Raw genomic sequence first — 67,531 nt, forward strand, 5'->3', positions numbered from 1 at the left:
AATTATATAATTTCTGTTATATTGGATGTATATATGGCTTATTGCAACAGAGAAGTAGCAAATGAATTTGAAAAAAAAATGTTGCAACAACTTTATCCGAGTCACATGTTCATCACATTTAAGACTTCTTTAAATATTCTAAGCTGGGTGCATTTATTATTACGATTACTTCTATTTCAATAAGATGACAAACGCACTTAAAGTTTTTAATAGAAAAAAATCGCAACCGAAATGTTAATTTAATAGGTTCACTTGAGTAATTATGAATATTATTAGGTGAGCAGATTAATAAAGATATATTATTAAATATATCTTTTTGCATTCAACAACAGAATATATGTATATTTTTTATGAACAAATTGTATGTTAGTTATTCCATGTTTTGACAAACTAACAAACAAGATTTTATTAAGTTTAATTTAAAACTAATAACAGCTCTCACATATAGTTTTTTACATTAGATAATATAAGGAGAATATAAAAAATGGACGACAGATTTCTACAGAGTACGTCGAAGGATTCGAAAGCGAAAGGTATTCTATAATATATAGCATTAATTAGTACATTATAAAAAATTTAATATTTTAAGTCCAACCAACTGCTCGGAAGAAGTTCCATGCAAGCACTCCATATGAAAGACAGCCAAGTAAAAGTAAAACAATCTGTGGATACGAAAACATTCCCGCAGAAAACAATACAGGTAAGTTAAAAAACTGTTCAAAGATCATGATTTCCTGAATTTATTACTTCTTTTTAATACCTTAAACAAAATTAAAATGTATATACATTTTGATATTTTTGATGATCATTATGCATATACAGAAGCCCTGTCCCTTTTAAAAATCATTATAAAAAAGCAAGAATCAATTGAAAAACGGATCGCGCAAATAGAGAACAGCGTTTTCAACACAGAATCCGTAATATTGAAAGATGTAAGTGTTGTTTTTTAATTCAAAAGTAAGTTGTAAAATTAAACGTGAATAATGACTTTTGATTTACATTATATCTCAGATTATTCAAAGGAGCCAAGCTATGGCTAAAAACAAAAATATACGAGAGCAGAAGGTAATATTAAAAAAGTTCCATTCAGATCGTCCTATGTTTGGGGAGATAGAAGACGTTACTATTGAAGACATCGCGTCAAAATTTCCTCTTGTAACAATGGATGCTCTTTTGGAAGTGGAGGAGAAACTAAATATGAAACAGTATAACAAGTCAATGGTAATTCTATATTCGCTATAATAAGAAATATATTTTAATTTTTATTTTACTGTAAAAAATAGATATAACCATAAATTTATTTTTTCAATAGGTTGCGTTCATACATAAGTTGAAGGATACATGCAACAGCGTCGATGGAGTCCTTCGTCGGATTTTTACAGACACTCTAATAGAAAATTTTAATTGGGATGGACGATGGGGAAAAAACCCGCTCAATACTTTAAAAATAATTAATCAAATTGTGTTTGGTAGGTGAAATTTTCATTTTTTTCCAATGTTTTATTTTACAACAGTTCCTTTTAATTCAGAGACGTTCCAGTCTGACGGAAAAACGTTTGAGCTGAACGTAAGAAAATATGTGGAACTTTCCCGCAACCGTCTGAAGCAAAAAGTTAGAGCGCATACTAAAAACATAAAACGACAAGAGTTTTATCTGGGTTATCCATAACGGGAAAATCAGAATAAAGGATAACTCCTTTAATTTATAAAAATCCACAGGCACAATTTATTTTCTCGTAAGAAATAAAAAAAGGAAGGACGTGCTGAAAAAGGGAATTTCTTATCATAATTTTTAAATATTTGGATGAAATAATTCTCCTTCTGACTTCAGTTAAAAACAAGTGAGAATGAATGTTAATTTTAATTTTTTATATTTTACTACTGTAATAATATCTAATGTTGCTCATATAATTTTAAATTAATATTTGTAATCATTAATTTTACTGGAACTATTTCAGATGCGTTAATTTTAAACCCATACATTATGCTTAAGGAAATTACATCTGTTCATGTTACATATATTTATGTAAGATTAAACATTCATTCATTAATAGAAAAACATGTACATGTATCCACGAAATTCTTTTAAAATTGCAGCATATGGCAAGAGATGTACTTATGTATAACAATAATACAATGCATGGAGAATATCGTGTAAATACTGTCCTAAAAGTAAATGAACTAAATATAAATAATTTGTTGAAAAGCAAAAAGAGAGAATGTTTGTAATTTATTATTAAGTAATAGTTTCCAGTTTTTTAAATAATGTCTTACCACAAGCAGGGGTGGTTGTTTCCTTTGCTCTGAACTAGAGTTAAGTTCCCAACTATCTCAAAAAAGTTTTGTCTAATGGTCATTAAACTTCGACATGTATGTTAAACCTGTCATTAAAAAATTAAATAAATAGACCTTTGATGGTGGATTTAATTTATTGTTGTTGTATCCGTTACCTAATCTGCGTTTGCGAAGTAAGAGAAAGTTATCTAATGAAGTCAGTAAGTCTTGGAAGCATGCTATTTCGACGGGTTCGGACCATATGAAGAAGAGTGTTAGATGAGTGGTGTTCATTAGGCATGCAACGAGGGGGTTAGAGCGGGGACTCATTGCACGCAGAATATATATGTATTTCTTCCGCTATGGGTGGAGTAAGATCAGTGTATATCTGAACTGAGTTCTTTCGTAGTTTGGTCGGCGTATTATTAAATGTGGAGGCGGTTGAGCACAGTGCATTGTGTTCCTTAATCGGAAGCATGCAGAGCTCATTGTGTAAGTGTTCGATAGGAGATATCAAGAGGCATATTGTACGACACATCAAAAGCTTTTTCGTTAGCTTTACACTACATCCAGATGACCCATCGGTGCTGTGTTGTTGTCTTTTAAGTATCCAACAACGTTTCTTTGGCTTAACGACTTGAGGATTTTGTTGCGCCTTTGTATTTTGGCGATAATCGCGGTCGTATGAAGAGTGAAGGAACACAGACTGCCAAAAGTCACACCTAAAATTTTAGGATTATTGATAGTCGGAATCTTAACTCCATCAACTGCAATAGTAAGGTCAAGTGAGAAAGGTCGGAGAGATAGCCTTTACCTTTGAACACATGCCATCGATTCCATTGCCCGCACAGGTTGTCAAGTGTAGCGGGTAAAATCTTAGGATTATTGATTGTCGGAATTTTAATGTCATCGATTGTGAATTTAAGCTTCAGTCAATATGCCTTTGTTCAGTTCGTTGTTGTTTAATCGGTTATCTAATCTCTGCTTGGGCGGTAAGGTTCAGGTAAGTTGTCTACGAGGTCATACAACGGTAGGCCCAGGAAACGTGCTGTTTCGACGGAATCGGATATAGATGTATAGGGTTAGCTGGGCATGGAAAGAGGTGGTTAGAATCATGCGGAGACTCGTTGCAATATAATTGGAATGTAGGGGTCGATTCTGGATAGTTAAGAGTTTAACCTGTTACAGTATCCAGAACGAAGCTCTAGATTCTCGCGGCAACTCGAGCTCGTCGTCTGTAATGGGTTCAGTTCGTAAATATCGTCGTTGTAGATTTAGTGGGGGAGAGAGTTAGGCTCCTGCAGAGAAGAAGCGAAAAAGATCGGTGAGATAGCTATTTACTCGTAGGAACTTGTAAGACCCTTTCGTATTTTCGTGGTGGTAACACATCACGACGCATGCCACACAATAAAAGGTACATGCTAGAGAAGGGGAGTTTTGTTTATGTTATATAAGGACAGGAAAAGAATTAACAATTAAACGTCTTTAGTATTGTACCATTTATTTTGTAGCGAAAAATAAAAGATTTGTTTTATCACGTTAAATTTGCATATATTTGCTGTTATTCCATTGATAACTAAATTTGCGTTTAAATGTCTCAAATGAAAATTCGGTCAATCTAGATATTCTAGGATTCATAAATTTACAACAAGTTCAAACTTTCACAATATATTCGAAACATAATATAATATTTAAAATACCGTACCAAAACTGCTCATCGGTCCGTAATATGGAAAATTACTTGAGGACAAAAGTTAAAAATGTGTTTTTCGCCATTTTCAGCGAAACGGTAAAAATTACCTCTAGATCATAAAATTATCTAAGCTTGAATGCATTTTGCCTAGGACTTTTTCAACATATATTTTCTTACTTTTAGCTTGTTGTAAATTTATTTCCCTTCACTCTTATTTGCATTTACAATTCTAGAAAAGTTTACATCAATGAAACATTGAACTCCATTTTTATTTCAAATTTATTCTAACTAAATTTTGGTAAAGTTAGTCAGTGCGTTAAACATTTTTCACAAATGAATCTATATCATATCATATAGCAGATACTAGATAGGTTTGAAAAAAATATTTCCCCATTAAATTAATTTTTTAGGGTGCACTAGTTAAGTTTTGATTCGGGCTTGCGAATAATGGAATAAAGAAAATAAATGGACCGCATAAAACTTGTATAATCTTAAATTGCCTTAAGCTCTTAAAGCTACAAACTGATGGAACACTTCCAATATGTGTGAGTCCAAGTCCGATGTGAAAAGCAGCGTCTCAAGCGTACTACTATACTTTTGCACTTGTTCGTGGTGCTGTTAGAAATGAAAACGAAATTTCAAATTAAAAATATACGTATTATTTATGGTAGGTCTGCTTACCATTAGAAATACTTGCTGTAGACGACCAATGGTCCAGCGATACCAATCGGTGTCCGGATCGCGTCCGTCTGTATCAGAACGTACTAAATGTTCGGACAATATCATTATGAAACGTTGGAAAACGATCAAGAAAAGACGTTTTTGATCCACATTGGCTGCCTCCAATTTCTCTTCCATACGTTCGACCATCTGCAGGTAAACATTATTTACGTATGTATACAAAATTTAATCATTTCATATTTATAAAAAAAATAAAATATAGAGGATATAGTTTAGAATCATCCTTAAAAGTAAAAATACATATTATTGTATTAAATAAAATTAATTATAAATAACAAAAAAGAAATATACGATATTGAAATTAATTGCCTTATTTATATATTTAAGTCAGAAAATCTCCTTAATTTTAAAGCTTACTCCGAAAGATTTGAAATTTTTATATAGAAGTCTTTAATTTTGATTCATCAAATACCGTTCTTTTTAATTCAATCACATAATATTCTGTTTTTAAAAACACCATTTTATTAGTATTAATAAACAGAGAGAAAATACTGTTTCAGTTACCCCAAGTCACAATTTAGATATGTAGTTTTTTAAAAAATATATAAATGATTTCGGGCAATGGCTCAAAGAAGACCCGAACGCGCCGAATATTCTCCTCCAAAGCATATTTTGGAACGAAAAAATCATTAATTATGGCTCTATAGCGTTATATTGAGTGTTAAATGATGATCGTCTTAAGTTTTGAAGAAATGTGGACCAATGAATCCCTCTGCCAGACAATTTTATTTAATAATGCACTCATGCAACCAAAAGTGAACTTCAACGCTGAACAAAATTTTCTTGTTAAAATCGGGTTTGGTGGCCCATCTTATTCTTATCCGCTAAGCAAGTTCCTTACGCAAAATCAAAACATGGATGGGCATAGCTTCAATTATTGGACGCGATGGCAGATGACTCATACGGGTATTCTACGATATTCTGCTCCACAGCAACACCAGCTTCTTCGTACTGTACGGCATCTCTGAAGGTACGCATTGCCCACTAGAGTAAACATGTTGCGAAACCGATCCATGGTTACTCGAATTACCGACTCTGCTAAGTGAATATGCCGAAGTTGGTGTGATTATTATGAAATGACAAACCAAACTGTATATAAATCAGTAACAGCTTTCAAAAAGACCAACTCCAAAAGCATTGCCTCATTGAAAATCACTCGTTTAAAAACACCCTGTACATTTATAACACATATTTCACTTCAATTAGAATAATAAAAAAAATAATGAAAATAATTGAGCCTTATAATTAAAAAAATTTACGTTTTTTGAGATAAAATTTGAAAACACCCAAAATTTGTAAAACTTATATTATAAAATCAAATCAAATATATAAAAGTGAATATTTAATGTGACTCGTAAAGAATTTGATGGGACCACCAAGTCTGAAATTTAAAAAAAATTTATTGTTTTGTACATTTCGATAGTCTATACATAATAACGTACATTGTGACAAAAAAGTACCCGGAAATTGTAAATAAAACGCAAACTATTTATATATTCAACAATATTTATTTTGTCGCCTTCAAGATATTCCCCATCAGATGTATACACTATGCCAATTATTTTACCAGTCCTCAAAACACTTTTTGGGTTGGCTTCAGCTCCTTCTGCGAATTTTGTTTTATCTCTTCGATCGACAGAAAACGGGTCCGGCGGCAATTTCAGTTTTGGGGAATAAGAAAAAATCACACGCTGCCAAATAGCGTTATAGCTTTAAATTCGGTCCCAATCAATCAAAAATTATTAGTGTTACCCTCTTCTTAAGTGTAGCGACTCAGATCAATTGGTTTGTTTTTAAACGTGTTTTTCTCAAAACTTCATTTTTATACTCTCGCAACAATGTTGCTAAGGAGAGTATTATAGTTTTGTTCACATAACGGTTGTTTGTAAGTCCTAAAACTAAAAGAGTCAGATATAGGGTTATATATACCAAAGTGATCAGGGTGACGAGTAGAGTCGAAATCCGGTTGTCTGTCTGTTCGTCCGTCCGTCTGTCCGTCCGTCCGTGCAAGCTGTAACTTGAGTAAAAATTGAGATATCAAGATGAAACTTGGTACACGTATTCCTTGGCTCCATAAGAAGAAGTTCGAAGATGGGCAAAATCGGCCCACTGCCACGCCCACAAAATGGCGGAAACCGAAAACCTATAAAATGTCATAACTAAGCCATAAATAAAGATATTAAAGTGAAATTTGGCACAAAGGATCGCATTAAGGAGGGGCATATTTGGACGCCATTTTTTTGGAAAAGTGGGCGTGGCCCCGCCCCCTAATAAGTTTTTTGTACATATCTCGGAAACTACTGTAGCTACTATGTCAACCAAACTCTATGGAGTCGTTTCCTTCAGGCATTTCCATATACAGTTCAAAAATGGAAGAAATCGGATAATAACCACGCCCACCTCCCATACAAAGGTTATGTTGTGAATCACTAAAAGTGCGTTAACTGACTAACAAAAAACGTCAGAAACACTAAATTTTACGGAAGAAATGGCAGAAGGAAGCTGCACCCAGGCTTTTTTTTAAATTGAAAATGGGCGTGGCGTCGCCCACTTATGGACCAAAAACCATATCTCGAGAACTACTCGATCGATTTCAATGAAATTCGGTATATAATATTTTCTTAACACCCTGATGACATGTACGAAATATAGGTGAAATCGGTTCACAACCAGGCCTTCTTCCAATATAACGCTATTTTGAATTCTATCTGATGCCTTCTCTGTATAATATATAGTACATTAGGAACCAATGATGATAGCGGAATAAAACTTTACAAAATTACGGTATTTGAAAAATATGTAAATGACGTATAATAAAATCTCGATTATCACTTTATCATGCGAGAGTATAAAATGTTCGGTGACATCCGAATTTAGCCCTTCCTTTCTTGTTCATATTGGGTTGGGTTTTTTTGTTTGAATTTTAAAAATAGTGCTAATTCCTCAAAGTGTATCAAGGGGTTGTTGTATAGAATTTGTTGGTTAAAGTTTTTAATGTCTTGTTGTGGTTGGGCTTGTACAGGAACTATGAGTCAATTTAGAGTGACTTGTTGTTTATATTGCCAGTATTACCAACATAAGGAAAAAACTTTATAGCATTATATTCATTAGCGCGCTTTAGATTTACATATTCCAAATACCTTGGGGAAATCCTTCTTGATACCACAATCAATCGTACTCAAAATTTTAACAAGATTAAAATTCAAACTCTACTCAATTTATCGTAAATATGTATTATTTTAAAATTTAACAATCTGATAAAATTGCAATTAATTGATAACACCAATTATATTACATTTATTGTCACCATTTCATGAAATAGTAGAGTAGTTTTAATCGGGTTGGGGTCAAAATTCTGCTTTTTTGGAAATTCTGCATTCATAATTCCGGAAGTCGAACACTGGGAATCAAAGTAAGTCAATATTTTTGGGAATTTCTAATAACGAATTATTCTAATCAAAAATAACAAAAAGTGCGCACTTTTTTTTTTATCAGCCCGCATTTGCAAAATTCTGTAATCATATGTTTTATTGCCTAGTAATTATTTACAATTGCATGATTGTATTTGTTATTGTTATTGCTTTGTTTGTTGTTCTTCATTTACTTTTTTGTACTACCATAATGATTTAGTTTACTATGTACCTACATATACTATATGCACTATGTGAGTTACTGCACTTTCATTAATAAACACGTGCTAAATATATTTGTGAAATGATGGAAAATATAACTGTGGTGAAGTTAATAAAGGAAAAGACATGTTAAACGTCGACACTTCTTCTATGTATTTGGAACGAAAAAATAAGAAAACATTTAACTTTTAAAACAAATGTACCGTGCACTGAATTATCAATGGCTGAAAAAGAAATGAATCTATTTGGTCTTTATTTGTTAATAATGTTTTTTTTTGTCTTTCCGATAAACATGTTTGAATTTTGTATGTATAATACATGTATATATAATACATAATAATAAAATACATGTATGTATAATACATAATAATATAACATAAACAAAACATAACCTCCAAAATGTGCGCGCATTTTTTTCTGCAATTATGAAAAACCAGAATTTTGAAATGCAGCCAAAAAAAAAGGAATTGCGGAATTCCGATTTCAGAATTTTGTCGACCCAGAATGTTGATTCCGGAATTTTGACTTCAGAATTTTGATTTTAGAATTTTGACCGTTTCCCGTTTTAATCTTATTCCAAATCACATTACACACAAACTCGAAGTCAAATCAAGTAAAGATGTAGTGCAGCCCCATTATCAGCTTCGTTTTCGAAACTTTGTGCTTATATTTCTCACACAAACACTTTATTTATCTACATTGATGCATTTGCGATTTAATGTGTAAAAGTGGCCCTACACCACATACATACATACATGTGCGTTCGATCTGTAGGAAATCGTTTCGCCATACGCGACATACAAATCCATTTGCGTTCGTTCTTCACACAGTGAATATGTTACTTAAAGTCTTTAAGTTCTCTGGTATAGCAAGGTAGTCTGCTAAAATTTCACGCGAGTCAAACGAAGCGTTAACCTAAGCCCAACGCAGGCACGATGTGAATAATTAAGTGAGTGTGCACTCGTAAGTAATCTAGTACATACTTACATACATATACGCACATATGTATGTATGCATATACACATAGATGGTTTCAGTGTAAATATGTACATATACATACATATATGTATATAGAGTGCGGAAAAACTAAAGCACGGAATCTACCTCGTCGGTATTTAAATGAATAAAATCTAAAGTAGGCATTTTTACTTTATTCTTATTGTTAGTGGTTTTGTTGAACCAGAATTTTGGAATTTTTCATATATGAATTTTTATCTTTTTTAATAAGTTAATTAGTTTAATTTTTACTATTTTAAAAATAATGAATGTCCTAATAATACCAAAAAAAATAAAAACCAGAAAAAACGTAAACTTCGGCTGCACCCAAGCTACTATACCCTTCACAGGTGCATTTCTTTTAGTAACTATGTGTTCAGTTTGTATGGAAGCTATATGCTGTAGTAATCCGATCTGAACAATTTTTTCGGAGATTACTTTGTTGCCTTAGAAAATAATCTATACCAAATTTGGTGAAGATACATTGTCAAATGTGAAAGTTTTCCATACAAGAACTTAATTCCGATCGTTCAGTTTGTATGGTAGCTATATGCTATAGTTAACCGATCTGATTTCTTCGTAGATTACATTGTTGCCTTAGAAAATAATTTATACAAAATTTGGTGAATATACATTGTCAAATGTGAAAGTTTTCCATACAAGAACTTAATTCCGATCGTTCAGTTTGTATGGTAGCTATATGCTATAGTCAACAGATCTGATTTCTTCGTAGATTACATTGTTGCCTTAGAAAATAATTTATACCAAATTTGGTGAAAATACATTGTCAAATGTGAAAGTTTTCCATACAAGAATTCCGATCGTTCAGTTTATATGGCAGCTATATGTTATAATGGTCCGATATCGGCCGTTCCGACAAATGAGCAGCTTCTTGAAGAGAAAATGACGTTTGCAAAATTTCAAAAGGATATCTTAAAAACTGAGGGACTAGTTCGTATATATACAGACGGACGGACGGACGGACATGGTTAAATCGACTCAGCTCAACATACTCGTACTGATCATTTATATATATACTTTATAGGGTCTCCGACGCTTCTTTCTGGGTGTTACAAACATCGTGACAAACTTAATATACCCTGTTCAGGGTATAATAAATAATGTCTACATTATGATTATTCATTTAAATACCGACAAGGTAGATTCCGTGCTTTAGTTTTGTGGCACACTGTGTATAGTGATGGCGGAGCAGCCAAACCGGCGTCAAATACAATGCTTATATAGCGGAGTTATGTAATTCAAAAACTAGTGAGTTGCCATGCCACGGCACAATGGTTTTGCATATTTAATTACGATTTTTGTGTTATTAATTAAAACGAAAATGAAAATGAAGACTTCGCTAAATTAGGTCATTTTAATTTTAATAAATGTAAACAGAAATCGCAATGCGTTGATCTCTTGGCAATGAAAAGTGAAAATGCAAATAAATTTATTTGGAAGTTGAATAGTATGTAGGAGTATGATTGTTTTCGAGATTACGAAAATGACTCTTACTAAACGGAGCCTACAAAAAACTGTTCTCGAACTCAAAGAATATTAGACGACCCTCAATCAAATTGCATTGCATGTGGTCTAATTGTACTTACCTCGACAGTAAAGACAGAAAAAGAAAACATGGAGGGTAATAAATAAGCCTGGTTTACCTAAGCCTGAATAAACATATTTATGTACCCCGAGGAAAACACATATATCTTGATACAGGTCTAATATGGAACTCTCATTCAAATAAAACTTTTATAAAGTAATTTGTGGGTTACATCTCTGTCATAGACTACCCATTAAGACATGCAAAGTTTAAAACAAATTGATGATTATAGTGAAATACTGCTCATTCTATTAATTTCACCAAAAGCCGTATAGAAACCATCATATAACGCCTGTCTAATCTCTAACGAAGCGCCAAATTCATGCTCAAAGGATATTAAAAAAAGTATATATCTTATATCACTCAAGTTTTTTTTTACAAAAATTTAGGAATCTGTCGGTCATAACCTCTCTTACTGTGTATTATAATAGTTTTCGAGATATTTGCATCTAAAGTCCAAAAATTCGCTAATGAAAGTATGTCATTTTTCAACTATATATAATTAAACTTGGAGATTAGATTAAAAAATAAAATAAAAATTTCTTAAGTCTTTGTAGAGCATTCTGACCTTGTAACCGTTTTAATTGGTAAGGATTTTGGAGTTTTCATTAGAATTTTGAAATATTTAATCTATTTATTTAGCTCACCTCTTCAGTTGGTTTATCAACGTGATTGATGGGTTTTTTGCGCTTTGGCGTTGCTTCGTCCTCTGATTCGCTAGACGATGAATCCACTTTAGCTAACTTCTCCTTAGCATCCGTTAATTCACTGCCTGCAGTAAAAATATGTATTCATAATGGGTTGTCAAAAAAGTCTTGCGGTATTTTTATTGAATTTTTTTTTATTGAAATTGAAATGAATTTTTGATTTTTAATTTAAGCAAATTGTATCTAAGATGTTATGCCGAAACTTACTCAATTTTATGACATGTTTGTTCATTTTCTTTATGGTCAAATGGAGTATCTCCCATAAATACATCTTGGTAAACTCGCCGGTCATCTCTTTGGAGAATATCCATGTAGCAACAGCTGAGCAATCAACAATTTGCAATTTCAACAATTTATCGATTATTACTACCATCATTTGTTGGTGATTCTGCCATAACTCATAAACATTGTGAAGTATACAAATTTGCGCCTCCTCGGATTCTGCGAGTGCCTAAAAAAACATGTTTCTTTAAGTATTTTTTGTACATTGAAAATTTTTTTATTTTAACATATTTGAAAATATACATATAAAGTTAATTTGCTATCAATTAGTGCAACAAATCTAATCCGTACTCATTTAGGCTGTGAATTTGGTTGCATTTCTCAAAATTATTTTGGGGAATGTTTTACGACCTTAAATAAACAAGAGTAATATTTTATTTGGTGAAATATACCTTTCGTCTTTAAATTCATAAAGTAAACAAGAAACTCAAACTTTCTAAAATCATGCGAAAAAAACAAAACATGTAAGAAAATGCTAAGGACAGATTATTATGAGGAAAATATTATATCTGAATTTTAATAATATATTTCACAGATTGATTGATATTTTCGGCCATTTGCACTGCCATTCACATATTCGGCATCTCGGGATTTGAAAATTTATGGATGACCATTTATGTAAAAATTTTACCAATATAACAATGTCGAAATAACTTTTCGTACGTAATTTGATGGAAATTGGCCAAGTAGTTCCTGAGATATTATATTTCATCTAAAAGCACATTTTTTTGTAAAGCACATAATTTTCTAAATGTGTACAACAGAAAGAGAAATATCTCTTATTGGGCCTAATATTTCAGTCCAATTTAATATTTAGTAAAATAATAACAAGCATTGCTGCGATTATTGTCTCTCTCATAAAGGGCATCTCATTTCTATTACCATACAGCAATATTTGAAAAACATAGTTTCACAGAGTGAGTATATCTTTAATTCTGACCCAATTCGAATTTTTTGAATTTCTTAAAATTTTCTAAAAAGCCTATGATGAACTGCTCAAAACACTCAAAGATAGCAAACAGAGAAATTGCGAATTGAAGACAACAATAATTTATTCGATTTGAATAGAATTGTACGACTATTCTTAAGAAACCAACATAATGTAAAGCACATCTTGGTAGAGTCCTCACTAAATATATTAAAACGAAAAGGGTTCATAACATTTTCTAATAGTATATATAAATACTGAATAACTAGAATATTTACTAATGGATTGATTTGGTTAGCTGTGTTTAGGGAATAATTATTACAACTAAATGATAATTCATTTAATTCATAATATTTTTTAGATTAGAATTAGATTTTCAGACTTGACTACATCTCACTTCTTTTGATGGGGATATATGAAACTCCAGGTATTTGCCACGAATGTTCGGACCATTGATCAACTCAAGGCAAACACTCGTTGCAAAATCATCGGTAATCCTGACAGTGGAAAACGCATAAAGGAGAACATTTCGCTATGGGAAGTAAAAGGGGTCACTTGATTGATGTTGTGGTAAAAAATAGTTTAAACAAACTGCAAAACTCCCAATTAAATACAAAATTATATCAAATTAATAGTCGTTTTTTTTTTATTTTAAAGCAATATTAATGTAAACAACGTCAAATATGGCCTTCCCTGTAACTCGTATAGATATGTATTTATTCAAAATTGAAAGCTCGTGATAAAATTTTACCCTTTAATTAATTTTTTTTTTTCAAATGAGCAAGTTCAGGTCGCTCTACCATTTGTATAATGACTCACCTTAAACACCAAATGAAATTTCGATATTGCAGCAAAACTGTGCGAAAATGATTTGGCACCTAAATTCAGTAGCGTCTGCACAAACACGTCGATTTTAAGTGGATTGAATGATGTCTCTGACATTTCCTGATCGGCATTTTCACCGGAATTCGGCAACTCCTTCAGAATATTGATTACCTCCTCGGGTGTGCATTTCTGTCGGATTGCCACCACTAACTGATGTGCCACTTGAGTGCCGGCCAACGAAGCTGAAAAAAGTAATAAACAAATATGTAAATCAACAAATTTTATAACTGTCCTCATTTGAAGGTGCTATGTTAGTTTCAAAATCCATCCTCATTTAAAACGAGGAAATGAAAAATAAGTGATATAAAAGGGAAAGCAGCAGAAGGTGTACACACTTTCGCCTTTAATAGATTACTTGTACAATAATTTTTTGTCATTTATAGGGGACAATGCACCGGAATGCAAGACAGCAATGTAGTCAGCAATCTTGTTGTTTTTGCTGTAACATTTTCCATATTACGTATTACCGCATTTTTAGGTATTTTAAGGTGTTTTAACTATGAATTCGTGCCAACAAGTGCCGTTAGTCATGGCTGCCGCAGCTACTAAACGTCAACGCTTTTGCCTAACTTTTTTATTACTACGTACAGTTGTCCACAAAATAATAGGAGTGCCAACATGAAAAATGCCTCATGGAATATGCCATTGATATGGGTATATCAACAGTATAATGACCGTAAACATACTAGCAAGTGCGCAAAATAATGATTTAGGGCCAACGAGGTTGAAGTTATGCGGTGACCTGCGCAGTCTTCTGACCTCATTCCCTTAAAAAACCTGTGTACAGATATCAAAAAGAAAGTCGCTGAAGAGAAACCAACGTATTCGAGATATTTATGGCCAGTAGTGAAAGAGGCTTGGAAAGGAATACCAATAAAACGTTGCCAGGATCTCATAGACTCCATGTCTCGGAGATGTGATGCTGTGTTAAAAAATCGAGGTTATTGAACGAAATATTAATTATTTTAATATTCTGTGAAACTTTGGAAGCATTATAATTTAAAATTAAAGAACGGTCTGGTATTACATAAAATACTCCTATTTTTTTGTGGAACTAGTTTTTTAGTTTATTATATGTATATATATAAACTGCAATATAAAATTTTGTTTATGTTTAATTGAAATATATGAAATATCGAAATATTAGTAGATATTTAGCAAATTACATAGTGCCAAAAATTTTGAAAAAAAAAAAAACAAATTTTTTTGTTAATGAAAATTAACAATTCGTTTTTCTCATGTGGTCACTCCTATTTTTTTGTAGACAACTGTATATACATATGTGCGCCGCAATTGAACACAACTGTGATCGGCTGCCTGGAACAATTTCTTTTTCTTTGTTTTTTATTTTATACTTGTTGTTGTTGTGCTTACTCAGCGCCCTGTATTTTACGCAATAATGCGTTAAATAGCTACTATACGAACAACGACAACAACAATAAAAAACAACTAAGTTACAAGGAAAAAGTAAATATTTTATTAGCAGGCTTTTCAGTTAATCAGTAGATTAATAACCCTATTACGGTTTTCAACTCCACTAAATTAAATTAAGCTTAATCAATTCAACTTCAAATCATTCTTTTTTTTTTTGTTTTTGCTATTGATATTGATATTGCATGATTCAACTTCAAATCAATCTTTTCAAAATCTTTTTTGGTATTACGTATTAGTATTATTTTTTAGTCGAAGTTTCATTTGTGTTGCCAATCTAGAAAGTGAAGATTTCACAGAAAAACAGTTGAAAATTTTTAAACAGCACATACGAAAAGCCATGGAGATCACTCAAATAGTGGAACTTCCTAACACCAAGTAAGCCAATGTTTTATTAACAATTGAATGGTTTTTAAGTAATGTTCGTAGTTTTGAGTAAATAATAATTTGTTTTACTAAATGAGATGAAATAATATTGCCACAAACTCTGTCTTTCTTTGTTGACGGATTTATCAAAAATCCGGTCATATAATTTTGAATTTTCAAGTACCTTCTTTGATAGTCTAGTCAACCGCACTGTCACAAAGATAAATGTACTGAAATACCACAAAAACGTTGAAGTTTGATAACACTTTAAGCGAAATTTTTTTTTGTCGGATTGGGTTGATACTAATTTGAAAATTTTAACCGTAATCCGGGCTTTAAACGTTTAAAAGCAATTGCTACAGCATGAAGCCATTGCAATTCATTTTATTTGATTGATACGTTTTATATTTCGGGATTTGGCAACTCTAGTGTTGCAACTTGACAACTCACAACTTTATCGAAAAGTTTGACATTTTAGATATTATACGTACTCAGAAACGTTTTGACATACGAGCGCTATTTGTGTTGTTTACAGCTACTTAAAATATTCATATCCGCCCAAAAAATTTAATTCAATCGCGAACATTTTAGCGCGATTATTTTTTACAACTTTCGACGCGAATTAACTCAGAAATATCGCATTGCTGAATTTAATTAAATTTTTGGCGCCGAAACTCCATCAAAAACGAGTGTATATTGGTAGTATGGTGAATTCAATCGTCGTCGTAGATCACTCCAAGACGAATTTCGTGCAGGTCGTCCAAAATTAGTTGTTCTTCCTGAAACTATTGATGCTGTGCGCAAACTGATATTGCATGATCGTCATGTGACCTATCGTGTTATTGATAAAACTGCAGGCAATAGTGGCACCAGCACGCATTTAATATTGCACTATAAAATCCCACAACCAGTTTGGCCCTAGCTCAAAAAGGCTCATGTGCTTAAAACACCACTATGACATCGTAGCGGGTGATGAATCGTGGATATACGCGCATGAGCCCGGAAGTGAACCGCAGTCGACTGTATAGATGCTTCCAGATAAACCGAATCCAACAAAAGTTGCTCACATGAGCACAAAGTTCACAGTTCCAAGCAAATGGTTCCCTGTTTTTGGAAAAAATTGACATGTCGCACCCATTTCACTGGAACACACGCAGAATAGCAAATTCTGAGTGGTACAGAATCATTTGTTTGTCAGCTGTCTTTCTTTAGGACCTCGGAGCGTATGCACGTCTAAAACACTGCAGATGTGTCGTTCGTCTATCACAACATGATCGATCAGGTAGCTGGTATGTTGCTGGAATCTGTGCTACAGATAACCATATTTCGGGCCCCAGCGAAATCGATCAGACGCAACCCATTTGGGGATGTTTCCTCATGGAGAACCGTTGTGCCAAAGATACTTTTCTTTGCCCTCCATGGCGTTAAAGTCGTCAAGCACGATTTTGACATCGTGGCGGGGGCAGCTCTCATAGGTGCGCTCCAAGCACTCATAGAAGCATCCTTCGTCACATCGTCCTTCTCTTCCGTCGGGGTGTTAGCACAAATCAGCGATATGTTGAAAAACTTCGCTTTTATGCGGATTGAGGCTAGACGTTCATTCAACGGAGTGAATTTGCGTTCCTTTATATGCCACTGTAGTAAATACCACAAATACCTACTCGCATCAGTCCCTGTCCCGTACATCGTATTTCTTGGTTGGCATCTTCCCAATTAAGGGACCGGGCATTTCAGGTGCATGCCTTTAAATCGTTATCCTTAATGCGTTTGCCATGGTCGTCGTCATTAAAAGGGGGGTTTCTCTTCCGAGGCTGTTGTTTTGTTTTCATTAGGGGCATTTCTCTAACTAACTGGTTAAAGTATAGAAGATATATCAGATAGATGAAAGTATAAGAGAATTTAATAATGTAATAACTAATGCAGCTGTATTGGCAACACCAAAAAGAAACAATAAACCAGTTGATTTAAAAAAGATTACTAATAATGACATAGAAAAACTTGTAAATGAAAAAAGGCGAGCTTGACGTGAATGGCAGTTAAGCTCCCCTTCAACACTGCTTCAACTGAAAAGTGCTGTACGTAAATTAAAAAAGCGCTAAAACGCGAGGATGAACACAACGCTGAAAATTATATAAAGAAACTGTGTCCAAATTGTAGCAAGCAAAACTCCCTTTGGAAAGCCCAAAAGTCTTTTAAGCCACCAGTAGACTCCTACATACCTCTAAGACATTTGAATGGTAATTGAGCACATAGTGATGTGGAAAAGACAAATTGCTTCGCAAATCACCTAGAAAGGGTATTCCAACCTAATTGCCCAAAGAACAACTTTAAGTGTAGAATCATAAAAGAGCTAAATACGAAAAAGGCATCAGGACATGATAATATTACTCCAAAAATGATAATTAAATTACCAAATATTGCTATAACAGTGCGCTTCTTGCTCTTTAATGCAATTCTTGGTTTCGGATACTATCCAATTTCGTGGAAAAAGTCGCAGATCATCATGATAGATAAACCTGGGAAAGACCTAACACAGCCGTCTTCCTACAGACCAAAACTCATCCTGTATTTCTAAAATATTTGAAAAAGTGTTACCGTTAAAGATGACTTCTTTCCTCCACGAAAATAATATAAAACCAACGCACCAATTCGGTTTTCGTGCTAAGCATGGCACTGTATAGCACGTAAATACAATGTGCGTTCCAAAGTAAACAGGACTTTTTGAATCTAGCGCCCCCTGGTGGCGCCATCTATATGTCGACTGGTGCGTTAGAATCTGCTATCTTTATCGATTCTCCACTGAGAGTTTCATGACATTTCATAGATTGGAAGTGAATTATTGCGTTTTCAGTGTCAGTATGTTTGTGTTATCGGGGCGGTAATGAGCTTCGAACAAAGATCCAATATTAAATTTTGTTTTAAAATTGGTAAAACTTTTACCGAAACGTTTCAATTGATGAAACAAGTTTATGGCGATGATTGCCTATCCCGTAGCAGAGTGCACGAGTGGTTTCAACGTTTTCAAAGTGGTCGTGAGGACATAAATGACGATAAACATGTGGGCCAATCAAAATTCGTGATCACCGGAAATTCAGCCGAAATCATAATTGAAATTCATGGAAATGGAAGTGAACATCTCCAAAACATCGAATTATCGCATTTTGACCGAATATTTGGGCTTACGAAAGGTGTGTGCACGGTTTGTTCCGCACAAATTAACTGACGACCAAAAATTGCTCTCATCGATCGACGCTTGTGACCGATTATTTGACCAAAAATCACATTTTAACCATTAACCACTCCCCGTATTCACCTGATAAGGCACCGTGCGACTTCTTCCTTTTCGGAAAAATGCATTTGCCCATGAAAGGAAAGCGTTATGCAGACGTAGAGGCCGTTCAAAAGGCTTGCACTGGCATACTGGCGGCCATACCGGCCAACGAGCTAAAACACTCGTTCGACATGCTTTCGGACCGTGGAGTGGAAGCAGAAGAAGACTATTTTGAATAAAATAAATTGATTTTGCCGAAAAAACCATTTATTCTGTTTTAAGTGTGTGATTACTTTGTTAAACACCTTGTAGAATTATCGAAGAAATCTCTCATCGAAAGCATTGGAGCACAGAGAGTTCTTCCTTTTCGGAAAAATGCATTTGCCCATGAAGGGAAAGCGTTATGCAGACGTAGAGGCCATTCAAAAGGCTTGCACTGGCATACTGGTGGCCATACCGGCCAACCAGCTAAAAACTGTACTATTGAAGCAGAAGAAGACTATTTTGAATAAAATAAATTGATTTTGCCGAAAAAACCATTTATTCTGTTTTTTTTTAAGTCATGATTACTTTGGAAAACACCTTGTAGAATTATCAAAGAAATCAGGAAAGCATTGGAGCACAGAGAGTACTGTTCAGCTATTTTAGATGGAGCTCAGGCGTTCGATAAGGTCTGGCATGAAAGCCCTTTATGGAAAATCGAAAACGTTTTACCTTATGAAATGCATATAAATTTTGAGTCAAGAAACAGGAAATTTACAGTTAAAATAGCAGACTTCATATCAGAAGAACAAGCAATAAGGGCTGGTGTACATCAGGTAGCGTGCTGGGCCCAACTCTGTACATAATATATACAGACATTCCATTAGCTATTAACGTATTGATACCCACTTTCGCGGATGACACAGCTCTAGTAAGCCGTAACAAATGCCCCATCAGAGCTTCAAGAGTATTAGAGCAGCACTTACCTTTTGCCGAAGAATGGTTAGCCAACTGGCATATAAATATTAATGAGCAAAAATGCAAGCATGTTACATTCTCACTAAGACCAGAAACGTGTCGGACAGTTAAAATAAACAATGTCCTAGTACCTCAAGCGAATGAAGTAACTTATCTTGGGATTGAGCTGGTTCGGCTCACGTGGCGAGAAAATAACTTGCATGAAGTTAAGAGCAGCAAATTGAAATTGGCTTTCAAACAAAAATTCTAAACTCAGCCTAGACAACAAAGTTCTGTTATGCAATGCAATCAAGAAACCGATTTGGATGTATGGCATTCAACTGTGGGTTACGACCTGTGCAACCAACATTGATTTAATACAAAGGTTCCAATCTAAAACGCTTAGAACAATCGCGAGTTCACCATGGTACGTGCGTAATGAAAACATTAATAAAAATCTTTATATTCCTATGGTAAAGAAGGAGATAGAGGACAGCAGAATGAGATATATTTCTAAACTTCGCGAACATCCAAACCCATTAGCTAACGGCTTGGCAAATTTCTGCAATCAAACGCGTTTAAAAAGAAGTTATTTACCAGCCTACTACAGAGCAACGTTCTACCAAAAAAGCTCAACCACTTTCGTGAGGTTCTTTAGCTTTAAATAGATTTAAGTTTTGAATACTTATTGTAATGCTTTACCAAGCAGATCCAATAAATAATGAAATATTGAAAAAAAATTCTTGTTAACAAAGGCTGATGTCTTGACCATTTTACCCGAGTTTATTGAAAAGCATTTTTCCGGTAAGCTTCAGACCGAGACAGATTGTGAGAATAACTCACTCACTTGCCAAAGAACTGAGTATAGAGACGCTTTCAGATAAATTCTACGAAAAACACAACAAGAACTAGACCTAGAACTCCAAATTTTACTTTTTTGTATTATTAAAATTTGTTGTTTAAGAGCATTAAATTTGAATAAAATAACGTGGCTAAATACAAGACACGCAAATTGTTTAATTGTACATACGTTTTTTTTCTATATTGCAAAGTGTGGGAACTAAGATCTGTTATGTACGAAATTTAAATAAATTACCAAAAAGAACATAATTGTATACAACGGTTTGTTTACGAACGTACAGATTTGTCTGTAAATATCTGCATGTATCTTGAAAGAGGGAGTTTAATGAAATTTACATACTTTTAAAGCATAAATATAAATACAAGGTCAGCGCCATGCCACTCACCGTCATTTTTGGGAATGGTAATAATACACTTAAACAAATGGGCAATAACATTACAAAAGTACTTACAAGCAAATTAACATAAATAAATAATAAAAAGCCGAAAGTAAAGGACTCATTAACTTAAATAGCGCCACTGTCTTTTAATTTTAAAGAAGAGTTGTGGCTGACAATTCGGAGAAAAATTATATGAAAATGAAAAAAAATAGAAAAAATCAATTTGCCTCCTTAATAACAAGGCACATTTGTGCCATATGAATTTGTAGGCATATTAGTTTGATCATCGAAGAAGTGGAGTGAACAGATGAAGAATGATTGTTAAATTCGGCAAACATTGGTTTTTGTGAAAATTTCACAGGCTCTACGAATCACTAATATTAAGGGGGTATTCTACTCTAGAATTTTGAAAAATTCGATTCGACATACATATATTTAAAGTTTAGACCCTTAAGAACATATCCTCCAAAGGATTTTTAAAAATTAAAATTATTTTAAGAGCTACAGTTACTTTAGTGACGTAGTACCTAGCCCGGTTCAGCCGTATCGAATTTTTTAAACGCGTTTTTCTCGAAACTACTTTTTTCCACACGGTACCGGCATTATCTCAAGTTCTATACAACCGATTTACTTGAAATTTTATGTGAAGCTTCTTTATATAATCCTTTATCGTTCCTACCAGCATCGTGTCAAAATTTTTGTTTTTAATATTTAAAAAAAAATTCAGGAATTTCAAAAAAAGCGTAAAAAATGATTTTTATTTTCAGGCAGTCGCCATTTTTCAAAAAAAAAAATTTTTTTCGTGTTCTCTGAAATAGGGACTATAACAGCATTCTTACTGATTAAGAATTTCTTTTGATTTTTTTTTTCAGACCACCAGGAGAGTCAGGATCAATGTCACCAGGATGCGCCATTTTTTTACACCTGTCTCCCCCTCCCTCTAATTATTTTAATTTTTAATATTTTTTTGTAAAATTTTTTTTCTGTATTCTTAAGATATCAATAAAAACACCATAAAAAAATGGATGGTAAAAATATTAATTGCCTTTTTTTACGACACTTTAAAAATTACCTGAAATTCATGCTTCTAGAGTAGAATACCCCCTTAAATGGAGAGAAAAATGAAACGAGTAACAAGCACCTCCACGCATCATGCAATGACAATTAGCGTTTCAACCAAGCCAATTATGATTACAACTTTTCGGCAATAGAATAAATAGCTAAAATGTCTCTACGATTGGAATGCTAAGAGTACCTACATATATGTGTTGACACTGTAGTCAGAAAAAAATCATTTTATTGAACAGTAAAGCGGTTTAGTTATTAAGTAAAGTAAGTAAAACCAAATTTCGTGTGCGGAATCATTGCGAATGTTGCAAAAGTCTTACGGTGATTCAGTTTTATCAAAAACACAAGCCTACAAGTGGTACAAAACCTTCAAAAACGGTCGAGAGGTCGTTGAAGACATGTCTTGTTCTGGACGATCTTCGACCTCTTCAACTGATGAAAATATTAAAAAACTACAGGATAGAGTGCTTGAAAATCGTCAACATGTGTATGGAGATGGCAAGAGATTTCGATATCTCTCGCGATTCGGTTCGAATGATTTTAGTGGAGCACCATACCATCTGTTCCAATAATGCAATGAATATCATCGATCGTATTCAGCAAAGTTGGCTCCGTGTGATTTTTGCTTGTTCTAAAATTGCTGCTCCGTGGAAACCGTTTTCAGTTGATCGAAGAGATTAAGCAAAACTCGCTGAAGGGACTGAAGGCCATCTCAAAAGGTGCTTATAAAAAGTGTTTCGCGAAATGAAAAATCGTTGGCATAAGTGTATTACATCTGGTGATAATTACTTTGTATGTGACAAAATAATGATGAATAATTAACTATTTTGCGTTTTATTTATAGTTTCCGGCACAGCTGAATTTGCAAGAAATCAAGAAAAGTAATTTTTCCGATGAAACAAATGTGTATACATTTTTTTGATTCAAAAGAGTGCATGGTTGCATCAAAAAGACAACGCTCTTCATATCGCAAGGGTCGTATAACGTTAGATTAACTACCAAAATATGGAGCTAATATGTGTGCGTGATACAACGTAAAGTTTGCAAGAGCTGGTCCACCAAATTTATTAGAGGCCTAGCAGATTATTTTAAAGTCTAAAAAATATCAAAATTTATCTTAACTAATACTCGTAGGCTTATTTGCCTTAAAAGTATATTTTTAGTTTAAATATTTATTATTTCATTTTATTATTTTTTTGTTGGTCTTTAAATAAAACGATCAATTGACTTTATGTTTTAAAACGTAATTCTATTTGTTAAAACACTCTCATACAAATTACTTGATGTATCTTGGCCAACGTTTGGTTGTTTGAAAAGAGAGGTCGCAAGATCGCAAACGACTTAAGTCATCTAAGCATCACATACCAATCATAATTTCCTTTAATTGGAACATTGACTGCACTTTTCCAAAGATTATGTTCTAGCGCATGCTCTGCATTCCAAGATTCTGAACGAGAGCTGCGATAGTTTCGTACCTTCTTACAGGGTTTGTCCGCAAAGTAATAGGACTGAGTCGATTTAAAAAAATCTATTGAACCAATCGTTACAATTCTTTAAAAACTTTTAAAATAGGCTCCTTCTGCGTCGATGCAGCGCTGCCAGCGCGATTTCGAAGCATTGAAGGCGGCACGGAAGGCATTTTCCGCAATAGCCTTGAGAGCCGAAGTGCGTGCTGCTTGGATCCCTTCTGTCGTCTCAAAATCCTTGTCTTTCAGTGGCTTTTTCAGGCAAGGAAACAAAAAAGTCCGGGGTCCCACATCTGGGCTGTAGGGGTAGGGCGGCTGCGGCCTTGGTTACGTAGCTGTTCACAAGAAAGGCGGTGTGGGCCGTCGTGCAATGCGATGTCTTGTCGGACCCGATTGACCCTTCGTTTGAGTCTCTTGAGGACTTCCACGAAAACTTGACAAAAAAGACAATGAGCATCGTTTTCACTTTGGATTTGATCATTCTTCCCTGTTTTGGGCGAGGAGATGCCGAGTGTGCCACTCGGAAGATTGCCCCTTTGTCTCGGGATCATACACAAAGATGAGATTACGTTATTCAAAAATTAAGGATCACTTTTATACATGTTAAAATTTTTTCACACATAATTTAATCGCGTATCTCTGCTTTATCGAACGCTGCATTTTCGGCTGGCACCACTCACAGAAACACGGCGCGTGAAAATGTTTGTTCTGACTCTCTAGGTGCTCGGAGGCAACTGACCGTTCGCTCGTTCGTTAGCTAGGAACGCCTTCTACCGAATCCAGTCGGTGCGTGCACGCTCCGAACTACTGTCGAGGCGGAAGAAAATCAATCCTATTACTTTCCGGACAAACCCTGTACACATCGGAACTTAATTCTCTCTTTTCTAAAATAGAAGGCTTTGTCTTCCTACAGTAATTTTTGGTAGTACCCTGTGTTTCCTCTAAGCTTTAAGCAAGCCTCAAAGGAGTTGAACGGTATTGGTAAACTTGAGTGAACTTAGTTCCCAGCCGCATTAAGTGCGCTAACGAAACGACAATTAGTTACTTTGGACAAACGCCTAGTGATGCAATAGAAGAGATTTTTATATGTAACTTTGGCAGGAAACATCTGTGATTTCCATTGAACAAACGCACCAAAGCGCCAAAGTTAATAAATTTTTCTTTTAGAGCGCGTACTTGCAACAAACAGCGTAACTCACATTAACAGTACTCGTAGTAGTATTGGTACACACGCAGCTCAAATCGCTTACAGAGTCTTGCAAATATTACAAGCTATTTTCATTTTCTTTACAATTTCGTTTTCGCAGATTCAGTTTCGTGTCTCACTTGACTGCAATCAAGCCAACACGTTGCAACGTTTAGTGCGCGGGTGGTAGGCCATTCAAGTGGATGCTTACGCCAAGTTTTTGGCTGGCAAATGTATTTTTATATTTGCCATAGAGGCAAGGAAAATAATTAAAGTTTTATGATATGAAATACGAGCCGCTGCGGAGGGTCAGTTTAGTTTGATCATTCGAACAGTAAGCGACGGTTTGCTTTAAAGCTTGAGTTCGTGACATAATAACAGTCCGCAAGGACGGAAATAAGAAAAGCTAAGCATCTAAACAGACAATTTTTGGGCAACTTGTTGCGCAATATTAGACCATGCATTGCCAATTTGTCTGTATGTTGCATATTCTCGTGGTTGTGTTGGTGGTGGAAGTAAGTGAAATTTGTATTTGTGACACAGGCGATCAATAAACTGTTTAAAAGAAATAATGTTTTATCAGAATACAAATGACGTTAAAAATTAAACTTCATTAATGCTGCCAAGTTGGCAGTTAATCAGTTTAAAGGACTTATAAAATGAATGTTGTGTTACGGAATAATGTAAAAAGTGAATTAGTGTATTTTCGAATATTGAAATTCGATATTCTTACAAAAAATCTCTGAGTTTTATACCGAGTATAGTCTCAAATTAGAAGACGTCTTCTATTTCGTTATTTCTATGTTGGAAGTCTGCCCTCTTGTCAAAAGATCTCCTTATATAAACACCAATAAGGTTATACAATAGATTTCCATTTCGGCTATAATCGCGTAATCGGTGTCTACGCCAATAAAGAAGAAGCGGTTTATTCCACATTTAAGGACTTGCTGAACCGAATGCAGTGATTTTATTTTTCATTATACTCAAGTCAGTCATATGGTTCTTGAAAACAAACTAAAAATATTCTTTAGAAACTTAGGTGGAAAATATTTAATTAATTAAAATTGCCGTTAAGTACTGTTTCAGGAACTTATACGGAGTGTAATGAATGGATGTTCATATTTGCCAAAGCAGTAAACCAACCTCCCTTCTTAATTATACAATCCGACTTAAATAGAAAACATTTCAGATAATTGAATTTTTCAAATATTATTTTGTTAGGTTTTTTCGTTGAAATGGCAAAGTATGGTAATTACGTTATTAGAAATAAAAAAAGTTCTCTTCAATATGGAATTTATCAAATAAAAATAAATATTTTTATTGTTGCTAGAAATTAAAAATTCTGCACACAACTGATTTAAGGGGGTATTCTACTCTAGAATTTTGAAAAATTCGATTTTTTTCATATATTTAAAGTTTAGACCCTTAAGAACATATCCTCCAAAGGATTTTTAAAAATTAAAATTATTTTAAGAGCTACAGTTACTTTAGTGACGTAGTACCTAGCCCGGTTCGGCCGTATCGAATTTTTTAAACGCGTTTTTCTCGAAACTACTTTTTTCCACACGGTACCGGCATTATCTCAAGTTCTTTACAACCGATTTACTGGAAATTTTGTGTGAAGCTTCTTTATATAATCCTTAATCGTTCCTACCAGCATCGTGTCAAAATTTTTGTTTTTAATATTTAAAAAAAAAAATCAGGAATTTCAAACAAAAAGCGTAAAAAATGATTTTTATTTTCAGGCAGTCACGATTTTTCAAAAATTTTTTTTTTTTGTGTTCCTGAAATAGGAACAGCATCCTTACTGATTAACAATTTCTTTTGATTTTTTTTTTCAGACCACCAGGAGAGTCAGGATCAATGTCACCAGGATACGCCATTTTTTTTACACCTGTCTCTCCCCCCCTTCTAATTATTTTAATTTTTAATATCTTTTTGTAAAATTATTTTTCTGTATTCTTAAGACATCAATAAAAACACCATAAAAAATGGATACTGAAAATATGAATTGCCTTTTTTTACGACACTTTAAAAATGACCTGAAATCCATGCTTCTAGAGTAGAATACCCCCTTAAGTGGTGATTTATGCTTCCATTATAATTCTAATTCATGTTCCAACTATAGTGTATAAAAATATTATAGTCCCCCTTTTATAATTTTCAGTTTAACGCCGTCGTTGTAGGACGCGACGTAGTGCTCACCCCTAAATATGGTCTACAGCTGAATGGAAAAAATATTTTTTATGACGAAGAAGATAACGGAAGTGGAGCGCAAAATCAATCGCTCCTGCGGCCATGGGAACGTACACTCAAACACGTGACGTACGTTACACTTTTCGCGAACGACAAAGCTGATGCTGCTACCGGGAATTTCAGGTAATTAAAAGTTTTTGCGACTTGTTAAAAATGAGTTGAAGCCAGTCAATACTTCCCTTAGGCCCCATACACTCGTGGCCACGCAAACCTTACCACTGAAAATTTTCAAGTATTGTGCATATATAGAAATTTTTTATTTAGAAATAAGTTAATGACTTGTTATTAATCAAAAATATTAAAAATTAAAAACAAAACACATTCAGCTATAGATAAAACCATTGAAAGTGATCTTTACAAAATGAGCTCGAAATGTGCTCGAAAACATGCGTGGAAAAAATTATATAAAAGTACAAGGTCTGTCACAAAAGAAACAGAACTTTTTAAATATAACTGTTTCTGGTGGCGCCGCCTATTGGTGGGTATATGAAATAAAAAGTTTGATCTCTTGTTGACATTTCGTAAAAATTTTAAGACAATTGGATAACTACAATCGATGTTATCGATCAAAAAGTGACAGCAGCTTTTGGTCATCGGTCGTAAAATGCAAAGAGCAAATATTAAATTTTGTTTTAAACTTGGGAAAACGTTTACTGAAACATTTCAAATGATGAAAAAAGTTTATGGTGATCAGAGCCTATCCCGTAGTAATGTGCATGAGTGGTTTAAGCGATTCCAAGAAGGTCGTGAGGATCTCTGTGACGATCAGAAGTCGGTCGTCTTTAGAAGTCAAAAATAAAGACAATGCTGATTTGTTTTTACGATTCCGAGGGTATTGTACACCGAGAGTTCGTCCCACCTGGCCAAACGATTAATGCTGTGTTTTACCTTGGTGTTATGAAGCGTCTTTTGTCACGCATTCGTCGTGCTCGACCACAATACCGTGAGGCAGGGCCCTGGCGCCTGTTGCACAATAATGCGCCGTGTCATCGGTCGACGCTTGTCACTGAGTTTTTGACAAAAAACTCCATATTAACCATTAATCACTCACCCTACTCACCTGATCTGGCACCCTGTGATTTTTACCTATTTGGAAAACTTCATTTGCCCATGAAAGGGCACTGGTTTCAGGACATTTCAGCTATCCAAAAGGCGACGACCGATATTCTCAAGAGCATTCCGAAAAATTACCTTAAACACTCATTTGAAATGCTAATTGAGGCTAAACGCTGTATCGAAGCACAAGGAAACTACTTTGAATAAAAAAATATAACTTTTGAAAAATATTAATTTTTTGTTTTTTTTTTTTAACAGTCCTGTTTCTTTTGCGACAAACCTTGTGTATTAGGATTTTTTTTGTTCTTTTATCATTTGAAAAATTGAACATTGAAAATGTGCGCTATCTTAAAATCCTTGGAATAACCTTTGATCAAAAACTGACTTGGAAATACCAAATTGAAGACTTATGTCAAGACCTCTCAAAACGTATAAATCTACTCAAAATCATATGCAGCATGAAAAGTGGTGCACATACAAAGTCTCTATTAAATATTATGAAAGCTTTGATATTGGGGAAAATCTACTATGGCCTTATTATATATGGCAAAACATCCAAACGCTGTCTGCAGAAAATCAAAAAATATTACCACATGGCAGCGCGCATAATTAGTCTTGCGTTTCGAACAACTCCAATTGCAAACATACTTTTTGAACTGAAACTCCCTACTATTGAATACTGCATTTTTAAATTAACTGGGAATAAAATTTACAACTGCATACAAAACTCGGATAACATCCTGTACAAAGACTTTAAGGCTTTAGCTCACTCGAAAAGATACTTAAAAATTAATTCTACAATCTCGGAAATCTTCAAAATGGCAAAGAAGATGCTTATAGATTTTTCGAAGCTAAAAACTGTTTTCAGTCCTTGAAACTGCACTCTTTTCATCTCCAGTGGTTTTACCAAAAATAGCACGAACCCACTTGCTTTAAGGCAACTACATGCTGAGGAAGTGCAAAAATGGAAGCAAAAGAACTGGCTAATTTGGTACTGTGATGGTTCAAAGAAAATTGAAAACACTTTTGCTATTACTACAGAATCTAAAGAACTAATCAAAAATGGACTTTTGCCTAGCTACACCGCTATATTCACCTCGGAAATTACAGCAATTGAAGAAGCTGCAAAATTAAAACCTAAAGGCTGTAAACTAATAATATACCGATAGTCTCTCATCTATAAACGCTTTAAAATCTGCAAATATTAGTGATATTCTCACACGTAGGGTTAAGGAGACTCTCATACGAGGCAAAAATATAAAAATTTTATATACGCCAGCGCATGTAAACACTACGGGTAATGAAAATGCCGATCAATTAGCAAAAGACGCACACTCTCATCCTACTTTTTTATTAAATAACTACACCGAAAAAGATATTAAAAGGTGCCTCGCAAACTTCATCAAAAAACAACGTGTCTCTAATTATGAAAACAAAATTAATGCTCATTATAAAACTATGCACCAGTTATCTCAACAGCATGGCAGTAAATCGAATTTTAAAACAAAACACCAGCAACTTGTTTTGATGAGACTTAAACTCGGCCACACAAAATTAACGCACGGATATTTACTTTCAAAAGATTCACCACCACTTTGCATGAACTGCAATGATACCCTGACCATGCAACATCTAATAAACTGCTACAATGACACATCGCAAAATGTTGATTTGCATACCGCTATAGCCACACTGGACTATGAAAATATAAGAAAACATCTACCTGCTATATTATTAAAATTAATTTAAAATTGAAATGTTTATATAAGTAAATTAATATGTACAAAATGGGACGAAGGCCTAAGCAGCCAGTTCCTTTTTTTCTAGTATGTTTGTAAATTGATTTACAAGTCATATTATAATAAATAAATAAATAAATAAAATATAACTTTTGAAAAATATTAATTTTTTGTTGTTTTTTTAACAGTCCTGTTTCTTTTGCGACGGACCTTGTGTATATGTATATAATAATTTTAATTTCATTTCATTTACACTATATTTGGAATTAATATTTTATTTGTTTTTAATTGAAACACGAAGTTTAGTAAGTGTATCACTTTAAAAACAATAAAATCGGCCGATTTTGTATATGCACAGAAAAGCTGATTTGTGTTTTACACATTAAACGTAATAAATTAAAAACTATAATTATAATAAGATAATATAATTTAGTTTACTTATGCCTACTAAAAACATAAAAAAGAACAAAATTGAAAAATATGCCGAACGAACGAAAAAGTCCGAAAAAAATTTAAAAAAGTATAGTGGTAAGGTTTGCTTGGCCACGAGTGTATATCTAATAGAACCTGACTAACTTTACGGTCAGTTTGTGAACTACGAGATCTTAGAAAAATAAGTTATAGTAGGCACTTATTACATCCTACAGGTCCCAAATGGGCTATTAAAAAAACTGCTAAGAAATTAAATAAGAGTTATATCTTTATGAAGAGGTGGTCTGACCATTATGGAAAAGTTGGAAACGTAGATGACAAGCCGGGAAGTGGGAGGAATCACATGATATCTAATTGCGACGACAAAACTAACATTTTTTGAGAAGAAAGCACTGCTCAGTCTAAGAGAAGCCAAAAAAAATTAAAAAAGGATTAGATATATACATATCTAAATAAAATTCGAGATTTACTTCAGAGATCTGGCATCAATCGTATCAATAGCGTAATCTAACCCCTGCACACATTAAAAAATATTGCATTGGTCGCAGGAAAACAACAACCGTGATTGGAGAAGTGTAATATTTACAGAAGCATCAACTTTTGTATTGTTCAAACCCTTAGACGTATTTGGCTAAGAAAAAACAAACATTTATTCAAAAGAGTGTTAAAAACTCCCAAAAGAAGCAAGTTTATGGATGTGTCTTAGCTCACGGCTTTGGTGTTTTCAAGAGCTGCACAGAAAGCCTGAACACTGTTAAAATGATAAAACTTTATAAAATGGGTGTACGGAAGTTAGCTGAAATACTTTAAGAAAAAGTAACTATGATTGGATACTGCAAGAAGACAAAGACAAATAGCAGGCTCTGTACTCAATGGATACAAGAAAACCATATTTTTACTAATTTCCGGATTTACAGCTGACATTGAAACGTTTAGGTTGGTCAAAAAGTGTAACATTTTAATGAAATTAAGTGGACAAGTTTTCTGAATATTACAAAATAATATTAATCGTTTAGCAGTTAATATGAATGAAGTTGGCCTAGACCTTTGGTCTAAATGTCATATCCTAATATAACGAATTTCGTTTCACTGATTGACGTTTTCCAAAACAACTCAATTATTAAATTTATCCTCTTCGGTTGAGTTTAGCAACAAAATCATGCCAGCGTATGACCTATAATATAACTTAGTAAAATGACATATTTAATCTATGCACGATTTCGTCGCAACATTTTTAATATAAGGTTTTGCGAGCACCTGGAGATATTTCCCCGGCTTTGGTTCATGCAAGTTGCAAGAATTTAGTTACTTGCTTATTATTGCACTGGTGGGGTCCGCGGTGTTGGTTGAGTTGCGTCAGTGAAAACTAAGTGTGTCGGAATGTTATGTTACGTTTGCTAAATTAGTATTAATTACCTAGACGCTGTCGTGGCGTTGGCATGTGGTGCGTGGCAAAAACGCATTGATTCATACATAAGTATGCACTACTAAATGTTGAAACAACGATGCGAGCTTACTCGGTGGTGGTATGTAGGTGCATACTTGTATGTCCAACTTATTCAACAAATAGTCGAATTAAATTAATAGCTTAGTCTTTTGATTGTATTTTTTTATTGCATCATAAAGTATATAGGTTAGGGTTTCCATACGCATACAGACTCGTTTGCGGAAATTTCCCATGACTTTTTGACTTTCTTCTTGAAATCCTTAAATCTCCTGCATTCAATTTGAAACACGCGTGGTTGTAGATCTGTGATTTCGAATAACCCCATAAAAAGAAATATAGTATTATGATATTAAATCATTTCATTTTAAAAAAAGTATGGTCCATTTATGCCCCAACCCAAAATTCACACCAAACTGTGATAAAATTGTTCAATATGAAGACACGTTGTTCTATCGTGTTATGCTCGTACTGTCAAAGTTGCGTGTTTTTTTCTCAACATGTTTTCAAGTTCAGCTGTTATTCTCTCAAAGTGTTGCCTTCTAACCAGGCAAAAGTGCAACAATTTCAAAACGTTATAATGACAGTAGCACCGTAAATTTTTATACTCTTCTAACCTATTGCTATTGCTGAGTACAATAGTTTTATTCACTTAACGGCTGTACGTATCAAAATTAAGCAAGATACATATAGGATTAAGTATATATGTATAAAAGATTAGGATGACGAGAAAAGTTGAAATCCGGGTGACTGTTTGTTTCTCCGTTCGTTCGTGATGTGAGATATCTTGATGAAACTTAGTACGCGGTTCCTTAGTACAAAAACAGTTACGAGTTCGTGGATGTGTGAAATCGGACCACTGCCACGCCCACAAATCGTCAATAACCGAAAACTTATAAAGTGTCATAACTAAGAACTAAATTAAGATATAAAACTGTAATTTGGGCCAGGAGATCGAAAATTTTTGAAAAAAGGGCGTAGCACCGCCCTCTAATAAATTTATTGTACATATCTCATAAACTACTAAAGCTACAACAACCAAATTTTGCTAAGCGCAGATACCATAAAAACTCCTACCGATAGTGTTAAAATGAATGAAATCGGAAGATAACTCCACTCGCTCCCCGTATAACGGTACTGTTAAAAACTACTACAACTGCGAAAAATAAATTACAAAATACGCAGCGACATTAAAACTTTGCAACCAAAACTGTTCAAACCTCTAAGTACCGAATATGTGGCCCCTTTATCTATAGTTGACTTTTGAACGAAAATATCTGCCAATGTGTGAGATATACAATTAAAATTCAGACAGGAACCTTTCCTGACAATAGTATTTCTGTGTATCGAAAATGGGTTGAATGGGGATATATCGGGCAATATTTGAGTTATCTCAATGAAAATTTTTCACTCATAACAGTATATCTTTGTGCCTAAAATAGATACAAAATTGGGCGATAACTTAACCTAACGTCCAAATAACTATTTTGCTCCATATGATTGGTTATGGTATGTGTGGTACCTAAATTAAATCTAGGGAACATTTTTTTAGCATATGGAGTATATGTATACATAAAATTGCTTAGATACCGATCCTCTGGTTGACGTTTTACATCTTAAGGTATTTCTCTTCATTTCAAGTTGCAAGAGTATAGGATGTTCGGTTGCACCGAACATAGCGCTTGTTTACTTGTTATTTATGTTTTCTGAAAGTTTCAAAGTTATTTAATGAAGTTTTTGCACAAAGTAAAATAAGTCGGTTAATTTTATTAAAATCATTATTGGAAATTGCAAATAAGTTGGTTGATTCATTCTCATCATCATCAGAGAATAAAATGAGGACGTTAGTTGTTGAAAGAAATTCCCTACCCAGGATGAAAGGATTCGTAAAATACGTTGTGAACGCTTACTCAGACCCAGAGGAAAAAAAAAAGTGTTAAATGTTATTTTCATTATTTCCGTAAATTACAGTTTGAAAAGTTTATTGTATTGTATGTACTAATTATCAACGAAAACAAAGCATATTGTATATATGTATAATAGGATTTTTTATTGTTCTTTTATCATTTGAAAAATTGAACATTGATGAGGCAACATATTCATGGATAAAAGAAAACGCTATAAGTTTAAACTGTCAGATGCCGATTTATTTTATTTATTATCTTTACTAGATAAATGGAACGAAATTTAAATATTGCGTTAATTTTGAGATACCCTGTATATACCAAAACAAAAAGGTAATGAAACAAAAACAATTTGAACTTATACAATCAATATGCAATATATTATTTTATGTTAGTATTTCGAAACATTAAATCAATTGTAAGTACATGGTATATTGGTATTAATGTCATTTATCTATTTTTGCCAAAAAATGGTGATGAGCAGAAATTAATTAGCTAAATTCATTTGCTAGAGCTGTTTTGCGATATTGCTGTTTGAGAAATCATGCTTTCAAATTCCTGATAAAATTTAAAGTTAAGAAATAGTTTACAAAAAGCTGATTCTGAAAAATATGCATTTTAAAATTTGTAGGATTCTCCATTTATCCGCTGTGAATAAGTGGGGACTATAAATAATTGCCAACTACTTATTCAATAGTAAAATAATAGGTTGTCAAAAAAGTCTTGCGGTATTTTCGCTAGTTGGCGCTGAAAGCGCGTAGTTCTAGTTTTATTCGTCGCATCGGGTCATGCTATACCTTTTTGAAAGGCTCATTTCACGCGCTAACACGTGTTTAATTGATTGACGTTTCTTCGTGATTTATAGCGTCGCAAACATGGAGCAAAATAAAGAGAAAATACGGCATATTTTACAGTACTACTACGATAAAGGCAAAAATGCATCTCAAGCCGCCAATAAAATTTGTGCAGTTTATGGACCCGATACAGTTTCCATTTCCACCGCACAACGATGGTTTCAACGTTTTTGTTCTGGTGTAGAGGTGGTCGAAGATGCGCCACGCTGTGGAAGGCCTGTCGTCGAAAATTGCGATAAAATCGCTGAATTGGTCGAAAGAGACCGGCTTAGTAGCAGCCGTAGCATCGGTCAAGAGCTGGGCATGAGTCATCAAAAATTCATTTCCATTTCAATAAAAAAAAATTCAATAAAAATACCGTAAGACTTTTTTGACAACCCATTATGAAGCAAACATCGCGTATTCTTGCTAACACTTTTATCCGAATTTGAAATTCCATCGAAACTGTGCGTGAATTCATCAAAAATCAGCAGAAATTATCATTGAAATTCATGGAAATGGAATGGCATTTTGACCGAACATTTGGGCTTACGAAAGGTGTGTGCACGGTTTGTTCCGCACAAATTAACTGACGACCAAAAATTGCTCAGAATCCAACACTCTGATCGACGCTTGTGACCAATTATTTTTACCAAAAATCGCATTTTAACCATTAACCGCTCCCCGTATTCACCTGATATGGCACCGTACGACTTCTACCTTTTCGGAAAAATGTATTAGTCCATCAAAAGAAAGCGTTATGCAGACGTAGAGGCCATTCAAAAGGCTTGCACCGGCATACTGGCGGCCATAACGGGAAACGAGCTAAAACACTCGTTCGACATGCTTTTGGACCGTGCAAAAAGCTGTATCGAAGCAGAAGGAAACTATTTTGAATAAAACAAATTTGTTAGGTTTTTTTTTTAAGTCCTGTTTACTTTGGAACGCACCTTGTAAATATTTCGGACATTAAGAATTATGTAGAATAGACACTTAGCATCTATGACATAAAATATAAAATGTTCGGTTACATACGAACTGAGGCCATTTGTATTACTTTAATTCATTTTGTGTTTAAAGTATTTTTGAAATTTTCCATTTCACTTTTTTTCCAGTCAGCAAAACGCCTACAACAACTTTCTGCATTCCCCTTACCTGCCGCAACACGGTGTTTTTGACACACGGTTTGGAGATATTGTTACGCTTGCAAGTGGACATCTTGAGAAAATAGGCAACGACTCTTTCCGGTTCGTGGAAGGACAATGTGGTTATGACTGTGAGGGCGATCATGTGTGGGCTTTGTGGCAAGTTCAGAAGATACGACATCGTGATATCAATCGAAAATTTCGTTATGAAATGAAATTCAGTGTGAGTCCGTTGCGTGCCGAAAGTGTGGGTAATGTTAAAAGAAAAGCGGAATCTGACAGCAACAATAGCAAAAGTAGTACGTTGCAAACATATATACAACGAGATGATGACTATCCACATACATTTGGGAGAATATTCTACAACGATGACTCACGATTTCCAGATCGGCGGTTTGACGATGTCACAGGTAGAAATTTTATGCTTGGATCCGTGAATCAGCACCGGCCGGCGACACCTATGCCCCAACCGACTTTTTTGCAAAGCATCTACCAGCCATCTCCACACTTCCCTTCGCCAGACAAATTAAATATTGGGGAGTATATAAAAGATTACCCAATTAAGACTGCACCAAAGATAAAAGTATTTCCGAATTTACTGAGTACGGTAAGCCGGAATTATTATCCCGCACCCACCACATATAGACCCAATTACCAAACGAAATTTCCACGCCCAGAACTATATCCACCCACATTGGAGCATGAAACCATAAAATTTCCAACGAATTCTAACGAGTTAAATTTGGCTGATGGCGTTGGTAAATTATCTACACCTGTGGTCACGCATCACTTCCACCATCACTTTTATATGACGAGCACTACAAGTACCGAAAATGAGCTCAGTAGTGCTGAAAAGCCTCTTAATAAGCAAACTAACTCACATAAAAGCATAATAAGCGAAACCACGGTACCTACATCTTTCAATAACTATTACAATACGGGCTTGAAAAACAGCTTCCAACAGGGTCCCCAGACAGTAAACCCCACAAATTTTCCTAAAACGGATACAGAGGTGCGCAAGGAGCATGTAGTGCAAGTCACACCAGTAGCGCCATTGAAGAGGCCATACATTTATCAGATGTATCAGATACCGATTGACTCAAAAGTTCCTCTACTCATTTATCCAGGACCTGTAGTGGAGGATGAACTACCTTTACCACGTAATAAACCCTTTGTACAAAGCGAACCGATGGATGAAAATCCCATACGATATTCTGAACCTGATCCACTTTACCTAAACCTAGCGCACAACCCTCCCCTTGACGGACAATCTTACGAACTGGGCGCATCTCAATTGGAGTCGCCAAAACTGAATCAATACACAGAATATCCAGATATCGACATAAATCCTGTGAAAAGCAGAAAAGTAGTAAGGCCCTACTCGACAGCTACGCAATTGCCCTCACCTGATAGTGATCAGGATGAGCGCATACCATACGAAGATGAATCACAGGAGGTTGATAAGCAAAAAATCGATTTAGAACAGAAATCAAGCCAAAAAGACCTGCAAATATCGTTCAAAAATAAGCAGCTTAACTCAAACACTGAAACGCAAATGACCAGCAGCACGACGGCGAGCCTAATAGTAGCTGACAGCAGTACGCCCCCAGCAACTACAACAAACACGACCACTCTTTCACCCACTACAAAAGAGTTGCTTGCAACAACGATTCCTTCCTTACTGACAATTGCTTTGCAGACAACGAAAACGATGCTTTCATCCACAACTGCAATGCCATCCACGACATCCATCGACGATGCCACGCTTCCGCCCAAGCAAGGCACACAAAACTTTATTTCTACTTCTACATCAGAGACGCCTTCACTACGCGCGATCAGCCGCTATCGACTGAAACATGTGCGTCCCTCTACAACAAGCACCGAGCAGCCGGTGCTGAAGTGGAAACCTCGACGTAAACATTCATCGAAACAGTCTTCGCCAAATAATGACGTGAAACCGAACTCAGAAATCAATCCCGCGAAGGAAAACTCAGCTAAAACAGATAAAAAACGTGTGTTGAAAGAGCAAAATCAGAGACATGAAAATCAGTTGTCCACTGGATTAGCGAACAATTCAACCGACGCTGCCAATAACAACCGGCTCCCAAAAAAAAGTAGTGAGGTAATCGAAGTGCTTACTCAAAAATCAGTTAGCAAGTCGGTGAGCATCAAAGTCGGTAGCAATGGTGAGGAAATACCAGTTATCGTTGATGACAGTGATCATGGTGAGAATGAGGTGAAAACAGAATAAAAAGTTAATTTTATTTTTATTTTGCTGTGTGCTTTGAATACCAAAAATTGAGTCTTTTAATGAAATTGCAAAACTTTACACTATAATTTTTCCATGCATAAAAAGTTAGAATAAAACTGTAAAATATGTTTTTTGTCATATTTATTTAAAATAAATAAGTATAAGTGCGAAACAATTTATCTAACTATGGCTAACTTTTTACCGAAGGAATCGGCTAATTTGAGAGATATATTATTGAAATTCTATGAGAATTTCTTTCTGATAATAGTTTTTTCTCTTTCAAAATTGAGTTGAATCGAATAAATACTTCTCTTATCCACCGTATACCTAATATATATAAAGATTTTCGATGTTCCAGTTGACATTAAACCGCATATAAGGTCAATATTCCCATTCCCTTTCCTTGCAACTACATTGGATTAAATAGGGTGAAAACTTGCCCTACCCCCATACAACTAATATGATTATTAGGGTGTGTCATTCCGATTCTACTCGAGAATCGAGTTTTCTCGTAAAATAATCGATTTTTCGAATGTCAAGAATCGATTCTTAATCGACTTCGACTACTGAAGATCGATTCCGATCTGCTGACATTGGAGCAATATGAGTAAAATTTTATGGAAATAGTAGTAACAAATGCACATCACTCACCTGCATCTTCGGAAGCATACTTATAGTTGGGTTGCGGTGGAACTGGTATAAGCTTAGCATATGTTTCAGGCATCATCTCCGTGATCCGTTGATGATAAGATAATCTACAATATTAAGATTTAATTTATAATATGGAAAAGTATAATTAATGTAAGTAATAAAGCAATACCTTAAACATTTATGTAAAACTTCTTGTATGAATTTTGGGCGTGGATGCTCTGGATCTAACAACAAACAACTATCCCACTCCTCCCAAGACCATGTGAATTTGAAGTTACTTAAATGGTACGAAAACCAATTCACAAAACGGTCAAAACAAGATGTATTCATTGAATCAATACGCATGAACAAAATTTCAGTGGCCTGTGCTAGCACTTGTGGCAGTGTTGCTGGTTGTAATTTGCACAACTCAATAAGAATGGACCCATAAACAATTTCCAGATAACGAGGTGTAGGCATATGGAATATTTCCGCAAATACAACCTCAACAATACAGTATTCTAGAGGTATTTTGTTCTTATAGGGGAACGCCAGTAGTTGCGCTGCACAATCTTTTCGTTCTAATCTATGTGTCTCAATTATATGGTGGAGGTGTTCTTCAATTAAGAAACGCTCGATTGAATGTGCACCTGGTAAATTGGGGCCATCAGGACAATCAGTGTAATCGAACATGCGATAAACAACCCACGGCATGGGATATTCATATGACTCATGATGTGGTGGTGGCACTATAGGGGGTAAGTTATGTTGTAGTGCTTCACATAAAATAGAGTCAAAGGCTAGATATGGACGTGGAATGTGTTTTTCAGCCCAATTATCTTGACGTAATTTACGAATTTGCGCCCATAGACAATCTAAATATTCTTCCTGTGGATGTGGTGCATCCACGGACCACACACGTAAAGCGTTGTGGTGCTTCTTAGAACGTTTATTCAAATATACTTCAATGCGTAACAGCAGAGATTCTAGTGACGACTCCTTTTTCTCATATAAATCACGGCCAACCCATGGTAGTGTGGAAAGTACCGCAAAAACGAACCAGTCCCGACGAACTTGTGGTACTGTGTCCTCGTTTGAAACATCGATCATTGTGTCCAGAAGTTGCAAGAGACTAGTGGCTGATATTACATGACAGTTCACTAAATCAGCCAGAAAACGTAACGAATAACGTGCGGCATCCCACCAGCACATTTTCAAGGCTTCTTTGAATGTTTTCACCATATGATCTACAAATTCTCCACCGAATTTATAATTTTTCGCATTCAATAAACCAACCAAAGTCGTATAGATAGTACATTTTTCTGGCATTTTAACTGCACAATCCGATAGAATTCGCAATATTTTTAAACGAAAAGTACCCAGATCTGCCTCTAACACAGAAACCAATCCTTCTAAGTTCGATTCCACTGATGATGTGCTGCGTTCACCAACCCGCAAAATGAGTGACTCCAATCTATCTTCAATTTCCTGATTTTCAGAAACGCGTCTACGCTTGCGATTGCGGTGATCTAAAAATTAAAGGTATGATTATACTTACAAAATCTGTAGGTATTTCTGACAGCATGCCGCTAATCATATCAACTTACCATAGCCTTCTTCATCGCCATCGTGAGGACGTCTGCGATTCATTGCTGACTACTTTATTTATTTAATATGTTAATATAAGATTAGTTCACTAACTGGGTTATTATAAATTTTTACAATTTTGAATAAATTTTACACGAATTAATAATTATTTAGCATACGTGCTTTATCGGACGCTGTTAATAATTTCTTTGACAGTTCGCCGGTTAGGTATTGCCAATGAGATTGTACATTATGCCATTCACAATTATGGATATTCTAATAAGTGTGAATTGATTTTAAGTGTTAGAAAATGTATTTTATTTAAACTTTATATATTTTTGATTATGAACACAAAAACCCAATTTATTCTTAAAAAGTACGTGAATGGTTATCGTCCCTACTACAATAATGAAAAAATATAATTTTTAATTTTTTTTTTTTTTTATAATTTTTGCCCATGTTTCTTTACATAAATTTTGTCATAACATTGTCAATAAATTATAAAAAAATATGAACCTAGTAGGGACGATAGCCGGGCGTTTTGTGAACATTTAAATCAAAAAATTAAGCAAATCGGTTGAGTAGTTTGAGCGGAATCAGGTCCGCCAGTTTAAAAAAGTATGTTTTGAGACATCAAATAACTAAAATAAATACATATATTTCTATAGTATATTAATATTCCGTTTACAAATTTGCAATTTCAAACTAAATTGTATATCAGCTGATTGATTGTTCTTGTCCGCATTACCAACCCAATTAATTTTTACCGAATATATGGAATAAGCTAAGTGCGTTTTATTTAGCTATTAGCTTGTGATGGTCAAATAAAACACGGCTAATACAAAAAACTGAAAACAAGTGTTCATATTTGTCTAAATTTTAACTCAATACTTATCCAAAAAATCTGTAATTTTGGATTGTTTACATTTTCGTCTGTCAAAATGAGGTTTCTCGCTTTGCCAACTACTTTTTTTTTGGGAAAAACCTTGCTATTGTGAATGAAAAAAAGCGAGGAACTGGCAATGTCTCTAGTTCAATATACAAGCTATGATAGCTTATGACAAGCCAACATAATTATGTCGGCTTATAGCCCTGACAGACGACAACGCTAATATGCATTAGCGGGCTTAATTTACATATACTTGCGCATTTGACTCATGTTAATGCAAGTTTGTAATGTACAAGAATTCCGTGCATTTAGCTGAATTTACCAAATTTGAGTAGGCAACACATTGTGAAAGATGGCTGAGTTTTGCTATTTTTTGACAGATGTCGCTTGAAGACTGCCGCCTCCTTTGCGTTTGCAGCATCAGAGGTAAGCAGTTTTATATTGCTAATTAAATTATGTGCAAGTATATTAACAAAAACAAATTTTAATATATTGAGATGGCAGAAAATAAACAGCGCACAGTTTGCTATCCATTTTTCCATTATTTATTAACCTTTTCGTAAACTTTTTCCGCATTACTATCAATTATTACTTTTAATTTCACTCTATTATCTTTTAACGTAGTTAATAATAAACGAATTTTTTCGCAAAATTTATATTGATTTTCCAAAAATACCAAAATTTCTATTAATAATTTCTCTAATATGTATAGACAAATTTCATTATCAGCTGTCTAAATGCACAAGTCTGCCGTCTGTCAATTGCAATGCCCATTAGCTTTGCTTAACCCTTAAATGCATGAGGTCAGTACCCAACATCTAGACCAAGTGCCCCTTATGTAAAATTGCCCACTTAACACGAAATGGATACTTATTTTCCGATTAAACGCGCCGTTTTCTAGGAAAAGCTCAAAATGTGGGTTTTTCTATATGTACCATATATGGTACACTATGCATTGATGTCAAATAAGAGTGAACATTTTTCGTACGTAAATTTTATTTCAGTTTATTGGAATGAAAGGAGATTCGTGTACACAAATAAGGTAAATCAATTTAGGTTGAAAAGGAATACAAATAAAATGAATAAAACTAAAACTATCTTATAAATACATAGGTATATTATTTTTTATGATTTTTATGATATGCTACAAAACAATAACGTTTATCATTGAAACAAAGATGTACGTTACATTTTTCAAATTTGAAAATTGAACGGTTGTTTACGTTTCTGTCTCCAGCATAGCATTTTTCATTTTTGCATCCTCCTCGACTTTGAACTACAGGAAAATGTTCAATACCGTCGAAACGTAAGTTCTGTGTTGGTCCATGTTCTTGTTGGGGACGAGAAATTTGCGTGAGTGCTCCAGATCGGTTTGTGTTCGCTTTCTTGCTTGCTGCCATATTTGTCAATGCATGAGATACTTCCAGACGGAACGCTCTTTGAGTCATTGGGATATTGGAGTTTGATCTTTTAAAAAGCAGCCACGCATTGACCATGCAAATATCCAGTAGGTGATAAAAGATCCTTATATACCATTTTCTGCTTTTTAATGTAATTTTAAGGCGACCGAGGTGAGAATCCATGAGATCTACACCTCCCATATGCAAATTGTAGTCTTTAATGATTTGGGGGCAAGATATAGTTACTACTTTCTTTTCCTTTCTATCCCAACGTTGTGTAGTCGGATCTTCGATGTCATCGGCTTGTGAATTGCGCACTGGTTTCGTTCCAACAACAGTTGAAACCAGATTAACCACCCGATTATCTTTCCAAGATAAAGACGTTATTGGTACGCTATGTATTGCAGTTATGAACTCTGCTGAGACACCTCGATTCATCTTCATCATCACCTTTGTATCCGGAAGCTTACAATTTTTTATTCGATTTCGATTGATGGTCCCAATGTTGTGAATACCTTGAGTCCGTAGATAAATCAATAAGGGTATGGATGTGTAATAATTATCCATGTATAGCATATAATTTTGGAAACGGGGAACTCCGCGAGTCATACGGACTACAATATTAGCGGAGACCTTCACATCTGGTTCGCCAGGCAGCTAAGAATGTGCTTCTCAGTATAAATTTCAAACTTGTACATAAAACCGGATACGTAACAAAGTGCAAATAATTTAAATCCCCATTTCTTGGGTTTGCTTGGGAGGTATTGCTTCATGAAATGACCAACTTTAGTAGAACACATCTGTTCGTCTATCGATAGACGAGATTCCACAGGAATTGTTAATTTTTTAAAAATGAATCACTAATCGAATCTTCATCTAATAACTCATAGTCGATCTCGGCTTGATTTGTAACACGCTGCGGGTTTCGTGTTTCATCTATTAATTCATCCAATGCATCTGCAGATTCTTCATCATCAAAAGAGACATTTCCATTTTTGGGTATATCTACCTCATCCTCAAAATCATCACATAGCATATTTGCTACTTCATCCGCGTTATACCTCTTCCCATCAATTATACATCCATCCATATCTGTACATATACATCTGAAGTACCATATATGGTACATAAGTAAAAAAGCAAAAAAGTTACAAAAATTGATCGTATTTTATCACATTTGATTTTATTTAGCTAAAATAAACTCTACTGTACTTACCTGTAATATATATTTCACAAACTATGTAATAAATTATATTTTAATGACGAATGAAAATCACACTTAAAATTTTTCGCAATATTTACGTTCGACCAATTCGACAGCTCGCTGTCAACTGCGTATAAACCTAAGCAAGCTGCGACGACATTTAAATAACTGTTAGTTTTTACGGCTTTCAAAATAAAATTCAATTCAGATTAATTTTCATTGAATGACGGCGGATTTAAGGCGTGTACTATATATGGTACGCCATGCATTTAAGGGTTAAGGCGCATTAATTTTGTCTGTATGTTTACGAAAGCAAATACGAACTACATATGTACAAACATTCATAAGGGAATAACAAGTGCCGCAAGCATCTTTTCGCATCTCTGTTGTCACGGACAACCAATGGCCGAAACTCACGTTTTGTCAAAGAGTCAATCTGTCGAAGCACTGACGCGACGACAAAGCGCCACAACATTGTGTTGTTGTTGTGAACAGCTTCACCAACAAGCTAGCGTAAATATGTACGTTTTTGTATGAGCTTGCATACATATCGACACTGATTTTTGCGAGCCACGGAAAAATATTTTAGAATTGACAAATATTACAAATCGACAACAGCTATGTTGCCTCTTTTTCACTTCTTTCTTAGAACAAACATCAGAAAGTTGTTCAATTTTTGATTTTTAGCTTTTGCCAACGTCGCGAAAAGACGCTAGTTGGCAAAGGTATGCTCAGGGAGATGTTACGGCGTCTGTTTTTATGAATGAAGCGAGGTAGCTTGTGGAAAATGCGCCTGCGTTTATGAATGAAATCGTTTTTGTTGTAAAATTTACTAGATTTGGGCTTCGTCAATTTGGCTGCCATATTCACTTGATTATTCACCATCATTCGATTATTCACCAACATATTCCAGTTTTTTAGTTGCCTATTACAATTTTTTGTAGCTGTTCAACGTGATTCCGCTCATTGAAGTGCGCATATAATTAAACTGTGATCATATTGTGATCACTTGTCAAAAGCAAAACAAGCGGTTCGCGCGTACGGGTAACAGTAAAGTGTGCTCCTCAATTTCTTTTAATATACATACATTTACGTGAAATCCAGGCTGTGGAAATTCGTAAGCAGATTCACCGGAGGACCTTAACATCGTTGGCACCACGCGGTATATCAATTTACTCGAAATTTCTTCAAAAATATTTAAAAACATAAATAATTTGTCATATAACATTTAGAAATTTTAAACAATAACAAAAAATAATACCAAATTGAAAACACGCAATTAATTTTCGCGCAAAAATTCTCCTCCGAACATCTAAAGTGGGTATCAGCTGTTTCTGTCACACAGCAAATCAGCTGTCTACGCAGAGTTGTAGGTGGCCAGGGACACTACATTATCTGCACGTAAGACACGGTAAGACAGTTTATTTTACTTAACGTAACCACAATTCAATAAAATCAACATTCAACAAAATCGACCTTTGCAACCGAAACAGATGAAGAAAAGCTTGAAAAAGAAACAAATTGGCTATTAAAAAAGAAAAATAAAGTAGGGAAAGTAAGAAACGCAAAGAAGATTCTTCAGCGGGTGTAACACTGAAGTCTCCGATTCCGAATTGGCCCTCCGCCAATTATAATATCGGAAAATTTTAACCAACCCTTGGTGCGTTCATTGATTAACGCAGATGTAAAAAAATCTTATACACTCAAGCTCACTGGCCCAAGTTCCTGTAAAATAAATCTTTCAGATAGTTCCGACTACAGAATATTTCATGAAGGTCATTAATTTTTTTTTGAAGAAATGAAAGGAATGACCCAATACGTGTTAATATAAGCACATTTAACCCCTTGTTGACCAAACCAAGAATAAAGACAATTATCTAATAAGTTTTCACATATTTCCATTCGTAGTCATATATTATTAAGCAATAAAAACAATAAAAAAATGTAAAGGAGATCTTAGTATAAGAAAAGGATATGGTACTTAGAAGTACCGTCGGGCTTGAGGAGCTCATATTTTTTATACATTAATGCCATGATACTCGGAGAAACAGTTCTTTTTTTCATTGCAGCACAAAAATATTCCGCAGTGTTGACATTTCGAATGTGGCTTTGACTGAATTTTTTTTTAAACTGCACATTTCACATCTTCCTCGACTTTCACCAAATGTTGGCCAATGTATCCCCAAATTACCTAATCGGACATCTTTCGGTACTGACTCACTTTTACCACGACGTTTTTTGCTAGCGTGTGTTGGTGCAAGACTCAACCTGCATTTTTTGCCAACCAACATCCTTTTGCGTCATTAAGCCTTGTGCAACTGACCGCCTATATTCTAGTAGAGTAATCTTATCATGGATTTGACAGTATACAATGTAGGAATTAACGAAAGTTATTTCCAAAAGCCCCCAAAACAATCTATGCCACCATTTTTTCGATCGCCTGCCTATACCGTAGGCACAACGCAGCTGATCTGCATCCACTCCACCCATAAAAGAGTTATAATCTTTAACAGTTGGGAATTGGACTTGTATTGCTTGGCCTTTACGATCTCTTCTCTGGACACTCGTTTTTTCAGTGCCATGGAAATTGGATGCCAATAGTATCGGCTTTTTATCGATCCATTTGAAGAAAGTTACACCGTTCATAGTTGTTCGTGAATCGAATTCTCCTCTTTTCATTTTCTTGTCCGATTTCATGTTTGAAGGAAGTCCTTTCCGATTTCCTCTAACTGTTCCGCATGCAAACACTTTCCGCATTTTGAGAAATTCGAGTAGCCTAACTGACGTAAAATAATTATCAAAGAACACGTACTTGTTCTTGCCCCATTCCTCTTCTGTGAGAGATAAAACTACTCTCTCCCCGAGACCATATCCTTCGTATTTTTCTTCGACAGCTTCATCCTTTCCTTGATCCCCCGTTGATCCGCCAAGCACCATAATTTATAACCATGCTTAATTGGTTTCATAGGGCAATATTGTTTTATGGCACTTCTACCCTTGAAAAGAATCATTGATTCGTCAACTGATAGCTCCTTCGTTCCATGGTATACCTGCTGAAAACGTTGATTTAGAGCTTCAATCATAGGGCGAATTTTGAATAGCCGATCCTTATTGTTTTCCGGAATTTTAGAATTATCATTTACATGCAAAAAACGTAAAATCAAATCAAATCTGTTTCGGGACATGGCTTTTGATACTACGGGGACTGCCAGATCTTCACTGATACTTCAATAATGACGATAACTTGGCAGCTGATGGTAGCCCATACAAAAGTTTATGCCGATAAATGCCAATAGTTCACTTTTTTGTAGATTCAAAGTTTTATTTTTTTGTACCGCATATAAATTTGATGAAATATGATTCGAAAAGATACGAAAATTGTGTTGGCGTTTCCATATCCTCAAAAAAACCAGTTACTGGTCTCTCTACTGAGTTAAATTGTGCAACCACGGTGGGTTTCTCAACTTTTTTCCATTTTTGCAACGGTTCTTCAAAAACTGTGCTTCGGAAATTTTCCGGCAAAATATTTGTCTCTTCATTTTCTTCTTCCTGAATTTGATTTAGAACTTCAATCAAAAAACTGATCTTCATCGTTCGGTGAAGTCATATCCTCTTCATCCTCACTCTCAATATCCGTATCTTGTGCATTATCAAGTGGAATTTCTTCCAAAATGGAAGCCATTTGATTTTCTGTCAAAAATCTGTCGTGAACTCCAGCCATTATATTATATTATCTGTATAAACCTGTATATAAGGAAATCAGTGTTGTGTGTAAAAAACAAGGGCCAACAGAGCCCGACGGTACTTACAAGTCTCCTTCAGAAAATCAAATATCACTGGTAAACAAAAAAGTTAGACTCCTTTGCGTCTTCAATAATAAATGCCAAATTAACAAAACTTTAAGTTTCTCTTTATTTCCTGGAGAAATTTTAAGAATTTTGCAATATATAAGTAAAATAATACAACACTTTTTTTTTACGACCGCACTATGGAAAACACTAACTTGAAATGAGCATAGAGAGCGAAAAATTCACGAATATTACAAAAAGTACTGTTATATGTGTGTTTTATTTTGTGCTTTAAAGTACCGTTGATCTGCTTGCAGCAAGAAGTTCAGCGATTCTGTTTAAAACAGAAAAATTCGAAGTGGTACTGGAGAGTACCATCAGACAACAAGGGGTTAAGTTAATTTGGCACATGAAAATGAAGATTTTGTAATAGTTGAAATAAATATAATTTTTTTGAAATAATAATTTATATAAAATTATTTTTTATTTAATTTTTCCCGATTTTTTTAAAAAATTATAATTTTTCCAAAAAAATGGTTCATATGATACAAAATAATCACTCATATGTGACTTTGTATATTTTTTCTTCAAAGCATTTCTCTTTATTCATTCTCGTGTGAGATCAGTCGTTTTACATATATTTCTGCCAGAGAACGTGCTCATTTCTGCTAAATAGCAGCGAGAATGTTGAATTCCTTACTTCAATTCTATCAGCTCTGTTAGCCGTCCAATCAAACCATCATACAGAACTCAATTTGCACCTTCTCTATGTTTTTACATTCTCTGGATGGAGGACCAATGCAAGAAATTCAAACCTCCGAGTTGAAAGAGCGGGCGATGGAAACATTAGGGAGGACCGTGGTTGATGGACTGCATGATGTCCCAACTATTGGAGTAGAGGTATGATTAAATAAAATCTTTGCGTATAATATGTCTATAAACATATTTTTTATAAGTAAATAAAATGGAATGATATTTTCTTTTTACGTTTAGAACGACATTATAATCAATATAGATCCGCAGAGTCCATCAGTAAGCGAGATGCCATCAACTTCACGTTCTCGAAGGCAGACTTCACAAGAAATGTTTGCTTACATGATGGCTACGATGAAGAGGAGGAGCGAAGAAGAGGCAAAATTTTGGGAGACATCACAATATGGCAAGTGCTATTTTAAAGCTGTTGGAAGCTGCTAAAAAAAAATTAAATAAATATAAGTATGTTTAAGTTAAGAAGATATTTTTAAGTTGTTCCTATTTATGTTTATTATGTACATGTGTACATATAAAAGAAGTCTGAATAAATTAATTTATTAATTTTTTATGAAAATATAAATAGAAAATTTATTTGTAAAGATAATTATTTACAAAGATTGTGTGAGAGAATTTAAGCAGTTACGTCGTGCATTTATTCCTGCTGTGTAATACTGATTTGTTTATGCTGTAGAGTTATCATGGAAGAAAAAGTCCTCAAAGTTTTCAATGTTGATTTCATCAAAGTCACAAATACCATGTTTTTGCAAAATGTTGTGGAAAATTGAGCAAGTATAAACCAAGAACGCGGCGTTTGAGGGTGTATGCCTCAGTACTCGCTCTTTAGATAAGCACCGGAAACGAGACTTTAAAACACCAAAGGCTCTTTTAATTATGTTCCTGGCCTTTATATGGATTCTGTTATAAAGAACTTCATTTGATACAGATGGGTTTGATATAGGAGTCAAAAGCCATGGCTCCAGTGAATATCCTGAGTCACCTAGAAGCCATTTAAATGAACCAGAAACATGTTCCCTTAATAATTCTATTCCTGCCGGCGATGTTCTCCAAATGCCAGAGTCATGGCATGAGCCTTTCGGTTCATGTATTCATGTGGAATAACGTTAGACCACGAAGACGGTCCAATTATACCCAAATTTAATTATGTTGTAGTGCTCTGTTGCATTTGGGAAGCTTATTTCCACATTTTTGTGTTCCAACAAAAGTTTGTATATATGCCTTATACTTCGAGATATGCCATGGCAGATAAATGGCTATTTCCAATGCAGTATTGGTATGAGCCAAACGAACTAGAAATAGTACACCAATGTTTAGTAAAAAAATCTTCATTTAAAACCATGAACACTCACCCGAATCTCAAAAGGAATAGCAGATTTTCGGAAAGGTTTCAACTTTTCGTGAGGCTTCAATTCCTGCTTAAGGTCCGAACACAACGATTTTGGAAAACGAAAATATTTTCTAAATGTTACTTCCTCCAATAAAAATGGATCCTCACTATTCCTTAAGTGTGCCAAATTTCTAATTGAAAGAAATTAATAATATTTTTATATTCATTGCTATTAAACAATACTTACATTTCTTCATTTTCATACGTTTGTAAAATTAACAAAAAAGCTGCGACTTCTTCGTCCATTGCTTGTTTTCTCTTTTCTTAATACGTTTGTGACCTGCTTATTACCGGCTGATAAAATTTGAGACAATATTTTGAGACTAGAGACTGCATTGTGAAAACTAGTCACAAATTGAGACTTTACCACAAAATGTCTCAAATAGAGACTAGAGACTGCTTACAGAATCCCGCTATAAGTCTCATCAAAACTAGTTGCTGGTGTTTTGTCTTAAAATTCGATTTGCTGCCATGTTGTTGAGATAACTGATGCATAGTTTTGTAATGAGCATTAATTTTGTTTTCATAATTTAAGACACGTTGTTTTTTAATGAAGTATGCGAGGCAGCTTTTAATATCTTTCTCGGTGAAGTTGTTTATTAACCCCTCTGCACAAATTGGGTCAAAATGACCCAAATTTAAGAAACAAACGCGTATTGCCATGCCTTAGGATGGCTAATTGCTTATAAAACCATTTTGATATCCTCAGTCTGAGTCTTATGATGAGTTGTACATACACATTTTTTTCCAGGACGAGCCAGTTTTTTTACATAATTTTTTAAAAACTTTTCGTACGCGTATACAATTTGTGGGTCATTTTGACCACCAAGAAAATTTATGCTCAAATGTGACTAAACAGAAAAAGCGTGCTGGTGCTCATATGTGAATTTTGCGGTGCCTAGTGATAACGGTATTGAACTTTATTTTCTGATTTTTTTGATGCCATATATGTACATATGTATGTAGTTGGTGAATTTTGGTTTTGCTCTGGGATAACTGTATTCTACTACATACAGCAAACATACGTCCAAGATTATGAAAATGTTGTCAGTTGTGTGATTTATTTCAACTGTGAAGACGCTCGGGTAGACAATTTTTTTGCTCAGTGATATGCGAATGTAAAAATCTGCGCATTTAAAATGCAGCGAAGAAACCAGGTAATAATTTAACTTTTTTATAATATTACGATTCTTTTATTATATGTAGGTATGTATTCATATTTGTATAGATTCTATCACGTCAAAGAATTGAAGAAATTGTCAATGATGATGACGAGTCACTTGATGAAGCGTCTGATGAAGATCAAGATTTTCAATGTGATGAATCTGAAATAAATGAGTCTGATATATCTACAGATTCTTTTGATAGCATTGAAAGTCTTAGCAGAGAAACATAAGGAAATAATGAATGTTTTCCTGCAAAAGATGGTACGATTGTTTGGTATAAAGATCCTCAACAAATGCAATGCAGCAGAATGCGACAAGAATGCATTCTTTCAAATCAACCAGGCCCTTCACAACACGCACGTTCCTTGGTTGCTAGCATAAAAGGTGCTTTCGATTTATTCATTTCACTAGAAATGAAACAAATTACATATTGTTGAAATGACCAACCTCAAGGGCGTGCAGTTATATGAAAGTAAGTGGGAGATCATTGATATAATGGAACTGGAAGCATACTTTAGTCTGCAGATCATGGCTGGTGTTTCCAAGTCTAACGGGGAAAGCTTGAGATGTTTATGGGATGAAACAAATTTAAGACCCATATTCCGCGCTGTTATGCATATTGAACGATTTATGCAAATTTCACAATGCCTCTGTTTTGATAGCCAAGATAGGGAAACCAGACGGTTACGTGATAAGCTAGATCCAATAAGAAATATTTGGGACAAATGGAGCAAAAATTTTAAACTGATGTATAATCCAAATGAAAATGTGACCGTCGATGAGCAGCTGGTACCTTTTCGTGGAAGATGCTGTTTTAGACAGTACATACCTTCCAAACCTGCCAAATATGGCATAAAAATATGGGCTCTTTGCGATTCCAAGTCCAACTACGCATGGAATATGGATGTCTATCTAGGAAGGGCCAGAAATACTCAGCCAGAAAAGAGAAAAAGTTAGAAAGAACAAGAAGTTTCTTCCCCTCCAAGCTATTGACGTCAGGAAAAAACCAGAGTATTATTCGGAATTCTTTTTCACACAAAATGTGACTGTTGTGACCTACATGCCAAAGAAATACAAATTCGTTGTTGTAATGAGTACTCTTCATCATTCGGCAGAGACTAGGGATGATCAGAAAAAGAAACCAGAAATAATACATCACTATAGTGCGACTAAAGCAGGTGTTGATACGCTGGACCAATTAGTAGCAACGTACACATGTAAACGCCAAACGAAACGATGGCCAGTTGCACTCTTTTCCAATATGGTCGATGTTTCGGGATATAACGCATACATAGTATGTTATATGGACCGAACTTAATCCCGAATAGAACAGAACTAAAAACTTTAAGCGGCGATTATTTTTAGTAGACTTGGCCACATCTTTGGTAACCCCGCACATTGCACGCCGAAAGCGAATGCCCTATGGTCCTTCTGCAAAAAGAGTTGTGGAAATCTTTTGCTAATTGATCGGCATTTTCATTACGTAATGAATATAGTCTCAACAAAAATTTCTTTTAAAGCGTTTATTAATGAGAGGCATCGGTGCTGAAAGATTGGGCTAAAAAATTTGTCCTAGCATACTCTAAAAAATTATGAAATCCTAAAATCGTCCTTTTATCCTGGGACATATAATCCCAATAAACATTTACTGTGGGATATAAAATCCCAATAAGAGTTTTTGACGACTATTGTAAATTTGAGAAATAAATAAAATCTTAGAAAAATAGCTATATTGTAATGAAATTTCATATTTATTTGAGTTATTATTAAGATAATTTTAATATAATGTGATGTAACTATTAATTTAATTTGTGGAAGGGTCCAAAACATTTGTAGCACAACGCGTTGTTACAGCCAGAGCAGATCATTTTAGTTCGCTTTTCGATTCCAAGTGAAGTGCAGCGGACGCAGCGGCAACGCTTCTCCTGCTCCACTGGCAAGTGATCTCCAACGTTAAGGCTATCAGTTTTTGTGCGTTTAGGAGTTCTTCCTCCCTGTCGACGAGGCATCGTCTCACGCCTTTTATTTCCTTCGAAAATCATTGCTTCAGCAAGGGGCACAAGAAAGTCTTTTAGTGATAACTTTTGCTTCTTATGTTCAGTATAAACAATCCATGAATTTGTGACGCTAACCATTAGTAGCTTGAAAAACACCTTTTTCCACCACTTTTGAGATTTGCGATTGAAATCATAAACGGTTGTCTTTTGGTCGGCCAAGTCGACCCCACCCATAATTTTGTTATAGTCACTGATACATTTAGGGCATTTCATTTTCTTCTTCGATCCGTCTTTTTGCTTCCTCTCAACGTCTACAAGCGATGGCTCATGACAATTCGAAGCTAAGAGGACTTCTTTTGAATCCATCCATCGGGCTGCCAAAATGCCACCAGAGCTGATTTGAAGCTGACTTTCTCCTCTTGCCAACTTTCCGACAAATTTAGGTGTATTCTTTCTGTTTTGCATGTATGTCCCAAGTGCGGGATATGGGATAGTTTCTAACAGTTTAATTGAGGTAAAAAAGCGGTCAAAGGCTAAACAAACTTCCTTCTCACGAATTGAAGAAACCAATTTCAAAACGACTTTTTCTCCAAGAGTGGTAGGTACAGACTGTACAGCGTTTGCTTCCTTACCAGTATAAAGATTAAGATCGTAAGCGTATCCTGTCTTTGAGTCACATCGCATCCAAATTTTGATTCCGCGCTTTATTGGTTTCATTGGCATATATTGCTTCATACTTGATCTACCTTTGAATTTTACCATGCACTCGTCAATAGACTGAAATGAACTTTCACTTCGAGCAGCTGCAAATGTTTGTTTCAGACATTGCACAACATCGGAGATATAATAATCTCTGTAACTGTCGGCGGGCTTACTGCAGTCATTGAAATATAACTTCGATGACAATAATAAATAGCGATCTCGTGATAAACACCTTTTTATAACTGAATTTCCCATCGATGGATTTTTGCTCCAATAGTCCTTCAGAGATGGCAACTTATTATAATGCATAATCAATGAAACGCCCAGAAATACCAAAATTTCATTAGCATCGGTTAAATTTCGCTTTGACTGAGCCCGACGATTCATAGCTGTCAGACGCTGATTAGTACATTCAGCAATTCGAATGCACAAACTGTAAGGAAATATCGTGGAAAACACTTTGAACTCGGTGCAATCGTGAGCAAAATCAAAAAGGATTTTGCAGTCTCTCTCAGTTGGGATTTCATACTTTGGATTAAAGTTCTGAGAATCGTCCGCAGCAACATTTACCCACTGGGCAACTGGCAGTATATCGTCGTTTATTTTTGTGGGCTTATCCGCCCCATTGATGTAATCGTCAGTTTCTGATGCAGATTCAGTGCTTTCGGAACTCTCAAGCAAATATTCACTCCCAGAGTCCTCAAAATCAACGTCCGAGTCTGACTCTTCAGACATACTACGCTCAATATCCTCCTGAGTTAGATACCTTTTCGTCATCTAAAAAACATATTGGGACAAGTAATCCCACCTAAAAAACTTATTGGGATTATATGTCCCAATTTTATAAAATGAACTCTAACTTACCCTATAATAGCAAAAAACACCACTAAACAATTAAATGTAACAAAACGAACACTTTTTTATGCAAACAAATGCAAATTTTGTTGATCACGCTTTTATTTCGACCGACTTCAGCAAATTAGTGAAGACAACTGATCAAATTTCACGTATATTGCGAAATACTTTGTCATGTGGCGTCTATGGGCTGAAATTTACCGCTATCTTTTTGTTTACAATTAAAAATATACACTTAAATCTGTTTGTGGTTCTAATTATACAGGCAATCGAATGAATAGTAAAGAAAATACGAAAGTTAGAAATTTGGTGGGATGTATTATCCCAGTAGTCCCGAAAGGGTTAAAGTCTGTGAACAGGATGTTATCTGAGTTTTGTATTCAGTTATACATTTTATTCCCAGTTAATTTAAAAATACAGTATTCAATAGTAGGGAGTTTCAGTTCATAGAGTTTGATTGCAATTGGAGTTGTTCGAAACGCGAGACTAATTATGCGCGCTGCCATGTGGTAATATTTTTTGATTTTCTGCAGACAGCGTTTGGATGTTTTGCCATATATGTATAATAAGGCCATAGTAGATTTTCCCTAATATCAAGGCTTTCATAATATTTAATAAAGACTTTGTATGTGAACCAATTTTCATGCTGCATATGATTTTCAGTAGATTTATACGTTTTGAAAGGTCTTGATATAGGTCTTCAATTTGGTATTTCCAAGTGAATTTTTGATAACCAAAGAATATAACTAATGGTTTGTACAACCAATAAATAACATAATCAAAAGCTGCGATTCACCACCCAAGGGACATTATAAAAAATTAAGACCTATCCGGTCAATTTAAATCAATAAAATAATAATTAAAGGCTCGACCAGCCATATAACAAAATATATTGAAACCGCGATTTACCACCGCAAGGGGGACCCTCCGGTTAATAATAAAAGCTTAATTCTGCGATTCTGAACTCCAGACCCTCTAGAATAGAACAGCCTCCTTTCTTAAGGAAGGGATCACGAAAATATAATAAATACAAAAAAAATAATAATTTATCTCAAACTGTTACGGTTGTGGTGAAAATAACCACCTTATTAAAAAAAAAAAACAAAACTACAGAAGTACAGAAATACAGAAAATAAGACAAAATCGCGGTGACACTTTGACCGTAGGCTTAATAACTCGCCTTATTTCTGACAGTAATTTAGCTTGACGTGAGGAAGTTGAACAATTACGCTCACAAATAGTAGTGAATACTAGTAGTGCAACCGATTTTCTAACACAAACAATAGACGATAATGTAGTATGTCAAGAATCATTAGCCGTAGTTAAATCCATACCTGTATTTACTGGTAGGATGAATTCATATGTTAGTTGGAGAGAGGCAGCGCTTAACGCTATGAGCCTATACGTGAAGGGTAGTAGAAAATACTTTGCTGCGCTCACAGTACTTCGAAATAAAATAACGCATGATGCAAACGATGCATTAACAAACCATGGAACGGTACTCAATTTCGATGCAATTCTATCTCGTTTAGACTTTGCATTTGTGGACAAACGTCCTATACATATAATCGAACAGGATCTATGCATCCTAAGGCAGAGTGTAATGTCGGTTGTAGAATATTACAACCTCGTGAAAAAAATTGCCCCTATTAATAAATAAAACAATTATGACACACGGAAACAACGCAGACCTAACAAAAGAATTAAGCAAAAAGAATAGGAGCATGCCTTACGAAATTTTATAATAGGACTAAATACCCCACTAAGAGACATAATATTTTCTCTAAACCCACAAGATTTACCTGATGCTTTAGCAAAAGCTCAGGAACTAGAATAAAATAACCAAGGAGCTCGGTTTGCACAGAATTTCATGTATGATAGAAACAAGTCAAGGCCAATCTATACAAAAAATAATTTAAGGTTTCCTCAAAGGAACAACCCCTCAAATAACAATATATGTTATAATTTTCCCAAACCAACACCTATGGATATAGATCCATCTGTATTTTGACTTAATAATGTAGATTGTAATGTGAGGAGACAACAAGGCAACAGAAATTTTAATCAAAATATAAAACCAATACAAGCGAATGCAAATGTTCAGGTCAATAGGGATCAAAACCTGGAAGCCATTTTTTAGGCGAAGGGAAATGAACTCTCCTAACTCAAATTTTATCACTTCAAATTAAATAAAAACTTAAAAGCTATAGTCGATACGGGAGCTACATTAAGGAGCTATACCAGTGTGACACTTTAAAAAAAAAAAATTATTTGCTTTTTCGATAGCCATAAATATGCTGTGAAATCGGGAAGGTCGATCTTGAATAGTTTTACAATATTAAGAACAAATTAGCCATTTATAAGCGCATAAAAACCGTGAATGGCTATTCCATTATCAAATTTTACCACATAATATCCATATTTGGAGTCCAATAAATCTTCTATGAAATGGAAGGATTAGAATCGAATCTCCTTTTGGGAAACAATTTTCTTAAAAAATTGAGGCACTTATCGATGTGTAAAATGGGAAAATTAATTATAGGGTAAAGAATAACATGGAAAACGAACAGAAGTATGAACATTTATTTTGAAAATAAAACTGGGGAAAACGTAAAACCAGAGGAACAAAAAGTTTCAATTAAACATGGCGAAAATACAAATAAAAATAACAAAATTAAGAAACAAGGAGGTTCCAAAAAACTTTTCTCGGCTAGAGTACCGGTAATATTAAAAATGAAAGAAATATTAAAATTACGGAACACACATGTTCTACACCGCCAGCCGAAGATTTTACCGGCAATATTTTATTTAAAGAAATAATTTAGGGACGAAAATGTTCTACAACGCCAGCCGATGAATTTGCCGGCAACATGAATGATAACTATTCGATATTGGGAGAAAGAGGCTCAGAAATGAATGACGATAATGATTATTATTCGGTAAAGAATTCCGAAAATCAGGACGAAAAATTAGTTAAACTTAAAACACATATAAAAGAAAAAATTGTTCAAATGCATTCGAATATACAAGCTTTCCCTTCATGACAAATGTAAAAGCGGAAATAGGAATGAAAAATGAGGATCCGATATGGAGCAGACAATATCCATATCCCTTATCTGTAAACTCATTTGTTAATGAAGAAATATTTATGATGAATGATTAACGATAGTATAATTATATAAAAGTCCTTATAACTCACCAATTTGGGTGGTGCCAAAAAAGGGTACAAATGACAATGGAACATCAAAACTTAGAATGGTAATTGACTACAAAAAAATAAATGAGCATACAATTTCTGATCGCTTTCCGATTCCATATACAAACGTAATACTGTGTAATCTAGGCAAAGCAAAATATTTTTCAACAATTGACCTAGAACTAGGATTTCATCAAATTTTGATGACAGATAATGATATTGAGAAAAAAGCTTTTTCCGTTAAAAATGAGAAATATGTATGAATTTTTGAGGATTCCTTTTGGGTTAAAAAATGCCCCTAGAATTTTTCAGTGAGCAATGGACCATATATTGCGAGAACATATTGGAAAATCTGTAACTTTTATATAGATGATATAATTATTTTTTCGAAAAATGTAACTCAACACTTAAAGGATTTGGAAACAATTACAAAAATATTGAAAAATGCTAATATGAAAATTTCATTAGAAAAATCAAAATTTTTCGCTGAAGAAAAAGAGTTTTTGGGTTATATAGTAGCTCAAAATGTCATCAAAACAGACCAAAAAAATAAAATTAGTCTTAAACTATTCAATACCAAAAAGTTTGCGAGCATTAAGAGACTTCTTGGGACTTGCAGGATATTATCGTAAGTTTGTTAAAGACTATGCTGACATAGCCAACCCTTTGACAAAATACCTATCAAGAGAAAACGGATTTCTAAAAATAAATATAAAAAAAATTAACCCTAGTGGAAGAAGGAATATATCTGCAATATCTGCATTGAATAAATTAAAAAAAAAACTATTGGCTTTAGAAATGGAATTGATACAGCCTGACTTCTCAAAAACATTTGTATTAACTACTGTTGCATTTAACGTTGCAATGGGTGCGGTACTATCGCAAGGGGGTAAACCAATTATCTTCATTTCAAAACCTCTTAATAAAACAGAAAGAAATTATGAAACTAATGAAAAAGAGATTTATGCCATTGTTTGGGCACTAAAAAATCTACGAAATTATCTCTATGGGGTAACCAATTTGGAAATACATACTGATCACCAACTATTAACATTTGCTTTATCACCCTGCAATCCTAATCCAAAAATGAAAAGATGGCACGCAATTATAGAAGAATTTTCTCCAAATTTGTATACCAATCCGGTAAATTCAATATTGTAGCCGATGCATTGTCGCGTCTTCAATTATATAACATTCCCGATGATTGCCAGAGCCAGGAATCCCAACATTTAGCACAAAGTAGTAAAAGCGTTCAAATACAAGAAACACAAAAACCCATAAATCAATTTAAATAACAAATAATATTGTGTAAGAACAGATTTGCGGTCCATGAGTTTATTGAAATCTTTGGAAATAAAAGGTATTTAATAGAATTTGATACAGTAGAAAATTTATTAACTATTTTGAAAGAATATATTCAGTCAAAGCTAGTGACGGCGATTCACTGCACTGTTGAAGATTTGCATGAAGTCCAAGAAACTCTCAAACAAACTTTTCAGAACAAATTTGTATTTACAAAACTTTTTCCAAGGGATATTAATAATAGAGAAGATTAGTCTGTATTAATCGAACAACCCATAATAGAGCTCATCGAAGATATAATGAAAATATTAAACAAATAGAAAAATTGTATAACTGGCCAGAAATTAGGAAACGAATGAAAGAATACGTTCGAAATTGTATGATATGCAATAAAAATAAATATGATCACCATTCCAAGAGAATACCAATAGGTAAAACCCCTGTCCCAGAAAAAGAAGCGGAACAACTTGATTTAGACATTTTCTATGCACAGGAACTAAAATTTATCACATGTGTAGACGCTTATTAAACATTTTTAATATTAAAACATATAGAAGATAAATCAAATATCGAAGAAATGATTTTAGAATTGCTTCAAAGTTTCACAGATGTAAAACAAATTACTTTAGACAATAAACCAAGCTTTACCACACCAACATTTAAGTCGTTAATGAATAGGTTAAATATTGAAATTAATTTTCGTAATCCACGTCACAGCACAACTAACGGACAAGTTGAAAGAGTCCATTCAACAATAATTGAAACAATACTTAGAGCAGCGCAAAAATACAATACAACAATACGCTCAGTAACGAACTTTAAACCAAATGAAATACTTTATAATAAAATAAACCATGAAAACTTGCCAACAACTTTAAAGGAGAAAATTTAAACGTTTCATAATAAACATAGATCAGATAAGCAATCTCACCCCGGCCAAATCATTTACGAGAAAATAATAGGAGAGAGAAATAAATTACAACCTGGTTATAAAAAACAGCAAGTTAAAGAAAATTTAGAGAATAAAATAATAATTAATAATAGAAATAGAAATTTTCAAAAAATAACATAAAGTCATAATTATTATAGTTTTCCAATAAGATCATTTTAATTTTGACTACACTAATCAGCTCTGATGTTATAGACTATACCCAACAAGACTACATACTTATCGAAAATGGAGATGTTTCCATTTATGAGGAATACGGGGACCTATTTCATATTACTTATTTATCTTATTTTGAAAATATAATAGCAGACGAAAATAGAAATTTTTACAGTAATAACGAACACAATCAAGACAGCTTAGGAATTATTACACAGGAAATAGAATCCGAAATTTTGATAATTGAAATTTTATTAGAACAATTAAAACAATACCATTTTAAGGGGTATAAATGAATTAGGAACTCTTTAGAAATGGATAGCTGGAACACCAGACCATGATGACTTTGTAAAAATTAATGACAAACTGGACGAACTAGTAATAAATAACAATAAACAGTTCAAAACAAATTCAGAAATTTTTAAAATAATAACAGAATTAACTGACACAGTAAATACTATTAAAGGGGATACCCCGTACAGGAAAATTAATAGAAAACGAAATCAATATGTTATAAATGAACTGCAAAATTTAATAAATGCAATAACTTTTGGTAAAATTGGAATTTTAAATCCAACAATTTTACATTTTGATGAACTAGACAACATAACATATTTAATGGACATATCTAAATTTAAAGTAGCTCAAAGAGGGGACATAATTATAATTTATATAAAATACCCTAAAATAGAACTAACATCTAAGTACTATGATGTAAGAGCCATAGCTCAGTTAGATGGTAAGCTTATTGTTGACCAGAACATAACATATTGAAACAATAAATTTTATAATATTCAAAATTGTAAAACAGAAATTTCAAAAACATATTGTAAATTAAATAAAAAAGCACATGATTGTCAGAAGTTTTAAATAAAAATCAAGGAAATTGTAAAAAATTAAAAGAAAAAAACTTTCAAATTGAAGAAATTAAACCAGCAGCGATATTAGTTTCGGAAAAAAATGTTGTAAACAATAATACTGTCATAAATAACCAAACTTATGAAAATATTGCAACAAAAAATTGGAATTATCTTAAAAATGACCATATAAATAATTTTGAAATTTTAGAATATATCGAAAGAACTAATAAACTGTTAAAATTAGATAATATAAATATTTTAGCAGAACAACAAGAACATCACAGTGCATTAATTTTTTTTTGGTACATAATTTTAATCTTGGGGAATACTTTTCATAACTTACATAATACTAAAATTAAAAAATATCTCGCCAAATTCCCTAACCAATCGAAGATATACAATTTCAAGAAGTCGTGTACATTGTAGAAACCTACAAGTAACGAATTCTATCATTTTCACCCATACATACGTAGGCGAAAGCTTATAGAATGACAGAAATTACATTAGAATGCCATAGAATGAGGGAGACTCAGGGCAAAAGGCCAGGCACTTCATTAGGGTTTCCTAAATATTCTACTACTAAAACGGCCAAATGCCTTAGAAAAGGCAAGAGTGTATTGCCGTGTTATGCTATCCAATTTATTACTTTAAGTACGTTTTTGTTAAATTTTTAAATATATTTCGATAATTAAATTTCATAAAGATGTAATTTTCTTAGTTTTGATTAAAATTTTATTTAATGTAACAAAATATTGGTAAATCTTTTCTATTTTATTAAAAATATTTGAAGAATATATCTATTTTTGTTTAAATTATTACAAATAGTTTTGTTTAGTATTGTATATATTATATGGGTGAAAATAGGCCTCCGGGGGAACCTAGCACCCAAAAAATATCGGTAACGCGCCCATATTACAATCTCTTTACTATTTTTAAGCCCTTTTATTTAAATCTCTGTGCCGAAAAATCAACTATTTCGATCAGGTGATCTCAGCTCTTGACGACCATATGATTCTTTTGTTACTTGTATGTTTCTACAATGGTCACGTATAATGCTGCGAGCGAAATTTGTCAAAAGTTGAGCCCGTAGAAATCAGCCATCTTTATTTGTTTTAATTTCAACAATGTTGGCATTGCTCAATACGCCTATATAGTTTTGTACACATCTAACTTTTCAATTACAATTTTTCATAATATAAAATATCAAAATTGAAAACAAAATATTGAAAATAGTTTATATACTTATAAATAATTGCATTCGACTCTGATTTTGAGTTAATTTAAGAAAATTTCAAACATATTGAAGAACATTTTTATAATTACTACAGATACTGGCAACCCTGCGTTATGAGAGATCAATCAGCTGACACGTTTCTCCGGGAAAAATCCAAATAACGTGGAAATCTACGGTATCCTACGGTAAAGCGGGCGGTAGAAGCGGTGTTGGCTGATCATTTATATTACGTTCTCATAAGATAGGTCGTATCAGTTGATTCGGGCTGCAGTTTGGCGGAATTCGCTGATTGCGCTCTTAACTTTAAGTAAATAAGAACAAAATGTATAAATACTAGTATTTTGGAAATAAAGTTTTGATTTGTATCTGGAAATCCACTAGAACCACACGTGATCTCTTTTTATCCCATATATCCGCCAATATTTGAGCCATCTCAATGAAAATTGAGGAACATGTTTTATTCATAACAATATACTTATCTTGGCAATATATGTAAAAATCCTATTATATATGTATGCATGTATATAGGCAATATAAAAGCCCTGTTATTTACACAGGCAACTTAATAATAATTGTAAGACGGGTGTATATTCCCGCATATTATCAACTTAAAACCAAAAGAATGAAATATTTCTCACTTGAATGAGGTCTTTGGTTTCCCCCCCACCAGTGGTAAGGATCTAAAGAATCTTATTTAAGTTTTAACTTTTGATCATAAAAATCAAACAGTTTGATATTAAAAGTCAAACAAACGGCCTATGCGAAGTTGTGACGTGACTTAAATTAGATAATTTAAAACGTCGCTGTACCCGCTATGCAATTTCTGTATATTTTTGCAAAATTATTATGTTCGCGATCGCGACAACAAAAACAATAAATCGGTACTTTACAGAACAGCATGCAGCTGCTCAGTTGCTTCGATTATAAATGCACTTGCCTAGCAAAAGGCTGAACAAAAGTGACAGAAGGGAGCTTACAAGAGCTATTAAAACTTTTACCAGTATTTTCAAAAATTTTTTAGCAATGGTAAATCTAACGTTTCTTATAAAAAAAGTTGTTACTATGGCCGTCGAGTCTTAAGGAGCTTTTAAGCATTAAAATGTTAAATACATTTCGGCAGAGCATTTTATTTATCAATAATCCACTTGTTTTTTTATTGCAATTTATTGATGTTTTTAGTGTCTTTAGTGCTGTTCTGATATGAAACTCTTTGATTCGATTGAGAGAAATCTTACATCTCAGGAACTAACTTGACAAATTTTAACTAATTTCAAATTTGGTTTGTTAGGTTACCCAATAATTGCTATCATACACTATGAAAATGGTTAAAATGGAATTATGAAAAGTATGGACTACTTGGCCATATTAAAAAATAATTTAGCTCCAACAGCAGCTAAACTCAATTTAAATGGTGGGTGCTACTTTGTCCAAGATAACGCTCAGAAGCATTCTGCTTTAGTGGGCAAGGAGCAGTTGCTGTACAAGGTGAAAAAATGGAGTCATATCCCTCGCATAGTCCAGACTTCAGTTCCATTGAAAACCTGTGGGCCTATATGGAGACGACCTTACGAGAGCGCAAAGTTAATAGCAATAAGTAAGGAAGGACACTAAGTTCGGCGGCAACCGAACATTTTATACACTTGCAACTTGTTTAAATCAAAGCTAGAGAAATACTTAAAGGTGTGTAGCAGAGAATCGAAACCCAAGAAATTTTATATATGGTATACATACTATACTATATATGACTCATACACTGACCGACATATTCGATATAGGGTTTATTAGAAAAACGAAATCATTGTACTTATGCCGTATATGGGAGTTGGGGTCGACCCGATTTCGTCTATTTTCCCATCATACATGTTAATCCTACATACTGTCAACATGCAAAAAACTAAAAGTTCATAAAGTATCTCACTTAATTTTATATATTTTAGGCACAAAGTTATGAGTAAAACGCGCTCTCTCATTTTCTTGAGATAGCTCACAAATTGGCCGAAAAGATTCTCTCTGGATTTCAATTGTATAGTATATCTCACACATTGACCGATAATTTCAGTGAAAAGTCAACTATAGATAATGGGGTCCACATATTCAGTGCCTAAACGATTGAGCAGTTTTGGTTCCATTTAAGAAATTTTAAGTCACCAGCTGGAACACCTCAACCATCCTGATATAGTAATTCATTCTTGATTTGTGTACTGGAAAGTGAAAGTTTCAAATGGAATTTAAAATTGTGTATATGGGAAGTAAGCGTGTATGTATTTAATTGGTTGAGATCGGTTGGGCGGGTCTCGAGATATGTGATTTCACCTAAAAGTGGGCGATACCACGCCCATTGTTCAATTGTGACCACGGCTCCTTTAAAGCTCTCTCGTACCATACCGGGCGTAAAATTCAATGCCTCGTCCCTATTTAGTTATTGATTTATCGCACTTTTCGTAGATTTTAATTGTAATATTTTAACTTTTTAAACTTTTGGCGGGGCAACGTCGTATCTCGGAAAGCGGATTAATGTGAAAAAAGTTTAAATAGTTTAAGAGAGAGCTTTAAAGTCGAAAGATCAATTACAATTTTTTCTTTGCTTCACTATATTTAAGATATACCGATAATTGTACGTGTTGTTTTTTGTGTAAAGGATTAATTTAATATACTGACTATAACGTATGTACGAGTGTGTAATTTTTGAATATACATAATACACATAAATCCTTTTGCACGGCTAGGCTTTAGATTCATAAAAGTACACCCTCTGTAGCAATGCCATTCCTACAGAGCTGTGGGAACGCAAACATTTGTGATCACTTCAAATAGGACAAAAGAAAATAAACAAATACGCAAATCGACGTTTTCCGGCAGCCACAAACCCCACTTTCACACACACACATGCAACCAGGCGAATAAAATCAAATCAATTGTTCCCAAATTGCATAGCTAACACCAATCTAGGGACACAGTTTGCAAACCCACGATATTGACGGTAAGTGACACTTGTCTAAAATTATATTTACCGTCACGTGTGTTATAAATATATGCATATATGTATGTATGCATGCATATTCTTGTAATATTTGAAATTCACTAACAAATTTGTTTGACATCTTTTTTTTATTTCTTTAATCTGAAATGTGCGCTTCCCACCCAAAAACACCTTTTCAATTGGCGCTGAAACCTCGTGAGTAAAATCGTTTATTGAATTGTTGCTGCACAGATTGTCTGACAGACATCGTGAAGGTGTACGTATGTATATGTAAAAAGTGTGATTCTTTATTTATTTTCTTCTACCATGTCGTGTAACCAAATGTAACAGCAAACAACTCTCTTCCAAACTTAATCTAAAATGGAATAATTTGATTGATATAAAAGTTGAAAATTGAAATACCAGGCAGTTCGTATCATTTAGTGGAGATGATTCCATATGTTTTATAGATAGAGTTATAGATAGAGTTTATATGAGCCCTTGATTTTGAAAGTGGTATAAGTCAAAAATTTTAAAAATCTATTTTATCAGCTATTACTTATCAAATCTTAATAAAATAACATAATCAGAAGAGATTAGCAGCACGCCATGCAAATTAACTCTTTAAAATGTGTTTATTTTTTAGTTGTTAACTGAAATACAGATATTGTTCGTTTTGATAGTGGTATAAGTCAGTGTGTTCACAAAGTAATTTTGTCATGTCTTCAGATAGTGGTTCAGGTATGATGAAGTAAAACTTTTAATGTAAAAACCTACTATTTAAAGTTAATTGTAGACATTTTACGGCGAATAAATATAAGTAATGCTCCCAAGAAATGGAAACGAATAAGAATGATATCGTCTTCTGATGAATTAGCTCATAGTTTAAAAGGGAATTCGGAACCCTTACAAATGGAAGAAAGCAAAATGCAATCAAGAAAGAGGACACACAATCAACAGAATGATGCACAAGATATCGTGCAGAGGAATATGAAACAAAAAACTCTAAGCCCGTGAGTGCTAAACTTTTCGAAAATATAGATTGTCTTTGTTCCAAAAAGTGTTTAAATGGAATCGGATATGAAGACAGGAAAGCTAATTTTGATTATTTTTGGAATTTAGCAAGTTTCGAAAAACAGAATATGTTTCTGTATGGTTTGATTAGAAAACAATCAATAAAACAAAAACGCCCCAGAAATCACAAAGGATATATGAGAAAATGGAGTCTTAAGTTTCATCTATATGTATGTATGAGTTCGGAAGTTTCTGTTTGCAAAACTTTTTTTTTGGATACTTTTAAAATATCTAACGGAAGATTAAGCCGTGCCTTAAATTCTGAAACACCTGGAATGGATGGTCGTGGCAAAATGGCTAGTTCATCTAGAAAAACAGATGAAGAAAAAATTAAAGTAGTACGAGATCATATTCTGAGTTTTCCAGCATGTGAGAGCCATTAACGCGATCACATCACACTTCAGGTCGAAAGTATCTAAGTGCTGACTTAAATATTCGAAAAATGTATGGGCTATATTTGGAAAAATGTGATGAAAATAATACATCATGTGTAAAGGAGTGGACTTATAGAAAAATATTTAATACTGAGTTCAACCTAAATTTTCATACTCCTCGTAAAGACACGTGCCAAAAGTGTGATTCGATAAAACTAAAAATTGAAGCATCCAGTAATGAAGACGAGAAGTTGCATCTAATGGAAATTCGTGATTCACATCTTAAAAGTGCCGAACAGGCTAGAAAAAGTTTAACAGATCACATACAAAAAACAAAAGATAACCCGAGTGAAAATTACGGATTCACATTTGAGCTATAGAAAGCGCTTCCTTATCCAAAACTTTCTGTTTCGGTAGCTTACTATAAGCGCAGCATGTATGTATACAATTTAGGGTTTCATAATTTCAACAATGGAAATGCTAAAATGTATGCATGGGATGAAACAATCGCCTCAAGAGGATCACAGGAAGTTGCGTCCTGCATCTTAAAGCACATTCGGGACATTACCACTCAAAAGCATATAATAGCTTACAGTGATGCCTGCTCAGGACAAAATCGAAACATTAACAGAGCTTTAATGTGGTTAAAAATTGTTTAGTCATCTGATAATAATGTTGAAACAATTGATCATAAATTTATGGTATCCGGCCATCCTTTTTTGCCAAATGATCGCGATTTTGGTTTGATAGAAACTAAAATTAAAAAATCGAGTTATTTATACATCCCTGAGCATTATTATAATTTAATAAAATCATGTAAGATGAAAAACCCATTTTCGGTAGTACAAATGGATCAAAAAGATTTTATTTCTACAAGACAACTAAAAGAATCAACGAATAATAGAAAGAAAAACATCAATGGAGAAGCTGTGCCTTGGTTAAAAATACAATGGATCAGATTTCTAAAAAATGTCCCATATAAGATGTTTTATAAAACTTCCTTGGATGACAACTCCGAATTCAAAGTATTAGACCTCTCACCTAAAAAAGGAAGACCTAGAATATACGGAAATATTGATTTACTTCCATTATACACAACCGTTAGACCAATAACAAAAGAAAAACGTAAAGATATGATGGATCTACCACCTTATATTCCACCAATTTTTCACAAACACTTTATTTCCCTAAATACTAATGAATAATTTACTTAGCCAAAATGAAATGAGTTTGAATAAAATGTTAATTACTAATAAAATTGGTGGTATAAGTCATTTAT

The 67,531-nt window shown here is 34.1% G+C and overlaps 3 protein-coding genes across 9 annotated transcripts in view; 2 read left to right on the top strand and 1 right to left on the bottom strand.

The window, feature by feature from the left end:
• Positions 1-2,213, top strand: part of LOC126759464 (uncharacterized) — an 8,102-nt gene extending 5,889 nt beyond the window's left edge. For 3 of the 7 annotated variants that reach the window (XM_050474290.1, XM_050474293.1, XM_050474291.1), the window contains 6 exons: positions 449-533; positions 590-700; positions 823-932; positions 1,012-1,221; positions 1,313-1,469; positions 1,530-2,213. In XM_050474290.1, the coding sequence (XP_050330247.1) occupies positions 485-533; positions 590-700; positions 823-932; positions 1,012-1,221; positions 1,313-1,469; positions 1,530-1,669 (777 nt within the window). In that variant the 5' untranslated portion in view covers positions 449-484 and the 3' untranslated portion in view covers positions 1,670-2,213. Of the gene's footprint in view, positions 1-435; positions 534-589; positions 701-822; positions 933-1,011; positions 1,222-1,312; positions 1,470-1,529 lie in introns of all 7 variants that reach the window. The other 4 variants (XR_007666999.1, XR_007666998.1, XR_007666997.1 and 1 more) reach the window with 4 other exon arrangements.
• A 2,015-nt stretch (positions 2,214-4,228) lies between these two features.
• LOC126759400 (nuclear cap-binding protein subunit 1) lies at positions 4,229-40,212 on the bottom strand. The gene is made up of 8 exons (XM_050474175.1): positions 40,010-40,212; positions 38,593-39,931; positions 38,424-38,527; positions 13,679-13,926; positions 11,857-12,100; positions 11,590-11,714; positions 4,649-4,837; positions 4,229-4,582 (listed from the first exon to the last, which is right to left on the bottom strand). The coding sequence occupies exons 1-8, from the start codon at positions 40,050-40,052 to the stop codon at positions 4,469-4,471; spliced, it is 2,406 nt and encodes an 801-aa protein (XP_050330132.1). The 5' UTR covers positions 40,053-40,212; the 3' UTR covers positions 4,229-4,468.
• Positions 24,891-37,935, top strand: LOC126759399 (myb-like protein U). The gene is made up of 3 exons (XM_050474174.1): positions 24,891-25,227; positions 26,880-27,091; positions 35,492-37,935. Exons 1-3 carry the CDS (start codon positions 25,171-25,173, stop codon positions 37,770-37,772), a joined length of 2,550 nt encoding a protein of 849 aa, XP_050330131.1. The 5' UTR covers positions 24,891-25,170; the 3' UTR covers positions 37,773-37,935.
• Positions 40,213-67,531: the final 27,319 nt, after the last annotated feature.

The sequence above is a fragment of the Bactrocera neohumeralis genome, chromosome 5 (genome assembly GCF_024586455.1).
Source record: "Bactrocera neohumeralis isolate Rockhampton chromosome 5, APGP_CSIRO_Bneo_wtdbg2-racon-allhic-juicebox.fasta_v2, whole genome shotgun sequence".
In the NCBI taxonomy this organism is placed as follows: domain Eukaryota; kingdom Metazoa; phylum Arthropoda; class Insecta; order Diptera; family Tephritidae; genus Bactrocera; species Bactrocera neohumeralis.

Excerpts from the sequence above, each read along its gene's own strand:
- LOC126759399 (XM_050474174.1), top strand. The coding sequence starts at position 25,171 with ATGCATTGCCAATTTGTCTGTATGTTGCATATTCTCGTGGTTGTGTTG. Across the intron at positions 25,228-26,879 it reads TGGTTGTGTTGGTGGTGGAA|TTTAACGCCGTCGTTGTAGG; the intron begins GTAAGTGAAATT and ends TATAATTTTCAG. Across the intron at positions 27,092-35,491 it reads GCTGCTACCGGGAATTTCAG|TCAGCAAAACGCCTACAACA; the intron begins GTAATTAAAAGT and ends CTTTTTTTCCAG.
- LOC126759400 (XM_050474175.1), bottom strand. The coding sequence starts at position 40,052 with ATGAATCGCAGACGTCCTCACGATGGCGATGAAGAAGGCTATG. Across the intron at positions 39,932-40,009 it reads TGGCGATGAAGAAGGCTATG|ATCACCGCAATCGCAAGCGT; the intron begins GTAAGTTGATAT and ends TTTAATTTTTAG. Across the intron at positions 38,528-38,592 it reads GTTTTACATAAATGTTTAAG|ATTATCTTATCATCAACGGA; the intron begins GTATTGCTTTAT and ends TTAATATTGTAG.